Source organism: Triticum urartu, chromosome 5A (genome assembly GCF_056163025.1).
Source record: "Triticum urartu cultivar PI428250 chromosome 5A, HENAU_Tu73, whole genome shotgun sequence".
Lineage (NCBI taxonomy): Eukaryota > Viridiplantae > Streptophyta > Magnoliopsida > Poales > Poaceae > Triticum > Triticum urartu.
Genome location: NC_141877.1, coordinates 254200545 through 254272633, shown reverse-complemented (window position 1 = coordinate 254272633; position 72089 = coordinate 254200545). Strand labels below are relative to the sequence as shown.

The following is a 72089-nucleotide window of genomic DNA, read 5'->3' as shown; positions in this document are numbered from 1 at the left end:
CGAGCTTTCTTAATGGTGACATTCACCATCATTGTCCGCCTTCCTTTTAAAATCCATCTGCACTCAATAGCCTTACGACTATCGAGCTGTTCTGCCAAAGTCTACACTTTGTTTTCATACATGGATCCTCTCTCGGATTTTATGGCCTCGAGCCATTTATCGGAATCCAGGCCCACCATCGCTTCTCCATAGCTCGTAGGTTCATTGTTGTCTAGCAACATGACTTCTAAAACAGGATTACATACCACTCTGAAGTAGTATGCATCCTTGTCATCCTATGATGTTTGGTAGTGACTTGATCTGAAGTCTCATGATCAATATCATAAGCTTCCACTTCAATTGGTGTAGGTGCCACAGGAACAACTCTTTGTGCCCTGCTATACACTAGTTGAAGTAACGGTTCAATAACCTCATCAAGTCTCCACCATCCTCCCACTCAATTCTTTCGAGAGAAACTTTTCCTCGAGAAAGGACCTGATTCTAGAAACAATCCCTTATTGCTTTCGAATCTGAGACAGGAGGTATACCCAACTGTTTCGGGTGTCCTATGAAGATGCATTTATCCGCTTTAGGTTCGAGCTTATCAGCCTGAAACTTTTTCACATAAGCGTCGCAGTCCCAAACTTTTAAGAAATGACAGCTTAGGTTTCTCTAAACCATAGTTCATACGGTGTCATCTCATCGGAATTACGTGTGCCCTATTTAAAGTGAATGTGGTTGTCTCTAATGCCTAACCCATAAACTATTGTGGTAATTTGATAAGAGACATCATGGTATGCATCATATCCAATAGGGTGCAGTTATGATGTTCGGACACACCATCACACTATGGTGTTCCAGGCTGTATCAGTTGTGAAACAATTTCCACAATGCCTTAATTCTGTGCCAAACTCGTAATTCAGATATTCATCTCTATGATCATATCATAGATATTTTATCCTCTTGTCACGACGATCTTTCAACTTCACCCTGAAATTACTTGAACCTTTCAATAATTCAGACTCGTGATTCATCAAGTAAATATACTCAACATCTACTCAAATCATCTGTGAAGTAAGAACATAACGATATCCACTACATGCCTCAGCACTCATTGGACTGCACACATCAAAAATGTATTACTTCCAACAAGTTGCTTTCTTGTTCCATTTTACTGAAAACGAGGCTTTCAGTCATCTTGCCCATGTGGTATGATTTGCATGTCTCAAGTGATTCAAAATCAAGCGAGTACAATACGGTCCATTTGCATGGAGTTTCTTCATGCATATATACCAATAGACATGGTTCGCATGTCCCAAACTTTTCAAAAACGAGTGAGCCCAAAGATCCATCAACATGGAGCTTCTTCATGCGTTTTATACCGATATGACTTACGTGGCAGTGCCACAAGTAGGCGGTACTATCATTACTATCTTTTGGCATGAACATGTGTATCACTACGATCGAGATTCAATAAACCATTCATTTTAGGTGTAAGACCATTGAAGGTATTATTCAAATAAACAGAGTAACCATTATTCTCCTTAAATGAATAATCGTATTGCGATAGACATAATCCAATCATGTCTATGCTCAACGCAAACACCAATCTCGATGGTAGAGGGAGCGTGCGATGCTTGATCATATCAACATTGAGAACACTTCCAACACATATCGTCAGCTCACCTTTAGCTAGTCTCCGTTTATTCCGTAGCTTTTATTTCGAGTTACTAACACTTAACAACCGAACCGGTATCTAATACCCTGGTGCTACTAGGAGTACTAGTAAAGTACACATTAACATAATGTATATCCAATATACTTCTATCGACCTTGCCAGCCTTCTAATCTACCAAGTATCTAGGGTAATTCTGCTCCAGTGGCTGTTCCCTTTATTACAGAAGCACTTAGTCTCGGGTTTGGGTTCAACCTTGGGTTTCTTCACTAGAGCAACAGCTGAATTGCCATTTTATGAAGTATCCCTTCGTGCCCTTGCCCTTCTTGAAACTAGTGGTTTCACCAACCATCAACAATTGATGCTCCTTCTTGATTTCTACTTTTGTGGTGTCAAACATCACGAACATCTCAAGGATCATCATACATGTCCCCGATATATTATAGTTCATCACGAAGCTCTAGTAGCTTGGTGGTAATGACTTCGGAGAAACATCACTATCTTATCTGGAAGATCAACTCCCACTTGATTCAAATGATTGTTGTACTCAGACAATCCGAGCACAAGCTCAACAATTGAGCTTTTCTCCCTTAGTTTGCAGGCTAAGAGAATCGTCGGAGGTCTTATACCTCTTGACGTGGGCATGAGCTTGAAATCCCAATTTCAGCCCTCAAAACATCTCATATGTTTCGCGACGTTTCAAAACGTCTTTGGTGCCTCAACTCTAAACCGTTTAACTGAACTATCACGTAGTTATCAAAATGTGTATGTCAGATGTTCGCAACATCCACAGACAACGTTCGAGGTTCAGCACACTGAGCGGTGCATTAAGGACATAAGCCTTCTAAGAAGCATTGAGGACAATCCTCAGTTTACGGACCTAGTCCGCATAATTGCTACTATCAACTTTCAACTAATTTTTCTCTAGGAACATATCTAAACAGTAGAACTAAAGCGTGAGATACGACATAATTTGCAAAATCCTTTTGACTATGTTCAGGATAATTAAGTTCATCTTATGAACTCCCACTTAGATAGACATCCCTCTAGTCATCTAAGTGATTACATGATCCGAGTCAACTAGGCCGTGTCCGATCTGTGCGTGAGACGGACTAGTCAACGTCGGTGAACATCTTCATGTTGATCGTATCTTCTATACGACTCATGCTCGACCTTTCGGTCTTCTGTGTTCCAAGGCCATGTCTGTACATGCTAGGCTCGTCAAGTTAACCCTAAGTGTTTTTGCATGTGTAAAACTGTCTTACACCCGTTGTATGTGAACGTAAGGATCCATCACACCCGATTAACATGTGGTGCTTAGAAACGACGAACTGTAGCAACGGTGCACAGTTAGGGGAGAACACTGCCTGAAATTGTTGTAAGGGATCATCTTATTTACTACCGTCGTTCTAAGAAAATAAGATGTATAAATATGATAAACATCATATGCAATCAAATAATAGTGACATGATATTGCCAATATCATATAGCTCCTTTGATCTCCATCTTGGGGCTCCATGATCATCTTGTCACCGGCATGACACCATGATCTCCATCATCATGATCTCCATCATCGTGTCTTCTTGAAGTTGTCTCGTCATCGAAATGCAAGTCGTGATTCCCTTGACAAGAACATGATCAATCTTATACATCACATATATCATTCATCACATCCTTTTGGCCATATCACATCACATAGCATACCCTGCAAAAACAAGTTAGACGTCCTCTAATTGTTGTTTGCATGTTTTACGTGGCTACTATGGGTTTCTAGCAAGAACGTTTCTTACCTACGCAAAAACCACAACGTGATATGCCAATTGCTATTTACCCTTCATAAGGACCCTTTTCATCGAATCCGATCCGACTAAAGTGGGAGAGACAGACACCTGCCAGCCACCTTATGCAACTAGTGCATGTCAGTCGGTGGAACCAGTCTCACGTAAAAGTACGTGTAAGGTCGGTCCGGGCCACTTCATCCCACGATGCCGCCGAATCAAGATAAGACTAGTAACGGCAAGCATATTGAACAAAATCAACGCCCACAACTACTTTGTGTTCTACTCGTGCATAGAATCTACGCAATAGACCTAGCTCATGATGCCACTGTTGGGGAACGTAGCAGAAATTCAAAATTTTCCTACGTGTCACCAAGATCTATCTATGGAGAGACTAGCAACGAGGGGAAGGAGAGTGCATCTACATACCCTTGTAGATCGCTAAGCGGAAGCGTTCAAGTGAACGGGGTTGATGGAGTCATACTCGTCGTGATTCAAATCACCGATGACCAAGTGCCGAATGCACGGCACCTCCGTGTTCAACACACGTACAGCCCGGTGACGTCTCCCACGCCTTGATCCAGCAAGGAGAGAGGGAGAGGTTGAGGAAGACTCCATCCAACAGCAGCACAACGGCATGGTGGTGGTGGAGGAGCGTGGCAATCCTGCAGGGCTTCGCCAAGCACCACGGGAGAGGAGAAGGACTTGGGAGAGAGGGAGGGCTGCACCAAAGGCAAAGGTGTGTCTCAAGAGGCCCTCCTACCCTCACTATATATAGGGATCCCAAAGGGGGGGTGCGCCAGCCCTAGGAGATCCAATCTCCTAGGGGGCGGCGGCCAGGGGAGGAGTCCTTCCGCCCCAAGGCACCTAAGAGGTGCCTTCCCCTTCTGGGACTCTTCCTTTAGGGTTTCCCCAGGCGCATGGGCCTCTTGGGGCTGGTGCCCTTGGCCCATGTAGGCCAAGGCGCACCCCCTACAGCCCATGTGTCCCCCGGGGCAGGTGGCCCCACCCGGTGGGCCCCCGGGACCCTTCCGGTGGTCCCGGTACAATACCGATGACCCCGAAACTTGTCCTGATGGCCGAAACAGGACTTCCTATATATAAATCTTTACCTCCGGACCATTCTGGAACTCCTCGTGACGTCCGGGATCTCATCCGGGACTCCGAACAACATTCGGTAACCACATACAAGCTTCCTTTATAACCCTAGCGTCATCGAACCTTAAGTGTGTAGACCCTACGGGTTCGGGAGACATGCAGACATGACCGAGATGACTCTCCGGTCAATAACCAACAGCGGGATCTGGATACCCATGTTGGCTCCCACATGTTCCACGATGATCTCATTGGATGAACCACGATGTCAAGGACTTAATCAATCCCGTATACAATTCCCTTTGTCTAGCGGTATTGTACTTGCCCGAGATTCGATCGTCGGTATACCTATACTTTGTTCAATCTCGTTACCGGCAAGTCTCTTTACTCGTTCCGTAACACATCATCCCGTGATCAACTCCTTGGTCACATTGCGCATATGATGATGTCCTACCGAGTGGGCCCAGAGATACCTCTCCGCTTACACGGAGTGACAAATCCCAGTCTCGATTCGTGCCAACCCAACATACACTTTCGCAGATACCTGTAGTGCACCTTTATAGTCACCCAGTTACGTTGTGAAGTTTGGTACACCCAAAGCACTCCTACAGTATCCGGGAGTTGCACAATCTCATGGTTTAAGGAAATGATACTTGACATTAGAAAAGCTTTAGCATACGAACTACACGATCTTTGTGCTAGGCTTAGGATTGGGTCTTTGTCCATCACATCATTCTCCTAATGACGTGATCCCGTTATCAATGACATCCAATGTCCATGGTCAGGAAACCGTGACCATCTATTGATCAACGAGCTAGTCAACTAGAGGCTTACTAGGGACATGGTGTTGTCTATGTATCCACACATGTATCTGAGTTTCCTATCAATACAATTATAGCATGGATAATAAACGATTATCATGAACAAGGAAATATAATAATAATCAATTTATTATTGCCTCTAGGGCATATTTCCAACATATAGGGGTTACAAGAGTTGATCTACCATGAGTTCGTAATGGCTAAACCTAATTGTCTAGCCTGTATGATTATGCTTGTCCTCTTTCCTACGGACTAAACCCTCTAGTTTATATAGACACTAGAGGGGACTAGGGTTTGTAAAGTGTCGGTTTACAGAGAAAGGAATCTTCATATCCGCACGCTAAGCTTGCCTTCCACGCCAAGGAGAGTCCCATCCGGACACGAGGGAAGGCCTTCTATCTTGTATCTTCACGGCACATCTGTCCGGCCCATGTAACGTAGCCTGGACACCCGAGGACCGCATAATCCAGGACTCCCTCAGCTGTCAGCCTCTCTACGTACAATACTCTTCCGATGGAAGTCATTCGTTGACCACATTGACCACGCCACGTCGAGAGCGCTAAGGTGGTGGACGACGGCGAGGCCTAGGAAGGGGACGACGCAGAGCTGGGGAAGACGCGATAGTGCATGCCCATGCAGAGAGGAGTATGAGGGTTCACCGGTTTGGCTTCGGTGTGAGGCTGTCGGCGCCGCAGAATAATAGGGGTGTGGTGAGTAGAGGGATGGCCTGGCAAGCGATGGGAGTAGTAGGGGGCGGTGAGGCCTCCGCGGTAGCACAGCCAGCCATGGGAGGCAGGAGCAGGCGGCATGACCTGCGCTCGTTTGGGCGCCTGGAGCAACAAGACCAGAGGTTGAAGAAGCACTACGGCTTTTGATGTTAAGTTGCCACGACATATGTTGTTTAAACTTTGTGCAGGATTTGCAGAACTATGACTTATATAAATGCTTAAGTCCAAGCTCATCATTAAAATTGATGCTTTAAAATGATTATTTGTTCTGGATTTTCTTGAAGGCTATAAGCCGCCGGGTTATAATAATTCCAGCTTACAATGGAGGCTTATTAAATCGCCATCGGCCAAGAGCCACCAGGTATTTAAACTCCGGACTTACTTGTCAAGAGATAAGGTATTCAAAGTCGCTTTGGCACAACGGCTATTATTTTATCAATGGATATGATTTATTCTACAATGGAAGGAACAGTCCCGAGTCGCTGCAGGCTTAGGACCTGGCACTTGGGGGCTACATTATTCAAATTGAGATTATATCAAATATGCAAGTCCCATGTCACTACCGGCATGCACCATGGCACTTGGGGGCTAATGCAAAGTCATTTTTTGGCTCACTTTATTGAAGATGCGACTCATCACATTATAATGAGTCGGCCCTTGGGGGCTACCAATTGCTCCTATCAACAATTTAAGGTACACAAGTTGTATTGAAGGGTCCACTGCTCAGTTGGTAAAGCACAAAGCTCTTAACCTTGTGGACGTGGGTTCAAGCCCCGTGATGGGGGTTACATCATATAATGTTCTTTTCAAAAAGAAGTATATATAAAGTCCTAGCTCAATATTATCTTACTGAGCCGGCCCTTGGGGGCTGCACGTTGCTGTTCAAGTCTACATGATCATATTTATAAAGTCCCTGCTCATTATTGCATAATGACCCGGCCCTTGGGGGCTACACTGGTTGATGTTTTTTACGAGCATAAGGCAATTACATGTCCCATGTTGTTGCAAGCATGACAACCCGGCACTTGGGGGCTACATATGAGGAATTCTCAGTTCTGACTAGTGATTGAGATGAACAACATGGATTTCTTCAAAGTGGTAATATTTATATTGAAGCAAATCTTAAGTCATCACTTTTCTCTGCTCAGGACTTGGGGGCTACAGGTAACACGGATATAAGGAGAAATATTTTCAAAATATCAGTTTTTGAGGAAGCCGGATTGACCAGGCGTCACTAATCATTATGACCCGGTGTCTGCAACAATCATAACCCGGCATCGACAACAACTATGACTCGGTGCTATCAATATTTACAAACCGACAATTTTGGTAATATTAAGCCGACAAAGTTCTACATCTTCAAACCGGCTAAAATATCAAATGAGTATTTCAAGACCAATATATTTTAAACCGGCGCTTTGGAACCGGACTCAAGTGGATTATTCTTCACAATATTTCTCTGCGAGAAACCAACGTCAGCAATTTAAGTGTGAAGCTGGATTATTGACCCGAATTTTCTAGAAGGAGGAAATGACAAGGACTTAAGGACGATCAGGGGCCGGTTTACAAGAATTCTTAGCCCGGAGCACAGCCTGTCAATTCTGTTCTTGTGTTTATTTTGCAGCATAAGTTTACCATGGATAAATCCAAGCTAAACCGGGGGCTAATGTCGGGGATATACCCCGTGGTATGACCCGGCCGGAATTATGACCCGGCCGGACTTGGCGACTCACCAGAGACCTGGTTGGAGCTTGGTGATTCACTCGCGATCCGCCTGGACATGGCGGTTTACATGTAACCCGCCTGGACATTGTGACTCACTAGAGAATCGGCGGGCGGATGAGATGGACGACAAGGCCCAAGGCCCAGCAGTTCGGCTTATATTCTGGTGGGCCGGCTTAAGAGAAAAGCGTAAGGAATATTCCCTTACAAAGGAATCAAGACTAGGACTCCACTTGTAATTAAGTAATCCTAATCCCACTAGGACTAGTCATGTAACCCGCCCCTTCAACTTATATAAGGAGGGGCAGGGCACCCCCAAGAGGGACAAGAAACAAGAAACAATCTCTAGGGCTAGACACAAAGGGGGAGCCGGCTTATGCGGCGACTCTCTCATGAGCATAATGAGACCTAGCCACAAACAGCATGTAGGGTTGTTACCGGATGATGTTTCCTAGGGCCCGAAGCTGTCTAAATCCTTGTCTTCTGTGTTGATCTGCTTCGCATCTATCGACTTCGACCAACCCCTTCAAGCTACCGCATAGATGCGTTGGCCTCGCGACTAAGTCCTCACACTAGGACATCTGCCGTGACAATTCCACAACAGACATCGTACGGCCACTTCAGCTAGAATCGTTCATATTGACTAAGTTGACAAAGCCCTTCGTCCGCGTCAACTTAGTAGGCCCACAAGTCAGCCTCCCACTATGGTGGGTCCCAGCTAGCAGGGGGAGTATTCATTTTTTTGTGCGTAATAAGGAGGCACTTCCTTGCGGACGAAGGTATAGTTGGTGGGTCCGACCTGTCAGTGGGGAGAACGTTTTTTTCACAAAATACAGAGGCCCTTCCGGTGGGTCCCAGCTGTCAGGTGGAGGAATCATTATTTTGCATGTAATAAGGAGGCATTTCCTTGGGAGCGGTCATGGACCCAGCTGTCAGCCTCTCCACGTACAGTCCACTTCCGATGGATGTCGTTCGTTAACCACGTTGACCACGCCGCGCCGAGCGCATCCAAGGTGGTGGACGACGGCGAGGCCCCAGATGGCAATGAGCCGGAGATGCGAAGACGCAGGAGTGGAGTCGCACACGAAGAGGTGTACGAGGGTTAACTAGTTCTGGTGCGGCATGGTTCAACAGTCGGTGGAAAAGAACAGGAGGTGTGGAGGGTGGATGGACACCCTTTTGTGTGCCCAAATTAGCAAGCATTGTTAAATTATGTACTGAGGTACCCGGGGAAATTTCCACCAAAATTTGAATTATCAAACTCATTCCATGCGCGTAAAGCAGAAGAATCGTTTGCGATGCACACAATCATTCAAAGTGAATGGTCCGGCGGGACCGCGCGCAAAGTTTCCCTCCACATTTCCAAAATTTTGGCCTACCACCAAAATATCTACCCCGCCCCCCTTCCCCACCCCTTTTCTCCCCGACCACAAGTCACATTTCCCCTGTTTCATCCCTCCTTCCTTCCTTGCTAAGGTATAGCCGCTTCCTCACTCTCGTCGTCTCGCATCCTACCGCCGGGGTCGCCATGGTCTTCTTCAAAGACATCTCCAACGGTTCCTCCTGCGGCGACTACTCCTTCACCACCCGGGTATGCCTCTCTTCTCTCTCTCTCGATCGGGCTATGACTTGGAATGAAGGTTTTTTTACCCGGAGGTCGATTTGAGTCGTTTCTTCCTCTTGTAGCTCCCTAAGACCATCAGTGACAATGAATGGAGTGGGGTGGCTGAAGATCTATCTGCTCGTTGTCAACGTCAATCTCCTTGCGTGAAGATACTTGCGTTTGATTCTGTGGACACTAGGAGGAAGTTTCTTGCATGTGCAGAGAAGGTTAGACCCTCTTCCGTTGTTACAAATCATTTGTTAGATGTGATTCAGACACTGTCACGGTCCCAACCCATTCATACTACACCTTCAACCAAATGCATCCTAAGACAGTGTCACAGTTTGTACCTAGTATCTTAAATTGTTGCCATCTTATCAACGGTGCCATTAGAAAATTATTTGGCACCGCTTCAGCAGTTTGTGCAGCCAACTTTGGTCCACACATCCGAGCAGCCAAGCAGTAAAATACTAAATATTTATGGCACAAAGGAACTGCGCATCGGAGCAACTACGTGCTCCGGAGTCCGGGTCCCTGATTTTTTTCCGCTGCATCGGCTCACCAGTTCAGGGCACCGGTGTGAGATATAGCAACAGTTGTCTTTACACAAGTTTTGGCATACATAGTGGACTACCTTAGTGCTATTAGTTCTATGTTACTAAATTTGTGCATGTACACACCTATTAGTATCAATTTGCTGTCATCCAAACGTTGTCGCTATGCTGTTGCAGTTATATTTACCTTCCTCATAAAATGTTCAATTTTTTATTTATTGTACATGAGTAAGAACTTGTAGCGTCATTGTAGTTAATTATAGCTTGTCATGTTCCAGAATTTGGTTGTTGTCTCAGTTCCAATTATTTCATTTGCACATTGATCTTTTTGAGAAGATATGTCATAATTAACATGTTTGTTCAGTTTTTCAAAATAAGCATTGGTGATTTTCTATGTTGCTATAAACCCATTTCCCCTACAATTGTAACAGATCTAGTTTTAAATATTATAGGATGAACGGAAGTGTACTTACTTGGAGTGGGTTGATCAAGAGTGGCCACAGTCTTTGAAGATGTGCCTAACGAAGCACTAGAGCATGTATGAGGACGTGAACATAGCTAGTCTTAGAGAAAGTCTTGTCAACGCGGAAGCATATTTCAAGATGCGGGATAAAAAGTTGAAGGTGGAGAATGAGATCAGATTTAAAAAACAAACTTTGCTAAGATGGTGTTCGCGAAGGAGGAGGCACTTTCCCAGTTGGCTCGTGCAAAACGGATTTTTACTGAACTGAAAGCACAGGTGGATAAGACAAGCCCGGATGATCTCGATTAGGGAAATAAAAATATTGTTCTTATGAAGTTGAACTAGCTATATGTTGTAATGTGTTGTTTTCATGTAGCTACCTGATAACCCACAAGTATAGGGGATCGCAACTGTTTTCGAGGGTAGAGTATTCAACCCAAATTTATTGATTCGACACAAGGGGAGCCAAAGGATATTCTCAAGTATTAGCAGCTGAGTTGTCAATTCAACCACACCTGGAAACTTAATATCTGCAGCAAGGTATTTAGTAGCAAAGTAATATGATAGTAGTGGTAACAGTGGCAAAAGTAACAGTAGAAGTTTTGGTTTTATAGTGATTGTAACGGTAGCAACAGAAAAGTAAATCAACGAAGAACAATATATGAAAAGCTCGTAGGCATTGGATCGGTGATGGAGAATTATGTCGGATGCAATCGATCATGCAATAGTTATAACATAGGGTGACACCGAACTAGCTCCAGTTCATCAATGTAATGTAGGCATTTATTCCGAATATAGTCATACGTGCTTATGGAAGAACTTGCATGACATCTTTTGTCCTACCCTCCCATGGCAGCGGGGTCCTACTGGAAACTAAGGGATATTAATGCCTCCTTTTAATAGAGTACCGGACAAAAGCATTAACACATAGTGAATACATGAACTCCTGAAACTACGGTCATCACCGGTAAGTATCCCGATTATTGTCACTTCGGGGTTAATGGATCATAACACATAATAGGTGACTAGACTTGCAAGATAGGATCAAGAACTCACATATATTCATGAAAACATAATAGGTTCAGATCTGAAATCATGGCACTCAGGCCCTAGTGACAAGCATTATGCATAGCAAAGTCATAGCAACATCAATCTCAGAACATAGTGGATACTAGGGATCAAACCCTAACAAAACTAACTTGAGTGCATGATAATTCTCATCCAACCCATCACCGTCCAGCAAGCCTACAATGGAATTACTCACGCATGGCGGTGAGCATCATGAAATTGGTGATGGAGGAAGGTTGATGATGACAATGGCGACGGATTCCCCTCTCCGAAGCCCCGATCGGACTCCAGATCAGCCCTCCCGGGAGAGTTTATGGCTTGGCGGCGGCTCCGTATCGTAAAACATGATGAATCCTTCTCCCTGATTTTTTTTCTCCCCGAACACGAATATATGCAGTTGGAGCTGAGGTCGGTGGAGCGTCAGGGGGGCCACGAGGTAGGGGGCGCGCCCAGGGGGGTAGGCGCGCCCCCTACCCTCGTGGACAGGGTGTGGGCCCCCTGACTTGGATTCTTCTTCCAGTATTTTTTATATATTCCAAAAATAATCTCCGTTGATTTTCAGGACATTCCGAGAACTTTTATTTCTGCACAAAAATAACACCATGGCAATCTTGCTAAAAACAGTGTCAGTTCGGGTTAGTTCCATTCAAATCATGCAAGTTAGAGTCCAAATCAAGGGCAAAAGTGTTTGGAAAAGTAGATATGACGGAGACGTATCAACTCCCCCAAGCTTAAACCTTTGCTTGTCCTCAAGCAATTCAGTTGATAAACTGAAAGTGATAAAGAAAAACTTTTACAAACTCTGTTTGCTCTTGTTGTTCTAAATATGTAAAGCCAGCATTCAAGTTTTCAGCAAAGATTGTGAACTAACCATATTCACAATAACATTTAGGTCTCATGTTTACTCATATCAATGGCATAATCAACTAGCGAGCAATAATAATAAATCTCGGATGCAACACTTTCTCAAAACAATCATAATATGATATAACAAGATGGTATCTCGCTAGCCCTTTCTAAGACCGCAAAACATAAATGCAGAGCGCCTTTAAAGATCAAGGACTGACTAGACATTGTAATTCATGGTAAAAGAGATCATGTCGAGTCATACTCAATGTAAACTAATAGTAATGGATGCAAATGACGACGGTGCTCCCCAACTGGTGCTTTTTAATAAGAGGATATGACTCAACATAAAAGTAAATGCATAGGCCCTTCGCAGAGGGAAGTAGGGATTTGTAGAGGTGCTAGAGGTCGGTTATGAAATAGATATGAATAATATTTTGAGCGGTATACTTTCATTGTCAACATAACACCCTGGTTGTGCTGAACTCCAGCTGAAATGCCTGTAGCTTGATGTTCCACTCGGCGACTCTTCCCGCTGCGTTGGGGCTCCGGAGCACCCTCTCTAGTGGGTAGGCTGAGACGACCTTAATTGGGTGGCCTTGGAAATAATGACGCAGCTTGCATGACGCCACTAGGAGCATGAGCAGGAGCTTCTGCGGCATGGGGTATCGTGCCCTTGCGTCCCGTAGTACCGTGCTGACAAAGTAGACCAGGTGCTCGACGAGGGCAGGAGCGTCGGTGGAGCCTATGGCCTCCGTAGGTTGTGGCGCCTCCTGAGGTAGGGGGACCTCAGGAGCTTGGTTGCCCACCGTGGCCTCCGCAGGCCCAGAGACGCCGTCTTGTGGGGTCTGATCGTCCACGGGCGTCGTCGTGGCTTTAGTGGCGCCGTCTGGGCGCTGCACCGTCCCGGCTGAAGGTACGACATTACGCGGCACATCCTTGGCCTAGCACTCCTCCCAGACAGCCACCAATGCCGCGCTGGCTGAGTGGGGCATGGCGGCCAGGTAGAGCACCAGGGGCTCAAGGGGTCGAGGCGCGACCATCACCGGAGGGCTAGTCAAATATCTCTTGAGGTCTTGAAACGCCAAGTCGGCCTCTGGGGTCCACTCGAACGGGCCCTTGTTCTTCATCAACTTGAAGAACGACAGGGTGCCTTCTCCAAGCTTTGAGATGAAGCGCCCCAACAAGGTTGCGCAGCCTACGAGCTTCTGCATTTCCTTGAGAGTTTGGGGCGGGCTCATGTCTTCTATCGCCTTGACCTTCTCCGGGATTGCCTCGATCCCCCTATGCGACATGAGGAAACCCAAATGCTTGCCCCAAGGGATGCCCAACACGCACATCTCTGGATTGAGCCGCAGGTCCACCTGGCGCAGGCTGGCGAAAGTCTCCTCCAAGTCTTGTATGAGGGTCCTCACCTCCCGAGAGTTTACCACTATGTCGTCAACATAGGCCTCAGCGTTCCTCCCGAGCTGTTGGCCCAGGGCGATGTGCATCAGCCACTGGAAGGTTGCCCCAGCGTTGCACAGTCCGAACGACATGCAGGTGTAGAAATATACCCTGCACAGGCTCAGGAAGGCCGTCTTCTCCACGTCTTCCACCGCCATCTTGATCTGGTGACAACCCGAGAAGGCATCTAGAAAACACAGCAGGTCGCACTCGGCGGTGGAGTCGACGATCTGGTCGATGCGCGGAAGTGGGAACGGCTCTTGAGGGCAGGCTTTGTTGAGGTTGATGAAGTCGACGCACATATGTTCCTTCCCGCATTTCTTGGGCACAATGACGGGGTTCACCGGCCACTCTAGGTACCGGACCTCGCGGATGACACCCGCAGCTTGTAGCTTGCGGGTATCCTGGACGATGAAGGACTGCTTCTCCGTGGACTATCTCGCGCCTACTGCTTCACAGGGCACACATTGAGGCACACCCTTAAGTGATGCTTGATTACCCCCCTTGGGATCCCCACCAGCTGCTTGGCCTCCCAGGCGAATATTTCCTTGTTCGCATGCAGGAACCTCACCAGTGCCTCTTCTTGGTCGGGATCGAGGTTGGCGCCTATGGTGAAAGTGGCTCCCGAGGCCCATCCTCCTCGACTGGCACTTGCTTGGTGTCAGCCCAATCTTGAGTGAACAACTGCTTCTTTTTTTGCTGTCGCAACCCCCTTAGCCATCGAGACGGCTCCGTCGGCTGGGGGTGCTGCTACGGCGGCCCTCAAGGCGATCTTGAGAGCCGTCAGGGCTTCCTTGGTGTCCCCAGCCACGGTGAGAACGCCGCTGCTCCCTAGCATCTTCATGAGGTTGTAGGCTGGATGTGTCGCTGCCATGAACTGGGCCAGGGCAGGGTACCCGAGGATGGCATTGTACGGGAGGCCGATGTGGGTGATGTCGAAGTCGATCAGCTCGGTGCGGTAGTTGTCGCGGGTACCAAAGGTGACCAGGAGGCGTGTTTGCCCCAGGGGGCTGGTGGAGCCGATGCTGACTCCAGAGAAAGGCTTGGTGGGGCGGAGCCGGCCGTATGGTGCGTGAAGCAACCCGAAAGCTTCCACGGAGAGCACGTTGAGGCCAGCTCCACCATCGATGAGGGTCATGGTCACTGCCACATTGCAGATGGTGGGTGTGCAGAGCATTGGGAGCACGCCCGAGCCCGTGGTGATGGCTGGGCGGTCCTCTGAGCTGAAGGTGAGGTCAACCTGGGGCGCCGCCCAACCTGGGGGAGCCCCCTGCTACACGGGGCAGTGCCCACCTTGCGGATGAACTGCTTGACGTGGTGATTCGTGGGTGGTGCCTGCGAACCACCAAGGAGGGCTGCTACGGTGGGGGGCACCTGTGCCGCGAAGCGCGCGACGAAGAGACCGCGCAGCTCCTCCCAGGAGGCCACCGAGGATCCTGGCAGACTGAGCAGCCAGGCGCGTGGCACGCCGGCCAGGGCCAGGGGGAACCAGTTGGCCATGACATGGTCATCACCTCCGGCTCTGAGAATGGCATCCTCGTACGCCTGTAGGAAGGCCACTGGATCTGCCGCACTGTCGTAGCGAGGGTGAAGGCCCGGATGCCCGCGGTGCATCCGCAGGAGCCCACCAGCCTAATTGGGGGAGTGGCGCCTGCCATGGGAGCAGGACGAAGCAAGCGGTGAGGCGAAGCTTCGGCGCACCCCTACCTGGCGCGCCAAATGTCAGATTATGGGTTCCAGCAAACCCTTGAGGTCCGAACTCTAGGGTCCGAACGAAGATCTCTCTCTCTCCCTAGCTCGCTCTCGCAACGATCTCTAGGCCTAGCTCGCCGAACCCAAGGAACAAGGGACACGAGAGTTTATACTGGTTCGGGCCACCGTTGTGGTGTAATACCCTACTCCAGTGTGGTGTGGTGGATTGCCTCGTGGGCTAAGGATGAACTAGTACAATGGATGAACAACCTCCTGAGGAGATGTGTTCTTGAGCTCGATGAGCTGGTGTGTCTGAGGATGGTCTGAATGATCCGTCCCCTTACAACGGTGGTGGCTAGTCCTATTTATAGAGGCCCTGTTCCTCTTCCGAAATGTTTAGGCAGGAAGGGATCCCACAACAGCCAGTTTTGAAGGGAGATAGCTAGTACAAGTTATCCGAACAAAAGGTGGTCTTCGCCTGCCTAAGGTTCTAGTGGTGACGCCGCCGTGGGCTCCGTGGTGACCTCCGTCCTTCCGTCCTGTTGGTCTTGGTCTAGTTGCACCGATATGGAAACCTTTGACTGACGCCTCAGGACTCCTCGCTTGCACCTGCTTCCTTAGCACCAAAAAGGAAACTGGTTTTCTGCACCCACTGGCGCGCGCCTGGCTTCGGTCGTCATGGCTCACGTCAGGCGGACCTCACGAGGTGCCCTTTGCATAGATATCTCCGCTCCTCGAGAGCCATCCTAGCGAGGCCGCCTCTGGGAGGCCTTGGCGTCATCTGCCTCGTGAGGGTTGGCCTCTCATGAGGATCTTGGGTGGTTGCTGATGAAGATGGGCCGTGCTACTTCTTGAGCACTGTGTTGGTTTTCCCCGAAGAGGAAGGGATGATGCAGCAAAGTAGTGTAAGTATTTCCCTCAGTTTTTGAGAACCACGGTATCAATCCAGTAGGAGGCTACGCGCGAGTCCCTCACACCTGCACAAAACAAATAAATCCTTGCAACCAACGCAAATAGGGGTTGTCAATCCCTATAGGGCCACTTACGGGAGTGAGATCTGATAAGATAATATTTTTGGTATTTTTATGATAAAGATGCAAAGTAAAATAAAGGCAAAGTAAATAGCAAAGGAAATAACTAAGTAGTAGGAGATTAATATGATGAAGATAGACCCGGGGGCCATAGGTTTCACTAGTGGCTTCTCTCGAGAGCATAAGTATTCTATGGTGGGTGAACAAATTACTGTTGAGTAGTTGACATAATTGAGCATAGTTATGAGAATATCTAGGTATGATCATGTATATAGGCATCACGTCCGAGACAAGTAGACCGACTCCTGCCTGCATCTACTACTATTACTCCACTCATCGACCGCTATCCAACATGCATCTAGAGTATTAAGTTAAAAACAGAGTAACGCCTTAAGCAAGATGACATGATGTAGAGGGATAGACTCATGCAATATGAATAAAACCCCATCTTGTTATCCTCGATGGCAACAATACAATACGTGCCTTGCTGCCCTTACTGTCACCGGGAAAGGACACCGCAAGATTGAACCCAAAGCTAAGCACTTCTTCCATTGCAAGAAAGATCAATCTAGTAGGCCAAACCAAACTGATAATTCGAAGAGACTTGCAAAGATAACCAATCATACATAAAAGAATTCAGAGAAGATTCAAATATTATTCATAGATAGACTTGATCATAAACCCACAATTCATCGGTCTCAACAAACACACCGCAAAAAGAAGATTACATCGAATAGATCTCCACAAGAGAGGGGCAGAACATTGTATTGAGATCCAAAAAGAGAGAAGAAGCCATCTAGCTACTAACTATGGACCCGTAGGTCTGAGGTAAACTACTCACACTTCATCGGAGAGTCTATGGTGTTGATGTAGAAGCCCTCCATGATCGATGGCCCCTCCGGCGGAGCTCCGGAACAGGCCCCAAGATGGGATCTCGTGGATACAGAAAGTTATGGCGGTGGAATTAGGGTTTCGGCTCCGTATCTTATCGTTTGGGGGTACATAGGTATATATAGGAGGAAGGAGTATGTCGGTGGAGCAACAGGGGGCCCACGAGGGTGGAGGGCGCGCCTAGTGGGGGTGGGCGCGCCTCCCTACCTCGTGCCCTCCTGTTTTCTTTCTTGACGTAGGGTCCAAGTCTCCCGGATAATAATCTTCCTAAAAATCATGTTCCCGAAGGTTTCATTCCGTTTGGACTCCGTTTGATATTCCTTTTCTTTGAAACCCTAAAACAGGCAAAAAACAACAATTCTGGGCTGGGCCTCCGGTTAATAGGTTAGTCCCAAAAATAATATAGAAGTGGATAATAAAGCCCAATAATGTCCAAAACAGTAGATAATATAGCATGGAGCAATCAAAAATTATAGATATGTTGGAGACCTATCAGGCCGTACCAGGCGGTTGGTGGAACCACGCCCTGGGCCGCAGGCAGGCAAGTCTGGGTACCCCCGTTCCAGGGCACCGACAATATATATATATATATACACACGCCTACACAGTAGAATCCCCCCGAGCCAGCCTGAAGCCAACTCGCCTTCTTCGGCCGGAGGCAGCCGTCGCGGGTGAGCGAGTGAGGGCGCCAGCCGGAGCGAGGGAGCCCGCGGCGCCATGACTGGCTGGCGACGGATCCACCACCGCCATCCCCTTCCTCGCCGGGATCCTTCGCCGGGGCCGTGATCTGTGCCAGCCGCCATCCCCTTCCTCGCCGAGATCCTTCGTCGGGGTCGTGATCCACGCCAGTCGCCATCCCCTTCCTCGCCGGGATCGTTTGCTGGGGCCGTGATCCGCGCCAGCCGCCTCCCTCCCTCGCCGGGATCCTTCACCGGGGCTGTGATCCGTGCCAGCCGCCTCCCTCCCTCGCCGAGGCTCCTTCAAAGGGCCCGTGATCCGCGCCTCTCATCTCCCTCCCTCACCGGGGCTCCTTCGACGGGGTCGTGATCCCCGCCAGCAGCTGCCTCCCCGAACCTCATCGCCGGACATCCACCACGAGATGGAGCGCTGTCGTCTCCCCAAGCTCCTTGCCTGCATCAGTGGCACCGCCTCCCAAGAACATGCCAGTACGCCGCCCACGTGAGGAAGAAGAAGAAGAAGTCAGATCCAAGAACATGCCACTAGAGGTGATGTCTGCTTCCCACACTAATTTTCCTCAAAAATTGAATCGGTTGAAAAAATGCTTTCATGTCTGGGTTTGACTGAAGAAAAATACCACGTTTGTGTTCAGTTCATCAGTCCTGCAATGAAGAAGATTTAGTTTAAAAATTGCACGCACTATGATCTGCCTACATGTTACACTACCAGATTCATCAGTACTACATGTGTGCTGCATCAGTGACACATGTTCCTATGATGCAGAAGCAGATAGTACATTGCAAAAATGCTTGCATCAGTTCATTACACCCCTGCCACTTGATGCACAGTTTGGATGTCGAGGTTACTGTCAGTACCTCTAATATGCTAGCTTCACTTCAAGCCAAAAAGCATAAACTTATGCATCAGTCCAAGTAGCTACTAGGCTTTATATAAGGTTCAGCTACCACTGCAAGTTGTATGATGTTATTTCTACTAGTGCATGCCGTGTAGTTGCGTCAGTTCGAACTAGTAAAAGAATGTTGTTGAAAGAATATACACTTGTTACACAGTAATTTCAATGATACATAAACTAGGAGTACTTCTAGTGTAGTTGCATAAGTTATAGAAGAAAAAAAGAGAAGACATGCATCAGTTTTATATATATGCATATCCATACATATCTGAAGTTCAATGTTCAGTTTGCAAGCAGTGTACCAAATGTTTATGCAACAGTTATAGGGAAAAAGATAAAAAAAACTTTCCATAACAGATGAAGTTCAATGTTTAGTTTACAAGCAGTGCTAAAAATCAGTACATCAGTACATCAGTGCTGAACATGTACGTTCATCAGTTCGACTGAAAACTAAACGAGATACAAAATAGAGAACAAAGTTTTATAATGGCTAGCGATGCAAGTTCAACTTGTACATTGCCTTCAATGCACGACATGTTACCCATAGCATGTATACGAAAAAAATGCAGAAAAGATTACTCCCAAAACTGTTGAATGTCATTGCAGAAACATGCAAGGCGGCACACGCAGCGAGGGTTTGATGAGCCAAGCAGATATGGGGCACCGCCTGGTTGGGTAACACCAAAAATAGCACCTGGATACTTCAGCAATACAGGCAGATTTCAAGCTACACCAGAATCATCAGAAGCGTGGACAGGTTCTTCTATGCAGCAAACACCAATATCTGGGAATACAAGATTAGCCACTACTGGGTTGCAACAAGGTCAACAATTTCCCCAACGACAAATGTTTTCCTTCCCTAGCGCATGCAGAAAGGCAAGGACACACAGGCTTCCACCAGTCGCTCTGTTAACATCAATCATCCATGCTGCAAAAGCGGTTGCGATGGTAAGACCAGGCCAAAGAGACAGAAATTTTGGCCACTCTAGCAGTGTGCAAAGTACAAGATATGAGCCATATAGACAGGAGCAACCTCACAATGAATCTGAGAGGAGACGGCCATACAATGAGAGACGGAGAGCTTCGTCAACATTGCTCCCTCCAAGAGATGCATTGTTGCATATGCTAAGGGTGACACCACCCGTGCCCATACACCAGGGTGAACAGCAAACACCGGAGGCAGCACAGAGCTATACACATGTAAGTATCCATTAAAAAACATACAAGAACAGTCCATACCATCGTACTGTGACCACCCCAACTAACATTTTCATAATTGTGTTTTTGTTTGCTCACTGTTGCATGCAGCCACCTAACATTGAAGCTTACGTACTGCCAAGGCTAGAGATGCACTTTTAAACTTTCAAAGAAGCAAAGGACTTCTACAACGTCTATGCAAAGCAAGCGGGTTTTTCTATTAGGGAAGGCTCCAAGGTTGAGACAAGAGTCTACCTTTATTGCACGTGTTGTGGAGTCTATGAATCGAAGGTGTCAGAAGCAAATAGACAGCGGAACAAGACGACAACCAAGACTAACTGCGGGGCTAAACTAAGGCTGAAGAGGGAAAAGGATGGAACACTTGCCATAAAAGAGATAGTCTAGGAACACAACCACAGGCTACAGCTCACCCCCCAAATGATTGTCTTCTTGCACTCCCACAAAAACTTTGACAAAACAATCTTGGAGTATGTTAAGTACCTGCAGTTCAAAGGCATTAAACACGCACAAATCATGAGCATACTGGGTGGCGATGACCCCGATAGCTACTTCCTTGAAATGAATGACAAAGACCTGATTAACCTGTAAGTACAAACTTGTTCTCCTCCCATAAACCCACTCCGTCTTTTTTCCCCTGTCAGCACAAACATATTATGCAACGCATGACCTGACACCAGTTCAACCTGCAATGTTGAAAGACTGTTCACTTTTAATATGCAGCAAAGCAAAGAATTCATGATGGATGATGTGGACGATGTCCTAAATACTGTCAACTTATTTAGGGAGATGAAAGCTATAAATAGGGAATTCTTCTGTGACATCCAACTTGATGAGTCCGACAGAGTTAAGAACATATTCTGGGCGAACGCAAGCTGCCGAGGGGCGTATCAGGACTTCGGTGACTGCGTAACGTTTGACACCACATATAAGACCAACAAGTACCATATGCCACTTGGGGTGTTTGTGGGTACTAACAACCACTTACAAACTACATTCTTTGGTTTCACCCTGATAAGAGATGAGGATGCAGATTCATTCAGATGGTTGTTCAAGACATTTTTAAGGTGCATGAGAGGGAACGCTCCTACATGCATCCTCACAGGTACAACCGCCAAAACCACCCCCAACCACCACGCCCACCCCAAAAAAGGAAAATAACACAGTAAAAATGTTGTGTCGGTTCTATTGGTATATATACACCACCATCTGCTAACCACTCCATGTATCTTTTCTCATTACCAGACCAGTGCCCGACAATGGCTTTGGTGACCCTAGATGCTTTCAAGAACACAGTACACAAGCAGTGCCACTGGCACATTATGAAGAAGTACAGGGAACACCTCGCATACCTGTACAAGCTGCACGAAGACTTTAAGGATGAATTCACATCAATCCTCAAATGGCCCCTCAAGCCAACTGAGTTTGAGGCTACCTGGAAAAGACTCATGGATAGGTACAACCTCCATGATGATGTCACGATGGTGGGCATATGGGATGAGCGTGAGAGATGGATATTAGCCTACTTCAAAGATATTTTCTACGCCAAAATGACATCCACACAACGAAGTGAGAGCATGAACTATGTGCTCAAGAAGAACTTCATAAGTGCAGACAAAACCTCCACCGGTTTGTCAACCAGGTAAACTCCTGCGTCAAAACCAGGAGGCAGACAAAGAACCAGGAGACAATGGGTAAACGGGTATAGCTCTATCACCTGTCGTAAGAAAAAATAACATGCTTACTGAAGTAAAACTTTATTAGTTAGACAAGTTTTTGCTGGGAGAAAACAAATAATTTGGTCATCATTCTTGCATGGGCAGAAGGAACAAAACATGTTGACCTTCTATGGGTTTGACAGCCAGATGGCAAAGTTGTACTCACGAGCTGTGTACAGCGAGATCAGAAAAAGGTTAAAACTGAGCACACTCTTCATGGTGACAAAGATGGAAGAGCCCACAAAGTACCTCGTGCCGTACAACAACCCGCAAAAACTGTCTACATGGGCTCAACATGCGTTCCAGGTGGTTGCATACCCCGTGGGAGAAACATATGAGTGCGAGTGCAAGATATGGGACCAGATAGGTGAGGACTAAAAACATATGTTACATACTGTACTACTTTTTTTGCAAAGTTTTTCTTTGAATGAAATGACAAAAAACATGCACCTCTTCAAAAAAATACAGGTATTTTCTGCATGCATGTCCTGTGCATGATGCACACAATTAAGGCTGCCAGCGTTCCAAAGAAATACATCCTCGGGAGATACACCAAACACCCAAAAATCCAGCCAACATTCAACAGAAATGACTTGAGGATAGTAGCATCAAACAAGGCATCCCAATACCGCATTGAAAGCTCACTGCTGACGTTGAACATGAGAAGCCAAGAGCAAATGGCAAGGTCATGGGTCGTCATGGACAAACTTGAACAAGAACTCAACGCCATGCATTCTGCTGAAAACAGAGGTGTCGCGGACAATGAAGCCATTGAGCAGGATATTGCTACAATGTTATCCGAGATGAACCGTCTGGGAGCTATTGACCCATTCGACAACGAGGAAGATGAGCAACAGCAACCAGAGCTAGCCCATGTGCACACTCAAGAGCACCAACATGCTCACATGCAAGATCATGAGCTTGATGGTGTTGTAGGCGAACGACATGACAACAGGACATCCTACCAGCAGCAACAGGAAAGGGTGATTAAACCACCCATATTCTCAAACACAAAGGGGAGGAAGAGTAAGACGCAAGCAGCGAAAGCAGCAACCAAAAAGCCGCCATGCCCCATCAGGCGCATGGAATTTGGCCCGGATGGCAAACCTCTCAGGATAAGGGCATGTGGATTCTGCAATGTTGTGACCAACCATAATTACTGCACATGCCCACTCCGCACAGATGCCACTGTCAACAAGCAAATGCTGGAGAAGCAGATTGGAGCCGCCCAGGTTTCTACCAATGGAGACGACACACGTAACAGCTACACTTGCCGCAAGTGTGGGGGAACTGACGGACATAATGCCCGCACGTCCAAACTGGGCAAGGAGGTCAGTGGCATTGAACAGAAACATGGCAAAGTACAGTGTTCCAAAAAATCAAAAGAAGAGGATGAAAAAGAAGAGTTTGACGAGAATGACGACCAATCAGACGAAGACAATGAAGATGACAGTGTTCGGGACGAGGAAACTAAAATTGATGATGAAGCTGCCAAGGCTCAAGCAGGAAAGGGCGCCGACAAGGGACAACATTCGGGGCCAGTTAGGAGGATCTCAAGACTGAAGAATCCATAGTGGTTATGCTGCTGTGTCAACTGAAAAATAAGCTTGTACTCTCAGTTGCCTCGGTACACAATGAGGAAACATATCAGAAACACTGTCGTTACCAAAACTTATTTAGCTTTATCATCGATTTCTCGATCAGTACTATAGTTAAGATATAATTTGTGAATTGTGCCCGCTGGACAAGTAACATTATTATGTAAACCATTTGATATCCTTTTGAACGCAGTCACAAATACATTTCAAAAAACTTATCTGGATTTATGTAACGCCAACACTATTGTCGACCAGTAACTCAGCAAAAATATGTTAAGGAAAATTTTAACTCTTATAGTATAATTCTCACTCGTCAGTACAAGGCAGAGTAACCAAACACAACCATGAACACCTCAAAAAACATAGTTTGAAAAACAAACTATGTCTGCTTCTGCCAGTCCTAGTTCAGAAAGTCCATCAGTACATCAAAATAATTACCTCAAGCAAATGCAAATATAATACACATGTACTGATGAAAAACTAATTTATCTGTAAAATATACTTTCAAAGATTATCTTGATATAAATAATCCTTTCAAAAAACAAAAAATGTTTTAAAAAACATTAGCATGATACACATAGTCTGACTGATATTTGGTAAGTTCAATCACACTTCAATCACCAGTGCAAGTACCCACAGTAGAGGAGTACAAACCTCCATCATCACCAACCCTGACACGCGCAAGTGGAATAAGCAGCTGATAAGTTCAGCTTGACAAGACCAATCAGTGCGACAGTAAAATGCCATCATCACCGGCCCTGCGACGAGCAAGTGGGATAAGTAGCTGACAAGTACATCTTGATAAGACTATTCAGTGCGACCAGATTAATACCCTGACAAAGAAATTGGCTTGGATGGTTGGTTCTTCCAGGCCACCGCCCGCGCCATCCACTGGGCGGTTGCCATAAGGGACTGCAAACGGCGACCCCACCCACTACACTCACTACACCCACGTCCCCGATGAACCGCCTCCCACACATCCCCGTCGACGCGCTGCAAAAATACCCCATTGTCTTCCATCTCTGCCTCATTCCCAGAACCACCATTTCTGCTTCCATCTCCACTGCACACAAACCACAAACTTCCCTCTCCCAAGCCCATAGTCGCCGGAGGAGGGCGATGGCGGAGGAACCGTCCACCAAGCATCATCATGGCGAGACGTCCGACAAGAGCACCAACCTCGTCGACATTCACATCCCCGGCAAGAAGCGCGAGTACACCAAAACCCTCACAGGGGTTGAGCTCCATAGCAAGGAGACGCTGGAGATCGTCTGCCCAAGCGAACCAGACAAGGTCGATGAGATGATCTCCAGGCTCTGGAGGAACGCTGGCGGCTCGCATCGTAAGATCGTCGGCCTTGGTGTGCACTACACCAGGGAAGACGAACCTATCCAGATGGCAGCAGTCCTGCAGTTGTGCATGGAGGAACTCTGCCTGGTGTACCACGTCGCAGTGGCGACGAAATGGTGACCCATCCTACTCATTTGCCTTGTTTGGTTCATCTGTTTAATTAGTACTCTATCCTGAAAATTTCATCAAACTTGTTTCCCAACTAGATGTACTTTTGTGGTTTGTGAAAGTGGATGCACTACTGATACGTCTCCAACGTATCTATAATTTTTGGTTGCTCCATGCTATATTATCTACTGTTTTGGACATTGTTGGGCTTTATTATTCACCTTTATATTATTTTTGGGACTAACCTATTAACCGGAGGTCCAGCCCAGAATTGCTATTTTTTTGCCTGTTTTAGGGTTTGGAAGAAAAGGAATATCAAACGGAGTCCAAATGGAATGAAACCTTCGAGAACGTGATTTTCTCATCGAATACAACTCACGAGACTTGGACCCTACATCAAGCCACGTAATAGGAGGCCACGAGGTAGGGGGCGCGCCTACCCGCCCCCCCAGGCGCGCCCTCCACCCTCGTCGGCCCCCTGTTGCTCCACCGACGTACTTCTTCCTCCTATATATACCCACGTACCCCCAAACGATCAGACACGGAGCCAAAACCCTAATTCCACCACGTAACTTTCTGTATCCACGAGACCCCATCTTGGGGCCTGTTCCGAACCTCCGCCGGAGGGGGCATCGATCACGGAGGGCTTCTACATCAACACCATAGCCTCTCCGATGAAGTGTGAGTAGTTTACTTCAGACCTACGGGTCCATAGTTAGTAGCTAGATGGCTTCTTCTCTCTTTTTGGATCTCAATACAACGTTCTCCCCCTCTCTTGTGGAGATCTTTCGATGTAATCTTCTTTTTGCGGTGTGTTTGTTGAGACCGATGAATTGTGGGTTTATGATCAAGTCTATCTATGAATAATATTTGAATCTTCTCTGGATTCTTTTATGTATGATTGGTTATCTTTGTAAGTCTCTTCGAATTATCAGTTTGGTTTGGCCTACTAGATTAATCTTTCTTGCAATGGGAGAAGAGCTTAGCTTTGGGTTCAATCTTGCGGTGTCCTTTCCCGGTGACAGTAAGAGCAGCAAGGCATGTAATGTATTATTGCCATCGAGGATAACAAGATGGGGTTTTCGTCATATTGCATGAGTCTATCCCTCTACATCATGTCATCTTGCTTAAGGCGTTACTCTATCTTTAACTTAATACTCTAGATGCATGCTGGATAGCGGTCGATGAGTGGAGTAATAGTAGTAGATGCAGGCAGGAGTCGGTCTACTTGTCTCGGACGTGATGCCTATATACATGATCATACCTAGATATTCTGATAACTATGCTCAATTCTGTCAATTGCTCAACAGTAATTTGTTCACCCACCGTAGAATACTTATGCTCTCGAGAGAAGCCACTAGTGAAACCTATGGCCCCGGGTCTATCTTTATGATATCAATCTCCTACTACTTAGTTATTTACTTTGCTATTTACTTTGCCTTTATTTTACTTTGCATCTTTATCATAAAAGTACCAAAAGTATTATCTTATCATATCTATCAGATCTCACTCTCATAAGTGGCCCTATAGGGATTGACAACCCCTATTTGCGTTGGTTGCGAGGATTTATTTGTTTTGTGCAGGTGCGAGGGACTCGTGCGTAGCCTCCTACTGGATTGATACCTTGGTTCTCAAAAATTGAGGGAAATACTTACGCTACTTTGCTGCATCATCCCTTCCTCTTCAGGAAAAACCAACGCAGTGCTAAAAGAGGTAGCAAGAAGGATTTCTGGCGCCGTTGCTGGGGAGGTCTACGCAAAAGTCAACATACCAAGTACCCATCACATACCCTTATCTCCTGCATTATATTATTTGCCATTTGCCTCTCCCCCCACTTCACCCTTGCCGTTTTATTCGCCCTCTCTCTCTCTATCCTCCCTCTCTATTTGCCTCTTTCTATCCGCTTGCCTTTTGTTTGCTTGTGTGTTAGTTTGCTTGCTTGTCATTATGACTAGTCCCTTATCTTCTCCGTTGTCTCCCGAGAATGAAATTCTAAATTTTAAGCAAGGGGAGGGTGAAAATCTAAAAGAATTTGCAATGCTCAAAATAAATCTACTAGGAAGCAATCTACTACCAGTCTCCTTCGCAATTTTTATGTAGGCATTACTCCTTGGCACCGTTATATTCTTGATACTATTACTGGATAGAACTTTTTGGGTATCCATACTTTTGATTCTTATAATGCTATGTTAGATTTATTTGGCTCACGCCCTCTCTTGGTTAATGGAACTATATTAACTTTGGAGCATGTAATGCAAAGGCTTGAAATTATTGAAAATAAGGTTGCTACCATAGAGTTAACTGAAAATTTGGATAAAAAGATCCACATCCGAGTCTCTCAATATGGAACTAAAGTAGGAGTTACTTTAAAAGATATTAAAGAAAAGGAACCCACAGTTAATGAGAAAATAAATCACGATTCCGTTAGGATCGATAAACTTGAGAATATTATTACCAACTTGGGAACCGCTTTTTCTTCCGTCAAGAAAGTCCCTCCACTAAAGTTGCCAAACTTATGTACGTTCCTAAAAATATGGGTGAATCATCTAGTAAGGAAAATGCGGATCTCAAATCTATAAATGTTCATCCTGATCTTTTTGCTATCATTAAGGAACCATTTGTTACAAATGAATTTTTCGATCTTGTGCCTAAAAGTTTGATAATTAATAAAAATAAAGAAATTCCTAAAGATGGTAGATGCCTCATTGAAGAATTGCTTACCAAAGATGGCAATACCTAGATCTATTCTTGCTTGTTATGCCTAGCTAGGGGCGTTAAACGATAGCGCTTGTTGGGAGCCAACCCAATTTTATTTTTATTCCTTGCTTTTGCTCCTGTTTAGTAATAAATAAATTATCTAGCCTCTGTTTTGGTTGTGTTTAATTAATGTTTGTGCCAAGTAGAACCGTTGGGAAGACTTGGGGAAAGTCTTGTTGAACTTGCTGTAAAAAACAGAAACTTTAGCGCTCACGAGAACTGCTGTCATTTTTATTTGGAAAGTGATATTTAGTTAATTCTTTTTGCAGATGATTAATAGATAAATTACTCACGTCCAGGAGTTTATTTTAGAATTTTTGGGGTTCCATATCTTACTCTAGCTACAGATTACTACAGATTGTTCTGTTTTTGGCAGATTCTGTTTTTCGTGTGTTGTTTGCTTATTTTGATGAATCTATGGCTAGTAAAATAGTTTATAAACCATAGATAAGTTGGAATACAGTAGGTATAACACCAATATAAATAAATAATGAGTTCATTACAGTACCTTGAAGTGGTCTTTTGTTTTCTTTTGCTAACGGAGCTCACGAGATTTTCTACTTTAAGTTTTGTGTTGTGAAGTTTTCAAGTTTTGGGTAAAGATTTGATGGATTATGGAACAAGGAGTGGCAAGAGCCTAAGGTTGGGTATTCCCATGGCACCCCAAGATAATATAAGGACACCTAAAAGCCAAAGCTTGGGGATGCCCCGGAAGGCATCCCCCTCTTTCGTATACTTCTATCGGTAACTTTACTTGGAGCAATATTATTATTTACCACATGATATGTGTTTTGCTTGGAGCGTCTTGTATGATTTGAGCCTTTGCTTGTTAGTTTACCACAATCATCATTGCTGTACACACCTTTTGAGAGAGCCATATATGATTTGGAATTTTTTAGAATACTCTATGTGCTTCGCTTATATCTTTTGAGTTATATAATTTTGCTCTAGTGCTTCACTTATATCTTTTAGAGCACGGTGGTGGATTTGTTTTATAGAAACTATTGATCTCTCATGCTTCATTTAGATTATTTTTAGAGTCTTAATAGCATGGTAATTTGCTTAAAATCCTAATATTCTTGGTATGCAAGATTAATAATAAAACTTTCTTATGAGTGTTATGAATACTATGATAAGTTTGATACTTGATAATTGTTTTGAGATATGGAGATGGTGATATTAAAGTCATGCTAGTTGAGTACTTGTGAATTTGAGAAATACTTGTGTTGAAGTTTGTGATTCCCGTAGCATGTACGTATGGTGAACCGTTATGTGATGATGTCGGAGCATGATTTATTTATTGATTGTCTTCCTTATGAGTGGCGGTCGGGGACGAGCGATGGTCTTTTCCTACCAATCTATCCCCCTAGGAGCATGCGCGTAATACTTTGCTTTGATAACTTGTAGATTTTTGCAATAAGTATATGAGTTCTTTATGACTAATGTTGAGTCCATGGATTATACGCACTCTCACCCTTCCACCTTTGCTAGCCTCTCTAATACCGCGCACCTTTTCACTGGTATCATACACCTACCATATACCTTCCTCAAAACAGCCACCATAGCTACTTATTATGGCATTTCCATAGCCATTACGAGATATATTGCCATGCAACTTTCCACCATTCCGTTTATTATGACATACTCCATCATTGTCATATTGCTTAGCATGATCATGTAGTTGACATAGTATTTGTGGCAAAGCCACCGTTCATAATTCTTTCATACATGTCACTCATGCATCATTGAATATCCCGGTACACCGCCAGAGGCATTCACATAGATTCATATTTTTTTCTAAGTATCGAGTTGTAATTGTTGAGTTGTAAGAAAAATAAAAGTGTGATGATCATCATTATTAGAGTATTGTCCCAGTGAGGAAAGGATGATGGAGACTATGATTCCCCCACAAGTCGGGATGAGACTCCGGACGAAAAATAAATAAAAGAGGCCAAAGAAGCCCAAATAAAAAAGAGAAAGAAAAGAGGACATAAAAAGAGAAAAGGCCCAAATAAAAAATGAGAGAAAAAGAGAGAAGGGACAATGTTACTATCCTTTTACCACACTTGTGCTTCAAAGTAGCACCATGATCTTCATAGTAAAGAGTCTCTCATGTTATCACTTTCATATACTAGTGGGAATTTTTCATTATAGAACTTGGTTTGTATATTCCAATGATGGGCTTCCTCAAATTGCCCTAGGTCTTCATGAGCAAGCAAGTTGGATGCACACCCACTTAGTTTCTTTTTGAGCTTTCATATACTTATAGCTCTAGTGCATCCGTTGCATGGCAATCCCTACTCACTCACATTGATATCTATTGATGGGCATCTCCATAGCCCGTTGATACGCCTAGATGATGTGAGACTATCTTCTCCTTTTTGTCTTCTCCACAACCACCACTCTATTCCACCTATAGGGCTATATCCATGGCTCGCGCTCATGTATTGTGTGAAGATTGAAAAAGTATTGAGAATGTCAAAAGTATGAAACAATTGCTTGGCTTGTCATCGGGGTTGTGCATGATTTAAATATTTTGTGTGGTGAAGATAGAGCATAGCCAGACTATATGGTTTTGTAGGGATAACTTTCTTTAGCCATGTTATTTTAAGAAGACATAATTGCTTTGTTAGTATGCTTGAAGTATTATTATTTTCTATGTCAATATGAACTTTTGTCTTGAATCTTTCGAATCTGAATATTCATACCACAATTAAGAAGGATTACATTAAAATTATGCCAAGTAGCACTCCGCATCAAAAATTCTGTTTTTATCATTTACCAACTCGAGGACGAGTAGGAATTAAGCTTGGGGGTGCTTGATACTTCTCCAACGTATCTATAATTTTTGATTGCTCCATGCTATATTATCTACTATTTTGGACATTGTTGGGCTTTATTATCCACTTTTATATTATTTTTGGGACTAACCTATTAACCGGAGGCCCAGCCCAGAATTGCTGTTTTTTGCCTGTTTTAGCGTTTCAAAGAAAAGGAATATCAAACGGAGTCCAAATGGAATGAAACCTTTGGGAACATGATTTTCTCATCGAATACAACTCAGGAGACTTGGACCCTACGTCAAGCCACGTAACATGAGGCCACAAGGAAGGGGCACGCCTACCCCCCCCAGGCGCGCCCACCACCCTCGTGGGCCCCATGTTGCTCCACCGACGTACTTCTTCCTCCTATATATACCCACGTACCCCCAAACGATCAGACACGGAGCCAAAATCCTAATTCCACCGCCGTAGCTTTCTGTATCCACGAGATCCCATCTTGGGGCCTGTTTCAGAGCTCCGCCGGAGGGGGCATCGATCACGAGGGCTTCTATATCAACACCATAGCCTCTCCGATGAAGTGTGAGTAGTTTACTTCAGACCTACGGGTCCATAGTTAGTAGCTAGATGGCTTCTTCTCTCTTTTTGGATCTCAATACAATGTTCTGCCCCTCTCTTGTGGAGATCTATTCGATGTAATCTTCTTTTTGCGGTGTGTTTATTGAGACCGATGAATTGTGGGTTTATGATCAAGTTTATCTATGAATAATATTTGAATCTTCTTTGAATTCTTTTATGTATGATTGGTTATCTTTGCAAGTCTCTTTGAATTATCAGTTTGGTTTGGCCTACTAGATTGATCTTTCTTGCAATGGGAGAAGTGCTTAGCTTTGGGTTCAATCTTGCGGTGTCCTTTCCCGGTGACAGTAAGAGCAGCAAGGCATGTAATGTATTATTGCCATCGAGGATAACAAGATGGGGTTTTCGTCATATTGCATGAGTCTATCCCTCTACATCATGTCATCTTGCTTAAGGCGTTACTCTATCTTTAACTTAATACTCTAGATGCATGCTGGATAGCGGTCGATGAGTGGAGTAAGAGTAGTAGATGTAGGCAGGAGTCGGTCTACTTGTCTCGGACGTGATGCCTATATACATGATCATACCTAGATATTCTCATAACTATGCTCAATTCTGTCAATTGCTCAACAGTAATTTGTTCACCCACTGTAGAATACTTATGCTCTTGGGAGAAGCCACTAGTGAAACCTATGGCCCCCGGGTCTATCTTTATCATACCAATCTCCTACTACTTAGTTATTTACTTTTCTATTTATTTTGCCTTTATTTTACTTTGCATCTTTATCATGAAAATACCAAAAATATTATCTTATCATATCTATCAGATCTCACTCTCGTAAGTGGCCCTATAGGGATTGACAACCCCTATTTGCGTTGGTTGCGAGGGTTTATTCGTTTTGTGCAGGTGCGAGGGACTCGCACGTAGCCTCCTACTGGATTGATACCTTGGTTCTCAAAAACTGAGGGAAATACTTATGCTACTTTGCTGCATCATCCCTTCCTCTTCGAGGAAAACCAACGCAGTGCTAAAAGAGGTAGCAACTACTGCATTTTCTCAAGTAGATACACAATAAATGTATTTTGAACCTGATGCACTGGATTACTATTTGAAAAATCTTGCAGAAGATTAATTTCCAAAGTTGATGTACTAGTGTAGTATCTGATCTTGATCTGATTGTGTAGTTTCTGTACACAATGTATTAAAAAGATGTTTCTGAACTTGATGTAGTGAAGTAGTTTCTGAATTTGTTCTAATGTTATTTTCATGAGCACAAAAACTAAGAACTTGCTGAAGCATTGGTATGTGTTGTCCTATTCAACAAAAGTAAATAAACTAGTACTAAATCAGCACATACAACATTGGCTCAAACTATGTATAATCCAAAAAGAAAAATAACATGATGTACTTGAATTTAATTTCCGAACTTTGTTTACTAATTTCTGAAGTACATTCATCCATTAATTATGCTATATAAGCATCTACTTCATGGATTCATCGCTTGTAAAACAAAACAAAAATGAAGAATTCAAACATCAAAGTAATGCTAATCTTCAAAATGTCTCTCCCATTGCAGGCCCAAGCGCCTGAACGAGATGCTGAAGCATGAGAGGTTGTTCACATTTGCCAGTTTCAGCATTGAAAGCGACAAAGAGAAGATGAAGTTGTCTGGCCTTCCAACGATCAACCCCAACAAGTACGTCGACATTCAGCGCATCTGGAGAGTTCCATACAGCGGAAAAGAGTAGGACTCCTTGACTGATGTTGCAGCCAGCGTCATCCACCCATTCTACAAAGGCATGAAGAAGAACATCGACACGGAGGAAGACCACAAATTGTGGGGGATCAGCCCGCTGCCAGACAACCTCATCGAGTACGCAGGAGTAGATGTGTACGCCACATACAAGTCATGGAACATGATCGACAACATCACAAATGGTTGGGAAATTTCAAAAGCGCGGGAGGCTGACCACTACTACGATTGCCCCTTTCGCCCCTTGTAGCGATGAAGATACATCAAAGCCTGGCTTCATTTTCCTTCCGCTTGTGCTTGTCTTTTATCTTGTTGTTTCAAGTTAGTAGTTTTCTCTTGTTGGGTTGAACCAGTATGATTATGTCATGCTTGTCATGGTTGAACAAGTTTACTTATGTCATCAAGTACATTGTTTTGCTTATCTCATTATATAAGTTGCTAGCTTCATATTTTGTTAATCCATCATTTCAAATTCAAAGTAGCTTCTGAATGGAACTTTGTGGCTGCTCTAAAGTACTAGTTATGAAGCAACTAATCACACATGTTGTTCCATGTGTAGTTTCAGTATTGTATAGAAAACATAACAATGAAAACAATCAGCACAATTTGAGTTGCTTAACAACGCTTCAAATGTTGAAGCAGAAATTCTTAGTACTTCATGTACTGTTCTCATTCATATGTAGCTGCTAGAAAATTAACAAGTACTACAAACAAAAAAAGTTAAGAAGCATCAGCACACACTTATGTTGGTCACTTGCAGACTAAGAATGACAATACTAGTACACTTGATCGGACAGTACATACTTACTACAATAAAAAGTACAAAGAAGCATCAGTCTGTAATCCCCACAAAAAAATGTCAGACTAAGAACATAAGTGCTACTATGAATGGACTATCAGTAGAACTTAGTCTACACGCAAGTACCATAGTGCTGAAAATGACACCATAAGACCCTTGAGAATAATCACAAAAGCAAACACAAAAACAAGGCAAAAACTTCAAATTAAAAAATAACACTTCCACAGAACTAGAACAAAAAGTATCAGTCCAAGTTACTGGTGGAGTCAAGTACTAGATTCAAACAAACAAAAAAGTAAAAATTGACCGCCCAAGGATAGGCGCAGGCCCTCACGCTGCTAGATACTTGAACTCGAGCCTGTGAGCGAATCCCTAGTAATCCGCACAATGCAAGGCTAGCCGACCAGGGCCCACAGGTCATGAGAGAGAGCGAGTGCCGTGTATAAGCGCCCAGGTAAGTATTCAGAGGAGTTCGACTAGTAGGACTCGGCCGCGCTTATAAACAGGTCGAAAGCCTCCTCGCTTAGCGAGGTGGGACTAAACCTAGAGCACACGCACATCCAGCAGTGTCCAAAACGCCCGCGCGGGCCATTTGGGCCGGAAAACGGCCCAATAGCATCCATGGTCTACAAACACCCCACCAATAAGCCCAGTTAAACATACCAGAGCGCGGGGCAAAGAAATATAAACTACAAGAAAAATGTTCGAAACTGAAAATATAAAAGTTCAAATACTAGTTCGCAGTCAATAACTTTAAATACAAAGTATAAAAATAAAAATAATTTTAGCTCTGCACCACGGATGATAAAAAAGGAAAAAAAATATGATACAAAACAATGAAACTCTAAACAACAGAAAACTTAATAGCCTATCTGTTAAATGTACATAATTTAAAACACCGAATTAAATATTACTTTCAGGTTCAACTACTAAAATGCAAGAAGTTCAAATAGATAATGTTTGTCAATTATGCTAAATTTCTTATTTATATAAAATCTGACAAGTTCAACTACTAAAATGCAAGAAGTTCAAATAGATTTTCTTTGTCAATTATTCTAAATTTCTTATTTATATAAAATCTGACTACTTCAACTACTAAAATGCAAGAAGTTCAAATAGATTTTCTTTGTGAATTTTGCTAAATTTCTTATTTGTAGAAAATCTTTCCACACCTCAACGAACGATTTCGTCATAAATAATCTCAATCCCCCCCCCCCCAAAAAAAAACTCAGTTCAAACATACATATGACAGTAGAACTAAAAAAGCGGGAACAGTCAGGCCACTCACACCACTGTGACACCAAATTTCAAAACTGTCGTGGAATTGTCACGGCAGATGTCCTAGTAGAAGGACTTAATCGTGGAGCCACCGCAACTAGGAAGCTTAAAGGGGTTAAAACGGGAAAAAGGACATGAGGGTTATACTACTTCGGCCCCTTGCAGTGACGGTAAAAGCCTAATCCAGTTTGAGGTGGTATTGCTTATGTTTCGATTACTAGGGAGTGAATCCGCTAGACCTAGCTTTTGATCTGATCTTACTTGCCCTGAACCGTCGCCGGGTCGTCCCTTTATATACAGAGGCTGCCACCGGCGGCTCGTAGAATCCCGACCGGCTCATAAACAGTGTCCGGCTCGGTCTCAAACTATTCCTGCTTTACAATGCAAGTTATGTACACATGGCGGTTTATCTCTACGGGCCTTGAGTCACCTTTGGGTCTTGGGCCCTTAACTAAACCGCCATCTTCCAGAACTGTCTTGGGCTTCATGAATCGCCATAGGTATAACTAGGCCCCTCCTGGGCAGGTCATACCTAATAGTTATATCCCCAACATTAGGCCCCAGATTGATTTGAACTAGTTCATGTCAATCTTCAACACTTATAGGCAATCTTCTGCTCTTTATTGTGCGAAAATTTGTAACCCGCCATGACGTCATATCCAGGATTTTGTGATAACCCGCCATGACGTTATCTGCCATTACTTCACACTTCATCTACATATCTCAACGGATCTTTATCTTAATGATTATCCCGAGAATCGAGGCGTCCTGGTAGCTGGATGACCATATTTTCGGCCTCCTCATATTTTGCACCTGCATGTTGCCTGTCTCCTTATAAATAGGATCTGAAAACCATCTCCCATTTTTCTCCTTCTTCCTTCTTTCTCTCGCAACTCCTCTACTGCTCGAGATCCATCGCCACTGCAGAGCACCTCGTCTTCCTCCATCTCGGCCGCTGCATCAACCTGAGTCAAACCAGATAACGGCGGTGACCCTCCGCAACAGATTTGCAGTTGTAAGTTTCTGCCTTCTCATACCTTAGATCCGCACTGGGGTTTTTGAGGTTCTCTATGTTCTTCGTAGTTCATCGTAGTTCATCTTCCAGGCTGTAACGCGAGCTTCTTTGATCTGAAGACGGTGTTAAACCAATGTGGTAGTCATTTTATTTCTACTTTTGATATCAGTAGATCCCCTTTTCTGGAAGAAAAATCTTGTGTAAGCTCATGAACTCATATGTACTAATTTTTAGGTCTAGATTTATTTTTCCTTTCCTGAACAACCTTTGATCCAAAATAATAGTTGCAGCCTGTGAAACTTGTTTATCTTAGTACTTAGCCAACTTTTTGTTGCTGGCAACTCCTGAATATCTTTATTCATGGCGGCTTACCATGTCGACTTATTTTTCCTTCATATACCATTAGCCCTTATTTAAGCCGCCATTATACATCTATACTGCAATCATTAGCTTGTAATTCCACCAATTAATTTGAGCCAGCAAATTACTTCCTTTTAGATTGTCTTTTCGCCATGCCGCCGAAGACGACGACAGTTTGCAACTGGGTCACTTCCACAGTAACTAAGGATACTCTAAAGGATTTTGTCACTGTCGGATATTTACCAGAGAAGATCTTCATGTCTTACCGCGCCCCTGACTCGGCCGAAGAAAGACCTCAGCCAAAGGATGGTGAAATCATCGTCTTCACTGATCATATGAACCGGGGCTTTTCGTCGCCCGGCTCAAAATTCTTTAGAGATGTTCTGCATTTTTTGAAGCTTCATCCGCAAGACATTGGACCCAATTCCATATCAAACATCTGTAACTTCCATGTTTTCTGCGGGGTTTATCTTCAAGAAGAACCTACTGTTGAACTCTTCAGAGAATACTTCTATTTGAACCGCCAGAATGAGTACACCAACAGCCCCAGCTTGGAACTTGGCGGGATTTCGATTCAACGCACACGGGATGTTGTCTTTCCTCTAGTAGTCTTGCTAAGCCATCCCAAGGACTAGAACCAAACTTGGTTCTATTGCAAAGACACGTCGCCAGCTGATGAAAAACCAATGTCGGGTTATCACGCTGAGCTTCTTAACGCTAAATATTTACTACCTGATAAACTTTCTGCCGCTAAACGCAAGAAACTTGTCCCAACAATCAAAAGGGTTCAAGCCTTGCTGGGAAATGGCTTAACTGGAGTTGACTTGATCCGCTGTTGGATCGCATGGCGGATCTCCCTCTGAGCTGCCGATCTGACTTGATGTGCAACTATACCGGAGGAACAGACGATCCATTACGTCATACCTCCCTATGTCTGACCAAAGAAGCCATTGTTGATATGGCAACCACCCTCGTTAACAACAAATATGAAGACTGCAGAAAAGTAGGGTTGAATCCTTTCTGGCACCAGAGGTAAATCCTCTTGACTCCTTTTTCCTCAGTAGTTAAGTATTTGCATGAGTTTCAACATGCTATTTTTCTACAGGCTAAATCTGACTTTTGGAAGGCCAAGTATGATCATGAGGCTGCCAAAAAAGCTAGAGCCACTGCAATAGCCGCCAAGAAAAATGCCAGAAAATCTAAGAAGAAAACAACTGCTTCTGACTTATTCAAGTTGGATGACATCTCTGAGTCAGAGGTAGCCCTTGACTCTCTTGGCCTGCTTTTTAACAATCTTATTGACACTGACTATTATCAGGAGGACACGGGGGCCAGCCAGGCAGTTGAAGAAGAGGTAACTATTATTTCCTCCGACTCAGAACCTTTACCAAGGCAGAAACTTCGGCGGGTAACCCGGAAAGTAAGGTTTTCACACCCCTTGGCTTAGTTAGATCCTCATTTTCTTTTGAAACAACAGCAACATGAGAGCCGCTGTCAGACCCGTACCAGTGGAGACGATGAGTTACCTCCGACTTACCGAAAACCCCTCAGAAACGCCAAAATGAGGTTCTTTTAAACCTTAGCTCTGATGAACGAGTCACTTTTATAAGTCACTCAACTCTAATTTCACTTTTGCAGGAAATTGCTCGTTCCTCCTCTGGTGATTATTCACAATCTCAGCTGTCGGCTTTTAAGACCGCCCCGGGTAAAGATAATTATCCTTCTTCTGCACCTTTATGCTTGTATCGTTATACCGACTCATCAAATTCTTCTTAGTGGTCAAGCACAGCCCAAGAAAGCAAAAGGTGGCAAAACCGGCTGAGGATCCAAAAGCCGCTGAACCGGCACAGCCGACTCTTGCCCCGGAACAAACTGAAGCACCGGAAGACCCTGCTATCAACGTTCAATCAAATCTTCCAGAGCCGTCTGTTGACGAAACCATTCTTAATCCATCCACTGCTGAACCATCAAGCGCAGCTAAACCGCCAGAGACTTACGACAATGGTGTTTTAATCACTGGTACCAGATTCGTTGAACCGGGTAATCCGACTGTGATGGCAAGACACTCCGGAAAGCAAGAAGTGATGGAGAGGCATAAAGTGAGGTTTGATGTCTCCCACTACACTCATCTGAGTATTGGTGAAGTACTATCTGGTTATCTTAGCCAAGTCAACTCCAGCTGTGATTCAGAGATTGAAATGGTCAAACAGATGTATCAAAAATATGAGGTATGTTCTCCGGTTTATATAAGTTATGTACCCTGGCAGCCCCCAAGTCTGCGGAGTATGATAAGAGTGGATGATCTATAGACTTTTAACAGACTTATAAGATTTTGCCTTAGACTCCTTTTGATTCCCGGCTTACAACCAAACCGGTTGCTGATAGTTTTTCAATTTTCATGTGTAGTCCCCAAGGGCTGGTTTAATTAGTATGAATGAGCCGGTCCTATTAGCCAATATGGAAGAGACAAATACTTTGACCAGATATCCTTATGAGCCAGCTCAGGCTATCAATAACATATCCGGCTTACCTTTGGTAGGAAAAATAGCAAAATGCATTAGCCCTCTAGTGCCAAGTGGTCTTGCTTGCAAAGAACTTGGGACTTCGAGAAAAAATCCAATTCCTTTGACAAAAATATTGCGCTGACAGACATTAGCCCCCAAGTGCCAAGTGTTATTGCTTGCAAAGCACGTGGGACTTGCTTTTATAATCCGCCATGAAACTAAACAACCTTATTCTCTATAAAGGTTGCAACCGCAGAACTGGAATCCCAATTGTCTGAAGCCAAGACCCGGCTGTCGACTCAAGAGACTGAAACAAAGAAAACTGAATCCAAACTCCAATTGAGTGTGTCTGAAGCAGAGAAACTGAAGACCAGTTTTAGTGTAGAGAAAAAGGCTTGGGCCGATGAGAAGACTGCCCTGACGCAGCGTGCTGAAACAGTCGAGGCGGCTCTGAAAGAATTTACTGCTAAACTCACCGGTTTAAAGAACCGTGTGTCTCAGATGGTTTCTGCAATATTCGGTAAATCACCTTATTACTTACTCAAAGTGTATATTTGTCACCATAATGTAAGCCGCCTACTTAACTCATTGGGAAAACTTCATAGGTCCCCGGAGCAGCAATCTAAGTCAAGATAGTCTGATAAAGCTCAAGGCGGTTTAGACTCTTGTGGAGCAATTGTATACTGGAGCTCAGCGGGCTCTTGCCATTATCTCCCCAGTTAACCAAGGGCCAAACTTATTGAGTGATGTCTTGAAGAAGCTGTCCATCTTACCCGCTAGGTTTCAGGAAGTCAAGCGTTCTTGTGCGAGAGCCGGAGCCGTAAATGCTTTGAGCCGCTCCAAAGCCTGGGTACCAGAGTTAGACCCGGCGGACGTAGCCAGGGGTACCCCAGCTTTAAGGAAGATGGAAGTCCCTTCGACCAAGAAGACTTTGCTACCTGTGTGAAAGAGATTCGTCCTCATGCCACCATCAGTCGGGTTTTGATGCAGAAAATAAGAAGATGGCCACTCCTTCATATAAAGTGATGGACTTAATCCCACTGATTCGCAAGCACACTTTCGACCCGTCTGGTCTGATTGATGATGAGGATGAATTCGTCGCCCTTCATGGCTTTGATTGGTCCAAACCCAATTTCCAAATGGTGGAGGAGGACGAACCGACAAGGGATGAGTCGCAACCATCCAGTCAACCCGGCCAGAATTCATGAACCGGCTCCAGTTTATCATCTGCTATGTGCAAGAGTAAAAACAGTATTATCCTTTTGGGCTCCAAGCGCCTTGTAATAGGCTAGCTTAAAACTTCATGTTCTACTTATGCCATCATGCATATTGTGCTGCATACAACACTTTTGTCCGTCATGTGAAGATATGCTTTACATCCCTTACAATATCAGTAGTGTTGAATCTGTTCCTGCATGCAATATATAAAAATTGTCCTAGCGGTTTATCACCGGACGGGTCATAACACCCAATACACAACCATGGAAACCAACATAACTGTATAATTAAGGCTGGATGCAGGAATAATCAACATGAAATATATCATTCCTATGATATTGAATTATATTGGTGTCATAGCACAGGGTGGGTCATAATATCTTACATACGACCATTAATATTGAAACAAGAGACACAAATAAGCCTATTATGAATTTGAACTTTGAAACACAACGGCAATATCATACATGTGATTTTTAATTTGCATTGCCGGTTCATGTGACCCAAATAGTAAGGGTGATAACCCAATCTTTTAGAAGCCAACACTTCCATATGTATGATGATTGTCATACACTGGCGATTTATCGTCAAAAAACCAAGCCGGGTTAAATTGAAACCATAGTTATACTTAGATTTAGACGAAAAGCTGCAGAATAAAAAACAAAGATTGTTTTTCAAAAACGTAAGCCAAGTAAAAAGAAAAATTTGGAGGCTTCTGATTTGAATACGATCAGTAAACCGGACCAAAGGGGTTAAGCTATGATTCGAATACGATCATGTAGCCCCTGGTGGCTTTGGCATTGCGCCGATCAAGAGGGTACCGACAACTATGTTCTCTTTGGTTTGAATACGACCTATGTTTGAACAGGAAGCCCCCAAATGACCTTGAGAATTTTTTAATGACTCTGATTCGAATACGATCAAAGTCAGACCCAAAAGTGGTTAAGCTATGATTCGAATACGATCAAGAAGCCCCCTAGTGAGTTTGGCATTGTGCCGATCAAGAGGGTACCGACAACTATGTTCTCTTTGGTTCGAATACAACCTATGTTTGAACTGGAAGCCCCCAAATGATCATATGGTTTAACGGCTAGATTCAAATACGATCATGAGCCGGACCAAAGGGTTAAGCTGGATTTTAACACAATCAGCCCCCAATTGGTCATTTTGAAATTATAATGATGAAGACATATGATTATTGAGGATGAAAAGGACAGAGGTCATGCTTTATTACTTATCATAATATATACAACGTCAAAATATGTACATCATGAGAGCCGGTGGCTCAAGTATAGTAAGGCCGAAGATGAGCGATATTCCACGGCCGGTGGGTCTCTTCCTCTGACTTACGAGAGTCTTTGTGCTCTCAAATATCGATAAGGTAGTATGACCCGTTGTTCAAGTTCCTGCTGACCACAACAGGTCCTTCCCAAGGTGGGGATAACTTGTATTAATCAGTTTGATCCTGGATGAGCCGGAGCACCAAGTCATCTTCTTGAAAGGTTCTGGACTTAACTCGGCGGCTGTGGTAACGGCGCAGGTCCTCTTGGTAAATCGCCGAGCGGGCTGCTGCTAAGTCACATTTTTCATCTAACAGGTCAAGTGCATCCTGAAGGGCTTGCTTGTTATCAGTCTCAACGTAAGCCGCCACGCGGGGCGAGTCATGACGGATGTCACTAGGTAGGACTGCATCTGCTCCATAAACCATGAAGAAAGGCGTATAACCCGTAGACCTGTTGGGGGTAGTATTGATACTCCATATCACAGAGGGTAACTCCTCCACCCAACAACCCGGCATCCGTTGTAAAGGAACCATAAGCCGGGGTTTGAGACCTTTCAAGATTTCCTGATTGGCTCTTTCAGCTTGACCATTGGATTGGGGGTGAGCTACTGATGAAACATCAAGCCTGATATGCTCATGTTGGCAAAATTCCTCCATAGCACCCTTGGACAGATTAGTACCATTATCAGTTATAATGTTGTGTGGAAAATCAAAACAAGAGATCACCTTTTTCATGAATTGAACCGCCGTGGCGGCATCACAGTTACTAACCGGATCTGCCTCAACCCACTTTGTGAATTTGTCAACTGCCACCAGAAGGTGTGTCTTTTTATCTTTGGATCTTTTGAAAGGTCCAACCATGTTGAGGCCCCAGACCGCAAATGGCCAAGCAATTGGAATCATCCGCAATTCTTGAGCCGGCACGTGTGCCCGTCGTGAGAATTTCTGACAACCATCACACCTACTTACCAGATCGTCTGCATCAGCATGAGCCGTCAGCCAGTAAAAACCATGACGGAAGGCTTTGGCTACAAGGGACTCTGAACTGGCATGATGGCCACAATCTCCTTCCTGTATTTCATGAAGAATTTATTGACCTTCCTCGGGAGAGACACGGCGTTGAAATGCCCCTGTGACACTGCGATGATGCAACTCACCATTGGCAATTGTCATTGATTTGGACCGCCGAGTTATCCGTCTAGCCAAGGTTTCATCCTCAGGCAACTCGCCCCGAGTCATATAAGCCAAATATGGCATTGTCCAATATGGGATGACGTGAAGAGCCGCCACCAATTGTGCTTTTGGGAGTGGAACAGCCAAGTCTTCCTCCGTAGGAAATTTGACAGAAGGGTTATGCAGAACATCTAAGAAAGTGCTAGGTGGCACCGGCTTACGCCAAAACCCCAACCGGCATAAAGCATCGGCCGCTTCATTATTTTCTGCGATCAATGTGTTCCACTTGGTAACCCTTGAAGTGTCCAGCAATGGCATCAACTTCACGGCGATAAGCCACCATGAGAGGATCTTTGGAATCCCACTTGCCTGATACTTGCTGAGCCACCAAATCTGAGTCACCAAAGCACCTTACCCGGCTCAAGCTCATCTCCTTAGCCATCCGAAGACCATGGAGCAAGGCCTCATACTCAGCTGTGTCGTTAGTACAAGGAAATATCAACCGCAGCACATAACAAAATTTGTCACCTCGAGAGGAAGCTAAAACAACTCCAGCCCCCGAGCCCTCTAATTGACTGGACCCATCAAAATGAATAGTCCAATATGTGTTGTCCGGCTTCTCTTCAAGCATCTGTAGCTCTGTCCAATCGTTGATGAAGTCCACCAGTGCTTGAGACTTGATAGCAGTGCGTGGCACATAATTTAAGCCATGAGGCCCAAGTTCAATGGCCCACTTGGCAACTCGTCATGTGGCTTCTCTATTTGGAATGATATCTCCTAAAGGAGCAGAACTAACCACAGTGAAAAAATTTGGAATGATGACCCTGAAAATATTTCTTAAGCTTCCGGCTCGCCATGAACACCCCATAAACAAGTTTCTGCCAATGTGGATATCTCCGTTTGGACTCGATAAGCAACTCACTAACGTAGTAAACCGGCCGTTGAACTGGATATTCCTTTCCAGCCTCCTTGCGCTCTACTACCATGGACACACTGATAGCACGCGTGTTAGCAGCCACATATAACAATAATGGCTCCTTATCAATAGGAGCAGCAAGGACCGGCGGCTCAGCGAGCTGTCTCTTCAGATCTTCAAAGGCGGCATTAGCAGCATCACTCCAGACAAAATCGTTTGTCTTCTTCATCATTTGATACAGCGGTATGGCCTTCTCACCTAACCGGCTTATGAACTGGCTTAAAGAAGCAATACGACCCGCCAAACACTGAACATCATTGATGCACGCCGGCTTAGCCAAAGATGTGATTGCTTTGATCTTCTCTGGGTTAGCCTCGATGCCTCTGTTAGAAACCAGAAAGCCCAAAAGCTTGCCCGCTGGTACTCCGAAAACACACTTGGCTGGGTAAGCATCATCTTGTAGACCCGGAGGTTATCAAACGTTTCCTTTAGATCATCTATCAAGGTGTCCTTCTCTCTAGACTTCACCACAATATCGTCCACATAAGCATGAACCTTGCGCCCAATCTGATTGTGAAGACAGTTCTGCACACATCGCTGATAAGTTGCCTGGGCACTCTTAAGCCCAAAAGGCATAGACACATAGCAGAAGGCTCCGAACGGAGTAATAAAAGACGTCTTCTCCTGGTCCTTAACTGCCATCTTGATCTGATGATAACCAGAATAAGCATCCAAAAAGCTCAAACGCTCACAAACCGCCATAGCATCAATTATTTGATCAATACGAGGGAGAGCGAATGGATCAGCCAGACAAGCCTTGTTTAAGTCCGTGTAATCCACACACATACGCCAGGTGTCGTTCTTTTTAAGCATGAGCACCGGCTTACTCAATAATGAACCTGGCCGCCAAGAGCTGGGCCACTTCCTCACCAATTGCCTTGTGCCTCTCCTCATTGAACCGCCGAAGAAACTACTTGACCGGCTTAAATTTTGGATCAATATTGAGAGTGTGCACAACAAGTTCTCTCGGTACACCCGGCATGTCAGAAGGTTTCCATGCAAAGATGTCCCGGTTCTCACAGATGAACTTGATGAGCGTGCTTTCCTATTTGGGAACCAGATTAGCACTGATACTGAACTGCTTACATGAGTCACGTGGAACAAAATCAACAAGCTTGGTGTCATCAGCCGATTTAAACTTCAGCACTGGCTCATGTTTTGTAGTCGGCTTTTTCAAAGACGTCATGTCCGCTGGGTCAACATTGTCCTTGTAAAACTTCAACTCTTCTATTGCACAAACAGATTCAGCGTAAGCAGCATTGCCTTCCTCACATTCCAAGGTTATCTTCCGACTCCCATGCACTGTGATGGTGCCCTTATGAACCGGCATTTTAAGCTGCAAATAAACATAACACGGTCGTCCAAACAGGGTGTGGTACGGGCTCTTGATTTTGACCACCTCAAAGGTTAACTTCCCGGCCCTAGAATCATGCTCATCTCCAAAGGATAGTTCCAGTTCAATCTTACCCACTGGGTACGCCGACTACCAGGCACCACTCCATGGAAAACAGTGTTGGACGTCTTAAGATTTTTGTCAGTCAACCCCATGCGATGAAAAGTCTCATAATAGAGGATGTTGATGCTACTGCCTCCGTCCATGAGTAGCTCAGTGAATTTATATCCACCAACCTGAGGTGCCACCACCAAGGCCAGGTGACCCGGATTGTCAACCCGGGGAGGATGATCTTCCCTACTCCACAGAATAGGCTGCTCAGACCATCTCAAATAATGAGGGACTGCCGGATCAACAGCATTTACAGCCCTCTTATGAAGCTTCTGGTCCCGTCTGCACAAACTGGTGGTGAACACATGATACTGTCCATTATTCAACTGCATTAGATTGCTTTGATATCCAGACTGTTGCTGCTGCTGACCTCCTTGGCCAGATTGTTGATTATACCCACCTTGATTTCCTTGAGAGCCTTGAAAGTTGGAATTTGAACTGCCGCCCGGGCCATGAAAGCCACCGCCACCTGAGCCGCCACCCGGCCCATGATTATCATTGAACATGTTAGAATTCTTGAAAGCCTTCATGATCGTACAGTCCTTCCATAGGTGAGTGGCCAGTTTCTGCTGAGTACCGTGCCTTGAACAGATCTCATTTAACAGCTGTTCAAGAGTGGGACCTGACCCGCTGGACTGAGGAGGTGGCCTCCCCTTACGTCGTTGATTGCTGCCTTGTGCATTGGTGTTAGCCACAAACTCCGAGCTACCGCCAGTCTTATGCTTATTATTGCCTCCTTGATTCACAGGGTTATGCTGATGACCCTTGGCATTCCCGTTCTTCTTTCCCTTCCCTGTATTCTCATCGTCAGACTAGGGATCCTTGGTACTATTAGAGTCGGCGTACTTGACTAGAGCCTCCATTAGCTAGCCCATGTCATTACAATCGCGCTTGAGCCTCCCCAGCTTCTGTTTCAGAGGCGTAAATGGCATTTTTTCTCCAACATTAAGACTGCAGAACCGGCATCCATCTTATCAGATGAATGTATTATGGCTTTGACCCGGCGCACCCAATGGGTCATGGTCTCACCTTCCTCTTGCTTGCAATTAGTCAAATCCACAATTGACATGGGCTTCTTGCATGTGTCTTTCAAGTTTTGAATAAACCGGGCCTTTAAATCTACCCATGAACCAATGGAATTAGGCGGCAGCCCCTTTAACCAAGTGTGGGCCGTCCCGTCCAACATCATGGTGAAGTACTTGGCCATTGCAGCATCACTGACCTCCAGAAGTTCCATGGCCATCTCATAACTTTCAATCCATGCCCCGGGCTGTAAATCGGCCGTGTAATTAGGCACCTTTCAAGGCCCCTTGAAATCCTTAGTCAAATGTTCATTGCGCAGTGCCGACACCAAGCAAGGGACACCTCCAGTCCTCGTGGTCACGCCTACTTCAAGAGAAGTCGTCGGATAAACCGGAAAAGACTGGTAAGCCGCCCGCTCAGCCGCCTGCTCAGCTGCCTATTGAGCCGCCCGCTCAACCTCTTGGCGAATCATGTCCTGGTCAACCAAGTTAGGAGCTCCATCACGCGCCGGGTCATGCCCGCATGGCTGGTCACAGCGCCGGGCATTGCTTGAAACAGCTGCTGAATCTATGTGCCTGCTATAACTCGGGCTCCGGCTTGGGCGAGGGGTCGAATGAATCCTGTCTCGACTATAAGAATATGCCTCCTGCTGCGCCAGAGCCATCTGAAGTTCTCTGACCCTTCATGTTTCAATTGTCGTCGGAGAGTCGCCCTCCATCGGGAGAGCTGCCAATCGTGCCGCCGCAGCGATCATGTTTTCCAAAGGGTTGGAATAATGACCCGGTGGTGTTGGTACATAATGAGGTGAAGCAGTATTCATACGAGGAGGTTCCACCACCCGTGGTTGAACCGGCATTCCTGCCCGGGGTGTTGCAACCTGGTTTACCTCCGGCGGGTTGTTGGGGCCTGCACTGGGTGTGCGGAAGAGGTTTATAGGATCATAAGTCATAGGCAGACGGGGTTGAGTTTTCTGGTGCCTTCTCCTCATGACCTCATTTGATGCGTTCAAATCCATCGTAAGACGGAAAGCCTCTGATTGAATCTGCTGAGCCCGAGCATCCAAAGTCGCGTGCTCTCCGTTTATCCTAACGTCCTCCACTGCTAGGTTTTCCTTGGCTTGTGCTACCTCCTCATGTAACCGTGCCACTTTTGCATCATGTTGAGCCTGATCCGCCGGGTTAACCATGGCAGTTAACAGGGTTGTCATCCTATCCATGAGATCCATCAATACTTGAGCCAGCGGGTGCGCAGGGCCTCCTGCACCGGCCGCCGCTTACCCGGAAGTTATTGCTGCCGCTGCCGTAGAGTTTTGAATGGGTTGCGTGCTAGTCATGAAGATCCCTGCCCTGCTTGGCGGCTCAAAGGGGTCCGAAATACAGCTGCCATCAGAACAGCCCCCAAGCCCACCGTCTTGCAATTGATACAATGAATCCGTCTCACCTGTGGACGACTCACCATCAGAATAGACGGCCGTCTCACTGCCAGACACAGATCCTTCAGAAAATTCTCCTCCATGGATGCATCCCACGAAGGCACGCTTCATGGCGAGCTGAGTCCGAGCGGGTCTCGCACGGTGAGCCGTCTCGACGATGTCGGTGCAGATGTCCGGCTCAGAGCCCGGCTCGTTGATCTGGCCGATGAAGACGTGGATTCCGCTGAAGGGGACACGATACACGTACCCAATTGAGCCGGTGTCGGGGCCCCAGCCTGCGTCATCGATGTAGAGCTTGCCGTGACGATTCTTGGTCATCTGACCCACAACGTATCCCTTGAGCCCTTCGGAGCTGCCCTTCAAGAACTCAAATCCACAGTGCGCAGGCCCCACGGTGGGCGCCAACTGTCGTGGAATTGCCACCACAGATGTACTAGTGGAAGGATGATACGTCTCCAACGTATCTATAATTTTTTATTGTTCCATGCTATTATATTATCTGTTTTGAATGTTTATGGGCTTTATTATACACTTTTATATGATTTTTGGGACTAACCTATTAACCTAGAGCCCAGTGCCAGTGCCAGTTTCTGTTTTTTCCTTGTTTTAGAGTATCGCAGAAAAGGAAAATCAAACGGAGTCCAATTGACCAGAAACTTCACGGAACTTATTTTTGGACCAGAAGAAGCCCATGGAGTATCAGAGTTGGACCAGGAGAGTCCCGGGCTGCCCACGAGGGTGGGGGGTGCGCCCACTCCCCTGGGCGCGCCCCCTGCCTCGTGGACAGCCCGGAGATCCACCGACGTACTTCTTCCTCCCATGTATACCCATATACCCTAAAAACATCGGGGAGGAGAATAGATCGGGAGTTCCACCGCCAGAAGCCTCCATAGCCACCGAAAACCAATCTAGACCCGTTCCGGCACCCTGTCGGAGGGGGAATCCCTCTCCGGTGGCCATCTTCATCATCCCGGTGCTCTCCATGACAAGGAGGGAGTAGTTCTCCCTCGGGGCTTAGGGTATTTACTAGTAGCTATGTGTTTGATCTCTCTCTCTCTCTCGTGTTCTTGAGGTGGTACGATCTTGATGTATCGCGAGCTTTGCTATTATAGTTGGATCTTATGATGTTTCTCCCCCTCTACTCTCTTGTAATGGATTGAGTTTTCCCTTTGAAGTTATCTTATCGGATTGAGTCTTTAAGGATTTGAGAACACTTGATGTATGTCTTGCGTGGGATACCTGTGGTGACAATGAGGTATTCCATTGATCCACTTGATGTATGTTTTGGTGATCAACTTGCGGGTTCCGCCCATGAACCTATGCATAGGGGTTGGCACACGTTTTCGTCTTGACTCTCTGGTAGAAACTTTGGGGTACTCTTTGAAGTACTTTGTGTTGGTTTGACTAGATGAATCTGAGATTGTGTGATGCATATCATATAATCATACCCACGGATACTTGAGGTGACATTGGAGTATCTAGGTGACATTAGGGTTTTGGTTGATATGTGTCTTAAGGTGTTATTCTAGTACGAACTCTTTAATAGATCGATCCGAAAGAATAACTTTGAGGTGGTTTCGTACCCTACAATAATCTCTTCGTTTGTTCTCCGCTATTAGTGGCTTTGGAGTGACTCTTTGTTGCATGTTGAGGGCTAGTTATAGGATCCATTTATGTTATTATTGTTGAGAGGACTTGCACTAGTGAAAGTATGAACCCTAGGCCTTGTTTCCTAGCATTGCAATACCGTTTGTGCTCACTTTTATCATTAGTTACCTTTCTGTTTTTATATTTTCAGATTACAAAAACCTATATCTACCATCCATATACCACTTGTATCACCATCTCTTCGCCGAACTAGTGCACCTCTACAATTTACCATTGTATTGGGTGTGTTGTGGACACAAGAGACTCTTTGTTATTTGGTTGCAGGGTTGCTTGAGAGAGACCATCTTCATCCTATGCCTCCTATGGATTTATAAACCTTAGGTCATCCACTTGAGGGAAATTTTCTACTGTCCTACAAACCTCTGCACTTGGAGGCCCAACAACGTCTACAAAAAGAAGGTTGTGTAGTAGACATCAAAGGACTTAATCGTGGAGCCATCGCAACTAGGAAGCTTAAAGGGGTTAAAACGGGACAAAGGACACGAGGGTTATACTAGTTCGGCCCCTTGCGATGAAGGTAAAAGACTAATCCAGTTTGAGGTGGTATTGCTTATGTTTTGATTACTAGGGAGCGAATCCGCTTGACCTAGCTTTCGATCTGATCTTACTTTACCTGAACCGCCGCCGGGTTGTCTGTGACGCCCGGATAGTTAAGCTACAGTAAACCTACGCTAATGATGCCACGCCACCTTTATTACTGTGGATAAACCTCGCGTTAGATCAAAACTACTCAAATTCAAACTTGAGTTTTTGTCAAACATAAAAAAATCTTCAAACATTAAAACTAAAATGTTCGGAGTGTGACAAATAAAGCATAGGTAATTATGGTGAAGAAACCACAATTTTATAAAAGGTTTAAGTGCACTAAAATATTTAAAACAGCAGCAAAACATTTAACTAACTACCCTTTTCAATTTGATAAGATATTAAACTATTTGTTTTATTGCCAAAAACTTATGGGGCAGTGGCATACTTATTAAAACTAAATTAGGAACGAGTGGTGTAGTTTATAGAACCAAATTCAAAAGGAAACTAAAATAAGAACAGTAAAACAGAAATAGAAAATAAAACAAAAATAAATAAAAAAAGAAAGCCCTCTTGTTTCCTCGGCCTTAGCCCACCCAGCCAGGCCGGCCCACTCAAACCCCCTCGTCCACTTCCCTGTTCACCGGGCGCACCCGACCGTACCCGCAGTCGCCACCAAACCGCCCCTCACCGGCAGCGCCGCGGGGGGATAAGGGCGCCACGCACCCCCCCCCCTCGACGCCTCGGGCTCTCCTTTCCCCACCTGACTCCACTCACCGCTCTCCTCTCGCCTTCCTCAAGGTCCCAAGCATGGTCGTCGCCGCCGCCACATTGTCCCCGTGGCCGTCGTCGTCCACTCCAGCCGATCCTACGCCAGGAGCACCGCCGACGACCTATGCTTCCTCCCCGACCACGGCCTCGAGCAGAAGACCACCACAGCGCTGGGATTGACCGGTTCCTCTTCAGTTGTCGCCGACGATCGTCGCCAAATTCCCCATCGCTGCTGCTTCTAAACTTTCGACGGGCCTTCTTGTGCCTTCTCTGTGAGCGCCCGCGCTTTTCCCCTCTCTGCCTCGCTCTTTTCCATCGCGGAATCGCCCGCAACCAACGTTGATGTTGCTCGTCGCCGTCGTTTGCTTCGCCACCGGCCATCACCGCTACGGACCACTCTGGCCGCCCCCACACACGCTGCAGCCGCCACTCGACGCAGCTGACTGTCCATGTCCGAACGTCGCTGCCCGTTTGCCTACCCCTGTCCACCCCGCACCGCCTATGCACCGTCGCGCCACGCCCCGCTGCAGCGCCCAGCTCGCCCCGCCGTCGCCTCCATCGCGACCCCCTGCTCGTCGCTATGCGCCCTCCCAGCAGCCGGCCGCCGCGCCGACTTCCCCGGGCCTGTGCCGCGGCGCCTCCCCTCATCGCCCGCCCGACTCCCCTCGTCCCCGCCGCGTCGACCGCCCCTGCTCCCGCATGCTGCTCCTTCTACTGCTGCCTCCCCACCGCACCTCCCTACTTCCCGCCGCGAGCGCGTGCCTCCCCTGGCTGCCGGCGAACCGTCGTGCTGGCCGCATCCGCCGCTACCTCCGGCGAGCCCTCCCCGCGCACACCGCCGCCCCGACCATGGTTCCTGCTGCGTGTTGGTCGGCCCCTATTTTTGATTAGAGGGGATAGCCCCTTACCATTTACACTTAACCACCCCCACTATGGTGCTACTGACCCCTGGGCCCCACCACTAAAAAGTGTAAAAATAACCTCTGTTAGTTAGTTGGCCCTATGACAGGTGGGCCCCCTATGCAGTTTTACCAAGTCAAAATGCTGACTAGAATAACCTAGTCACTAACAGGAGGGTCCCACTAGCCCTTTGACCAGTCAAAGTCTCCAGTTGACTGCTGACTGGGCAGTCAACTGGGACCCACCGTCAGCCTCTGTGCACTTTGTTGGGTACACTTATGTGTACCCATAGCAATTTAACCTTTTATTTTCAAGTAAATAATAATTACAGAAAATGTTTAAAACTTTGAAAAATCATATAAAATAATCCGTAACTCGGATGAAAAAACTTTGTACATGAAAGTTGCTCAGAACGACGAGACGATTCCGTATGCGCAGCCTGTTTGTCCGCCACACATCCCTAGCATAGAGAACATGCAACTTTTCCCCTCCGGTTCACCTATCCGAAAACGCAAAACACCGGGGATACTTCCCCGGATGTTTCCCCCCTTCGCCGGTATAACCTCTTACCGCGTTAGGGCACACCTAACACCGCTAATTGCTTAGTCATGCTTCGTTATGCACCTGTTTGCATTGTATTCATATTTTCTTCCCCCTCTTCTTCCGCTAGACACCGAGACCGACGCCGCTGCTACCCAGTATGACTACGGAGTTGACGACCCCTCTATCTTGCCAGAGCAACCAGGCAAGCCCCCCCCTTGATCACCAGATATCGCCTACTCTCCTCTATACTGCTTGCATTAGAGTAGTGTAGCATGTTACTACTTTCCGTTAATCCTATTCTGATGCATAGCCTGTCATTGTTGCTCTAGCTGTTGATACCTTACCTGCAATCCTAAATGCTTAGTATAGGATGCTAGTTTACCATCAGTGGCCCTACATTATTGTCTGTCTGCCATGTTATATATCGGGCCGTGATCACTTGGGAGGTGGTCATGGGTATATACTTATACATAATATATGATACTTGTGGTGATTAAAGTCGGGTCGGCTCGTAGGAGTACCCGTGAGTGATTCCGATGTTGGGGGCTGAAGGGGTAGGTGGCTCCATCCCGGTAGAGGTGGGCCTGAGTTCCCGAAGGCCCCTGATGGTTACTTTGTGGCGGAGCGACAGGGTAGGTTGAGACCACCTAGGAGAGAGGTGGGCCTGGCCCTGGTCGACGTCCGTGGTTATTTCAGAATAGCACGCTTAACGCGATCTTGGTATTTGATCTGAGTCTGGTTACTGGCCTATATGCTCTAACCATCTACACGGGGATAGTTATGGGCACATGACGTCATGGTATCAGCCGAAGCCTTCGTGACGTCAGCGACTGAGCGGCGCGCGCCAGGTTGGACCGCGTAACGCAACTTCGTTTGTAATGGAGGTTGCTAGGTCTGCTCACCGGCCGCGTATGCAACATGCAGGTGTGCAATGGGCGATGGGCCCAGACCCCTGCGCCATAGGATTTAGACTGGCGCGCTGACCTCTCTGTTGTGCCTAGGTAGGGCTGCGACGTGTTGATCTTCCGAGGCCGGGCATGACCCAGGAAAGTGTGTCTAGCCAAATGGGATCGAGCGTGTTGGGTTATGTGGTGCAACCCTGCAGGGAAGTTAATCTATTCGAATAGCCGTGTCCCTTGGTAAAAGGACAACCCGGAGTTGTACCTTGACCTTATGACAACTAGAACCGGATACTTAATAAAACACACTCTTCCAAGTGCCAGATACAACCGGTGATCGCTCTCTCACAGGGCAACGACGGGAGGATCATCGATTAGGATTATGCTACACGATGCTACTTGGTGAACTTACCATCTACTCTCTTCTACAGCTGGAAGATGGAGGTTACCAGAAGCGTAGTCTTCGATAGGACTAGCTATCCCCCTCTTATTCTGGCTTTCTGCAGTTCAGTCCACATATGATACCCTTAATCCATTTGATACCAATGCATACATATGTAGTGTAGCTCCTTGCTTGCGAGTACTTTGGATGAGTACTCACGGTTGCTTTGCTCCCTCTTTTCCCCCTTTCTATACCCGATTACTGCGACCAGACGTTGGAGCCCAGGAGCCAGACGCCACCGTCGACGACGACTACTACTACTCGGGAGGTGTCTACTACTACGTGCAGCCCGCTGACGGCGACCAGGAGTAGTTTAGGAGGATCCCAGGCAGGAGGCTTCTTAAGGTAAACTTGTTTAACTTATGTCTGTACTCAGATATTGTTGCTTCCATTGACTCGTCTATGATCGAGCTCTTGTATTCGAGCCCTTGAGGCCCCTGGCTTGTAATATGATGCTTGTGTGACTTATTTTATTTGTAGAGTTGTGTTGTGATATCTTCCCGTGAGTGCCTGATCTTGATCATACACGTTTGCGTGTATGATTAGTGTACGATTGAATCGGGGGCGTCACAAGTTGGTATCAGAGCCGACTGCCTGTAGGAATCCCCCTTCCACACTTCTTGGCCGAAGTCGAGTCTAGACATTACAAAACTTTTTACTAACATGGTTGTGTGTCTTACAGGCCCACGTCGCCATTTGGGTGGTATTAGGATCTTTTACTACTCGTCTATACTCTGGGACTCTGATCTCTCTTCTATTCGGGTTAAATGATTTTGCTAACTCTAACTCTAGGTTCTCGTAAATACTTTCTCCCGAAGAGCCCCTTCATTCCAGATGATGGCCTGCTTCACCAGAAGATTCTGAAGATACTCTCCGTTATTATCGGGACCTTGTGCCCACCACTTTTGCTATTCCCGACCACCGATAAATCCTTATGGATAATTGCTTACGCTTGTTGTTCTTACCTTTGTTCCTAGTTGCCCCTGTTATTACTTGATACCCTGAAAATTGCTTCGATAATTCGAGAAACCTTTGTGCCCACCGCTTTGCAGCTCTTTGCCGCAAACATACCCTTACAGATAATTTCTTGCACTTATCGAGTATCCGCTCATCCCTAGTTGATTCATGTATTTCAAAAAAGTCTTCGAAATACCATTCTATCCTCGAAAATCCTCAACATCCTATTGCTCTTGAAATTCTTGCTTGCTTGCATTATGATTAACCTCATAAGTCTGGTAATCTTATTGGCATCATTATTCATTATCAGTTTGACTCTGTTGAATCAATATGTTGCGAATGCTCACATTCCTTAATCAGATCCTTTGTTTCGTCCTTTCGGCTCAGACGTCATTTTAAACATGAGCTGGATCTCGACCAATCAAATTGCCATCGATTGTACCTCTAAGGCTATTCAACTTATCCAGCCCTAATCAGAGCATTGCTTTTGATCCCTTGTCTTGGAATTCATAATTCCTTTGCATTTGAGCTTTGAGTTAGTCAGTTGTTTCTATAATCTGATCCCCTTGCATTCCTTCTTCCTCTGGTTGAGTACTGATACTCACATCAGATCCCTTATGGACCACCAGATCCTTTGTTGGATTTTGTCCGACACCATCCTTCATATTCATTGAACTTGTGAGCCTTTCATCGGATACATAATGCCTTTGGTAAATTGTATCCCTTGCTCTTGTCAACCATGCTCTGCTCCCGAGCTTGAGTTATTCGCTCCTGAAGTTGGTGGTATGTGTTCATAAGATGCCCCAATGGGTTAAACCTATGCCTTCCTTACTCTGTGTGAACCCGAAAGATTTCACGGGTCATAATTATCTAGTATTGCACTAGGTAAAACTTTCGACAACTAATGTCATTTTCGAAAAGCGAGAGGTGAATGGAAGGTTATACATTGAAGGAGTGGGAGTCGACCTTGAACTTTGTGTTCATGCCCATGGACATGATGTATATCCTATCATGGAAGCTTCTTGTAATAATAACTATTCCCCTAATATAATTTGGTATCTGTAAATTGAGCCTTTGCAATCGTGGTTCCGACCATGATTGTTCTCCTTTGATTCCATTTCTCAGACAAGATGAAGTACTCGTCTTCTGCAGATCATTTAACGTGTCCACCCTCTACTCTGCCCTACCGTCGAGTATTACACTCTGGTATCTCGAGAATATCATGTAACTGCATAACTTCTTATGGGTTCTTCATCAACTGTTATTTCCCATCGATTCCAATTTTCCTGGGTTTTGGGTTGTCGTCAACCGAGAACACTGAATTGTGAATCGAGTTCGCACTCCGATTCGATAACTCTAAGTAATTTTTGTTGCTTACAAGTTTAATAATCCTTCAAGTCATCCCAAGCCTTATCGGCTATATCATTATCATACTAAATTTTAACTGTGCTACCTGGTCCTTCTTCCCGGAACACAATTTTTGACGATGAGCTAAGCTTACGTCGATCTTCCTCATCATGCCATTTCACCTTGAACAACGAACTTGGTTTGGAGTTTGTGTCATACCCTTGGTTACAATAACCTTTTGCTTCACCATTCATTTGACTCGATGTCATCACCGATCGATTATGTCTTGAAATCTCTCGACAAATGTTTCGGATCACCTTCAACACTTTGACTTCTTTCGAGATGTCAACTGTGTTCATGTTGAGAAATACCCTCCTTGCCCTCAATGATTTTTGTTATCGTCGACAACACCCTGAACTTCTTTTCATCGTGAGCTCGTCCATATTATGGATGCAACTTGCTATCCTATTTGCATTATATTCTACCTTGAAGTATTACTGTCCTTTATGCAGAGTATGTTGTGAGGATTGCTTCACCTCTTTGAAAATTCTTGGCATAGTGATACTTCTCACCGTCACCATTCTTTCTTGGTCCCCGTGTTGATTCTAACCGGGGTGCCATCTAACAAGCGGTGCTGCTTGGATTTTGTACTTCTGGCAACCCTATTACTTTGAATGTTAACGATCAACAATTCGTTCTTAGGCTGTTGATTATTGAATCGTCACTCTAACATTGATCTTGCTGCCTAAGGTCGTATTTCAGTCACACCTTCCAACTAATGATTAATGGTGTATGTTTTCCTCGGGCATACAACATTATATCATTTGAATTTTCAAATGTCATCTCCTTATGCACATAATTGTGGAAATCCATTCGTGTGGAATTCATGATGAATCGTCGTTGAGTCCATCAACCACCTCCTCATCCTCTTCTTGGTTTTAATGCTGGACTCTTGTTTCGAACTTGCTTCCATAGTTCATTTCCTGAGGATCTTATAATGTCATCTCGTCAATTTGTGTCGCACCTTTTTCTGCTCACGCATCCAGAGTCTAAGGTATCCTGACACCAATCAGATCTGAATCTCGGTCAGATATGATGGTCGGAATATATTTTCAAGAGTTATAACATTGGTCTTTATATGAATCAGTAAGGTGATGTCATGCCTAGCACGCCTGACTGGAGGACCTATTGTTATAATTTTCCTTTTAGCAAGGCTATCCATTCTTCCATGAGGAAATTGTAAGACTTATTCTACAAGTTTTTCCTGATGGATCCTTCCTGTATCCAAAGTCTGACCTTCAACGCTATCTCGAAGCATGTATGTGGTACTCCGATTTTCAATAAGAACATTTGAAGCACAATGCTAAAATCATGGGTAATGTCATGATACTCTCTCCCTTTTCCAAAAGGGTTTTCTATGTTGTATCCTATCATAGATATCATGCTCTGCTTGTCCTTGGGAAGGATATACCACTGAATGTGTTTAAAACACATTTTTCCTTTCCATTGTTCTGTTTAACCTTATGATCACGTTTTCCTTTCCATTGGTTTGTTTGACCTTTCTGGTGATCATTATGATCTAAGCAGTATTAATTCCCAGCTTATGTTAACACCTCTGTGTACAATTCTGTCAGTAAGACCCTGTTGCTTTTGTTGATGACATTCTGGTAACCACCGATGGACGAGAACCTTGCGTATTGGTCCGCCTCGTTCAATGAGCAGGAAAATGGTTCTCTTCGTCCCCTGCCCTTGGTACCGACGCTGTTGCCGACATAACCGACAGGTTATGGTCTGACCTGCATGGTTATCATAACCGTGCAAGATGACACCACTCTTTCTGTCTTTAACACACATGGTGGGCCCATAACCCACAAGTTCCACAGGATCGAAACCTGACTCTCCTGTACACCCTATTGCCAAAAAATTCCTCGCGCTTGACTTGATATGTAATTCACGAGCCACCTTCCTAGAGATCTACTCTGGTATCAGGCGCAATACTTATTCTCGTGCCTTGAAACCCTTTCACCTTCTAATTGGGCATCGAACGATTGCCTATCCGCTTGATACTTCTTACTATACCTTCTTGCTTGGCTCTTGATGTGTTTCATTTGACCAACTTGAGAGATACCCCTGTGTTCATTCATGGGATAAGCCCCGATGGTTAACCCTTATAGCATTCTATCATTGTCGAACTGCCCCTTACCTATTCGTAAGTACGAGACAGACCCCGAAGATAGGATGCGACTTCGTCAAGATGACCTGAAGTAGAGAAATGAAGACATCAACGACAGGGATCAACTTCTTCGCGAAGAGCAAGCCAGGATGAGAAGACCCGCAAGATTCATAACCAAAAGCTTTCCCCCTTTCACTACCTCTTAAATCTCGGGACGAGATTTCTTGTAGTGGAGGAGAATTGTGACACTCGGATAGTTGAGCTACAGTAAACCTACGCTAATGATGCCACGCCACCTTTATTACTGTGGATAAACCTCGCGTTAGATCAAAACTACTCAAATTCAAACTTGAGTTTTTGTCAAACATAAAAAAATCTTCAAACGTTAAAACTAAAATGTTCGGAGTGTGACAAATAAAGCATAGGTAATTATGGTGAAGAAACCACAATTTTATAAAAGGTTTAAGTGCACTAAAATATTTAAAACAGTAGCAAAACATTTAACTAACTACCCTTTTCAATTTGATAAGATATTAAACTATTTGTTTTATTGCCAAAAACTTATGGGGCAATGGCATACTTATTAAATCTAAATTAGGAACCAGTGGTGTAGTTTATAGAACCAAATTCAAAAGGAAATTAAAATAAAAACAGTAAAACAGAAATATAAAATAAATAAATAAATAAATAAATAAATAAAAGAAAGCCCTCTTGTTTCCTCGGCCTTAGCCCACCCAGCCAGGCCGGCCCACTCAAACCCCCTCGTCCACTTCCCTGTTCACCGGGCGCACCCGACCGTGCCCGCGGTCGCCACCGAACCGCCCCTCACCGGCAGCGCCGCGGGGGGATAAGGGCGCCACGCACCCCCCCCTCGACGCCTCGGGCTCTCCTTTCCCCACCTGCCTTCGCTCACCGCTCTCCTCTCGCCTTCCTCAAGGTCCCAAGCATGGTCGTCACCGCCGCCTCATCGTCCCCGTGGCCATCGTCGTCCTCTCCGGCCGATCCTGCGCCAGGAGCACTGCCGACGACCTATGCTTCCTCCCCGACCACGGCCTCGAGCAGAAGACCACCACAGCGCCGGGATCGACCGGTTCCTCTTCGGTTGTCGCCGATGATCATCGCCAAATTCCCCATCGCTGCTGCTTCTAAACTTTCGACGGGCCTTCTTGGGCCTTCTCGGTGAGCGCCCGCGCTTTTCCCCTCTCTGCCTTGCTCTTTTCCATCACGGCATCGCCCGCAACCAACGTTGCTGTTGCTCGTCGCCGTCGTTTGCTTCGCCACCGGCCATCACCGCTACGGACCACTCCGGCCGCCCCCACACACGCTGCAGCCGCCACTCGACGCAGCTGTCTGTCTGTGTCTGAACGTCGCTGCCCCTTTTCCTACCCCTGTCCACCCCGCACCACCTATGCACTGTCGCGCCACGCCCCGCTGCAGCGCCCAGCTCGCCGCGCCGTCACCTCCATCACGACCCCCTGCTCGTCGCTTTGCGCCCTCCCCGTAGCCGGCCGCCGCGCGGACTTCCCCGGGCCTGTGCCGCGGCGCCTCCCCTGGTCGCCCGCCCGACTCCCCTCGTCCCCGCCGCGTCGACCGCCCTGCTCCCGCATGCTTCTCCTTCTGCTGCTGCCTCCCCACCGCGCCTCGCCGCTTCCTGCCGCGAGCGCATGCCTCCCCTGGCTGCCGGCGAACCACCGTGCCGGCCACATCCGCCGCTACCTCCGGCGAGCCATGCCCGCGCACACCGCCGCCCCGACCATGGTTCCTGCTGTGTGTTGGTCGGCCCCCTGTTTTCGATTAGAGGGGATAGCCCCTTACCATTTACACTTAACCACCCCCACTAAGGTGCTACTGACCCCTGGGCCCCACCACTAAAAAGTGTAAAAATAACCTCTGTTAGTTAGTTGGCCCTATGACAGGTGGGCCCCCTATCCAGTTTGACCAAGTCAAAATGCTGACTAGAATAGCCTAGTCACTAACAGGAGGGTCCCACTAGCCCTTTGACCAGTCAAAGTCTCCAATTGAATGCTGACTGGGAAGTCAACTGGGTCCCACCGTCAGCCTCTGTGCACTTTGCTGGGTACACTTATGTGTACCCGTAGCAATTTAACCTTTTATTCTCAAGAAAATAATAATTCGAGAAAATGTTTAAAACTTTGAAAAATCATATAAAATAATCCGTAACTCGGATGAAAAAACTTTGTACATGAAAGTTGCTCAGAACGACGCGACGATTCCGTATACGCAGCCCGTTTTCCCGCCACACATCCCTAGCATAGAGAACATGCAACTTTTCCCCTACGGTTCACCTGTCCAAAAACGCGAAACACCGGGGATACTTCCCCGGATGTCTCCCCCCCTTCGCCGGTATCACCTCTTACTGCGTTAGGGCACACCTAACACCGCTGTTTGCTTAGTCATGCTTTGTTATGCACTAGTTTTCATTGTATTCATATTTTCTTCCCCCTCTTCTTCCGCTAGACACCGAGACCGACGCCGGTGCTACCCAGTGCGACTACGGAGTTGACGACCCCTCTCTCTTGCCAGACCAACCAGGCAAGCCCCCCCCCCTTGATCACCAGATATCGCCTGCTCTCCTCTATACTGCTTGCATTAGAGTAGTGCGGCATGTTACTGCTTTCCGTTAATCCTATTCTGATGCATAGCCTGTCATTGTTGCTCCAGCTGTTGATACCTTACCTGCAATCCTAAATTCTTAGTATAGGATGCTAGTTTACCATCAGTGGCCCTACATTCTTGTCTGTCTGCCATGCTATACTATCGGGCCGTGATCATTGGGAGGTGGTCACGGGTATATACTTATACATAATATATAATACTTGTGGTGATTAAAGTCAGGGCGGCTCGTAGCAGTACCCGTGAGTGATTCCGATGTTGGGGGCTGAAGGGGCAGGTGGCTCCATCCCGGTAGAGGTGGGCCTGAGTTCCCGAAGGCCCCCGACAGTTACTTTGTGGCAGAGCGACAGGGCAGGTTGAGACCACCTAGGAGAGAGGTGGGCTTGGCCCTGGTTGGCGTCCATGGTTATTTCAGAATAACACGCTTAACGAGATCTTGGTATTTGATCTGAGTCTGGCTACTGGCCTATACACACTAACCATCTACGCGGGGACAGTTATGGGCACTCGACGTCGTGGTATCAGCCGAAGCCTTCATGACGTCAGCGACTGAGCGGCGCGTGCCGGGTTGGACCGCGTAACGCAACTTCCTTTGTAATGGAGGTTGCTAGGTCTGCTCACCGGCCGCGTACGCAAGGTGTAGGTGTGCAATGGGTGATGGGCCCAGACCCCTGTGCCATAGGATTTAGACCGGCGTGCTGACCTCTCCGTTGTGCCTAGGTAGGGCTGCGACATGTTGATCTTCCGAGGCCGGGCATGACCCAGGAAAGTGTGTCCATCCAAATGGGATCGAGCGTGTTGGGTTATGTGGTGCACCCCTGCAGGGAAGTTAATCTATTCGAATAGCCGTGTCCCTCGGTAAAAGGATGACCCGGAGTTGTACCTTGACCTTATGACAACTAGAACCGGATACTTCATAAAACACACTCTTCCAAGTGCCAGATACAACCGGTGATCGCTCTCTCACAGGGCAACGAGGGGAGGATCATCGATTAGGATTATGCTACACGATGCTACTTGGTGAACTTACCATCTACTCTCTTCTACTGCTGCAAGATGGAGGTTACCAGAAGCGTAGTCTTTGATAGGACTAGCTATCCCCCTCTTATTCCGGCTTTCTACAGTTCAGTCCACATATGATACCCTTAATCCATTTGATACCAATGCATACATATGTAGTGTAGCTCCTTGCTTGCGAGTACTTTGGATGGGTACTCACGGTTGCTTTGCTCCCTCTTTTCCCCCTTTCTATACCCGATTGCTACGACCAGACGTTGGAGCCCAGGAGCCAGACGCCACCGTCGACGATGACTACTACTACTCGGGAGGTGTCTACTACTATGTGCAGCCCGCTGACGGCGACCAGGAGTAGTTTAGGAGGATCCTAGGCAGGACGCCTGCGCCTCTTTCGATCTGTATCCCAGTTTGTGCTAGCCTTCTTAAGGCAAACTTGTTTAACTTATGTCTGTACTCAGATATTGTTGCTTCCGCTGACTCGTCTATGATCGAGCTCTTGTATTCGAGCCCTCGAGGCCCCTGGCTTGTAATATGATGCTTGTATGACTTATTTTATTTGTAGAGTTGTGTTGTGATATCTTCCCGTGAGTCCCTGATCTTGATCGTACACGTTTGCGTGTATGATTAGTGTATGATTGAATCGGGGGCGTCACATTGTCCCTTTATATAGAGAGGCTGCCCCCGGCGGCTCATAGAATCCCGGCCGGCTCATAAACAGTGCCCGGCTCGGTCTCTAACTATTCCTGCCTTACAAGGCAAGTTATGTACATATGGCGGTTTATATCTACGGGCCTTGAGTCACCTTTGGGTCTTGGGCCCTTAACTAAACCGCCATCTTCCAGAATTGTCTTGGGCTTCATGAATCGCCATAGGTATAACCCGGCCCCTCCTGGGCGGGTCATACCTAATAGTTATATCCCCAACAAAAACCGTACGCTGTATGAAATTACAATTCAGTTCACACAGCACTAAACCATAAGTGCACTAAAATGACAATACAAAAACTATAAAGGCATAACTTAGGTTGGGACAGATGAAAACTAAAATAAGTCCCAGTTTTGAGCAACAACTCCCAGGGCACTGAAAAATGTTTTGAGATCAACTAGTGTATAAGACTTCAGTGGAAAAACAATACTTGACATCCACACGGAAAAACACCACAAAGCATATGTCACTTGAACAGTGCAAAATGCCATCATCACCACCCCTGAGACGTGCTAGTGGGATAAGCAGCTAGTAAGTACAACTTGACAAGACTACTCAGTGAGACATTAAAAACCCTTGGCTTGGATGGTTAGTTCTTCCAGGCCACCTGAAAGTGCTAGTGATCGACGAGAGGGAGGGTGAATAGGCGATTTTTATGAAAGTCTTCAAAACATGGAAGTTTCGAAGACAAAAGATAGAAATAAACTTATTACCATGCAGCGGAAGGTAGACTACACTAAGCAAGCCATAGTCAAGTATTCAATGAAATGAAAGCACAAAGACTAATAGCAGCTAGGCAGTATAGATCAGGATGGAAGATAGTATGAAGCCAATCAGAACAAGCAGTCACACAGTGAAGACAAATAGATAATGCAAACAGGCAATGACTTCACAAGGACCAATCTGCAAATAAAGAGATGGGAAGGATAGAACCAGTGGCTCGTTGAAGACAATGATTTTTTGGACTAGTTCCAGTTGCTGTGACAACTGCACGTCTGGTTAGGGAGGCGGAGATTCAACTCAGAAGACCGCGTCTTCACCTTATTCCCCTTGAGCTAAGGACACCTAGTCCTCGCCCAATTACTCTGGTAAGTCTTCAAGGTAGACTTCAAAACCTTCACAGAATTCGTTCACCGACGATCCACAATGACTCTTGGATGCTCAGAACGCGACGCCTAACCGGCTGGAGGATTTATAGTCCTCAAGTGTAATAAGTCTTCAGATCACACAGACAGGAAGACTTAAGTGATGCCTAACACTCTTTTGCTCTGGGTGTTTAGGGCTTTGTCCTCGCAAGGATTTCTCTCTCAAAGGCTTCGAGGTGGGTTGCTCTCAAATGACAAAAGCCGTGCACTAACTCTGAGCAGCCAACCAATTTATGGTGTAGGGGGTGGGCTATTTATAGCCACTAGGCAACCCGACCTGATTTGTCCGAAATGACCCTGGTTCACTAAGGAACTGACATGTGTTCCAACGGTCAGATTTCAAACACACACGGCAAGTTTACTTGAGCTACATGCAAAGCTGACTTATCCAGCTCTGGATAAGATTTGCTCTCATTGTCTTCGTTCGAGGACATAGGGTTTTGGTTAAGCATCACTTCAGTCATTCTGACTGGTTTACTTGGATCCCACTTAACAGTACGGTGGTTCCTATGACTCAACAAAGAAGAAAAAGAACGACGAAACAACTAAGTCTTCGCGCTCCATAGTCTTCACGTGATGTCTTCTCTTGTCATAGTCTTCAATGTGAATGTCTTCACATACCACCTTTGACTTCAATGTCTTCATACATTTTTAGGGGTCATCTCTGGTAGGAAAACCGAATCAATGAGGGACTTCTACCTGTGTTATCCTAAAATTCTCACAATCACATTAGTCCCTCAACCAGGTTTGTCATCAATACTCCAAAACCAACTAGGGGTGGCACTAGATGCACTTACAATCTCCCCCTTTTTGGTGATTGATGACAAACTGGTTGAAGTTTTCAACGGGGATAGAAATATGTGAAATTGTAAAGGATTTAAGTATTGTCTTCGTAAGTAGCAGAAAGGCTCCCCCTGAAGATGTGCATATAAGTAATTTGCTTTTGAATGCAAATGCACATGGCAGGTTGTACTTGCGGAGCTCCTCTTTTACTTATGAAGATAATTCATCATGCATGAAAGGATATATCGAAGATAATGACATGCATAATGAAAAATGGACGTCTGCAAAATGACTTCATGCGGAATTTATCATCGCACATGTGAAATTTATCATCGCATCACATAGTGTCGAAAAAGGTAGCAGACGACCATCAAGTTTAAGTGTTACAACTCAAAACGAACCAAATGTTTCAAAAGCGAGAGTTGTAAGCACTTGGCAAAAGTAGCAAAAAGTAAAGCAACCACCCATATGGACCCGCTTGAAGACTATCAACTCATATGCTTCTCCCCCTTTTGTCAGTAAGGACCAAAAAGGTTTGAAGACATAGAGCTTCTACTCGTTTCCATGAGGTGCAGGCGAAGCAGCAGGGTCGTCGTTGAGGTCCGGTGGTGCAGAAGAACTTGGTGCAGTGTCGAGACGCGCTGAAGGTGGGGGTGGTGAAGTGGCATCATCTTGATCATCGATAACTCTGGCATTCACCGTGGCAGCTGAGGAAGAATAGTCAGAGTCTTCAAGGGAGGGAGTCCGACGCAAGTGAGCATTCCTTGGAGGAGTGGAGTCAAACTTGAATCTTTCTGTGAAGCCATCGTATTGAAGATCTTCTTCAGTAGTGCACAAAATCAAACTCTTCTAAGACCTCTGACAGGTTTCATGTGTAACAAAGGCATTCTTGGTGGCAAGATTGCGAATGCGATTGACGTCCACCAAGAGGCTTTGCATCTTACGCTTAAGCCAGTCATGATGCTTATCCTTTTTATGATGTAGCGCGACGAGAAGCTGTCGGTCATTGAGAACACGAGATTGCTTCCGAGGCCTTTGGGCAATGGTGCTTCTAGTGGCGTCAGTTTGGGCACGAGGGGCACGTGTGTTACCAGCCAAGGGATAAACACGAGAGACTGCCTGAACTCCTTCAATGGGCTGGGTGAAGCTTTAACGATCAACATTGTGAAGATAAATCGGATCCTTAGCAGGCTCTGGGTAAATAGCTTCAACAAACAGATCAACCTCTGGCAAGAATACAAGATGATTGCGCATAGACGGCTGATAGTTGAAGGCAAAGTGAAGCTTGATAAGACGCATTACCCATGGAGCATAGAACTTCAGACCAAAAATGTCGGAGCCAGATGCAGCCAACTGCCTGATGAAGAAGTCTTGAGCATTGAAGCTGATGCCATTAAAGATATAGAAAACCAAAGTCTTCATTGCTCCTTCAAGCTTCACTGCAGATGAATGTCCTTTGACAGGCCATAGAGTTTTCCTGATGATATGGTAAATGGTACGGGGCAGATACTCTAGGTCTTCGACAAAGAATTCCGTTGGGTATTCAGCGTCACATGGAAGAGGCTTCATCATTCTTAGCATTTGTCTCATGTTGGGTTCTGGCTTCTGAAAAATGCTCTCCAAAGCATTCTGGTGTTGTTGACAACCTGGTTCATAGTATTCACCAGGAGTGGGCAGGGTTGTGAGCTCAATGATGTCTTGAGCTTTAGCTTCATGATGAACATCTCCTGTCATCCACTCGAGGATCCAAGTCTTCGGATCCCTGTTGTATCCACGAATGTGGAGGGTAGCATAGAATTGAAGCAGAAGTTCTTCATTCCAGTGTTCCTTGTCAGTCACAAAATTAAGCAGACCCACATCATGGAAGCAGTCAAGGGCTTCTTCAAGGCATGGCAGTCCAGCAATGGCTTCACAATCAAGATGCATGTGAGGGAAGATGCATCCCTGATTGTACAAGATGCAAGAATAATAGCTTCGCTGCTGATAACTCCAGAATCGGTCCGAAGAGACTCTTGGCCTTGTGTAGGTGTTCTTCACACTGTTGAAGAATATGTTGTGTGCCTTGAATCCATTCAGATTAAATGATCCTGGTGAAGTTGCAGTACCTGGAAATCGTGGTAGCCTTGGCTTTGGCTTCTGGACCTGAGGCATGTGCTCCACATGATTGGCAAACTGAGGTCCGGGAGCAGGCGGAGGAACCAGGATTGGCCAGCGGACAGTAACAAGCTGTCCATGATCATATGCTTGCTCGATGGTGTGTGGCCATGGAGGAGGTACAGGAGCAGAGGCATTGGCTTCAGGCAGTGGATTTGCTTCCGGTGCTGCATTGGCTTCAGGTGCATTCACTTCTGGTACCACATTAGCTTCAGGCACCACATTAGCTTCAGCCATGACAATGTTATTGGCTTCAGTGTTGATGTTGGTGGCCGCCTCAGTATTGGTAACCTCCACTTCAGGAGCTGGAGGGTCGGACACGTTCTCCTCGAGAACAACTTCAGGGTTGGACGGGGGTGTACCAAAACGTTCTTCTTCTCTTGGTTCTTCTTCATGGTCATCGGCTGATGCAGCCGGAATATCTTCAGCCATTTTGGCTTCAGATTCAGGAATGTTCACAGTAGGAGAGGCTTCAGGAAAGACTCCGCGTGAAACGGATTGGCGCTCTTCTCCTTCTGGAACACTTGACAATGTGACATGTGGCCTTGGTCCTTTGCGAAGCCTGCGAAATGCTGGCGACGCCTGTGGAGATGGAGTTGACTGGGCCTCAAAGTCATCGTCATCTTGCACTGGTGAGGTGACTTGTGGTTGGGGAGTACTTGGGGTGTCTTGTTGTTGTGGGTGATCAGCCCACGATGCATCCTGAGCAATTGGCGTCAATGGACGACCAATGTTGATGAGTTCGTTGTTCGTGAGAACAGGCGATGATACCAAATTTTACTCGATCTGAGGAAGGACTTCATCATCTTCAACATTGTCGTGAGGACCAATGTCTTCAGCTATGGTGGGGTCAACAGCTGGATTCTCTTCAGATTCAGGAGCCTCTGTGAAAGCAGGCTCATGAACTACCAGACGACGTTCACGATGTTCAGACGCAGGACGAGCAACAGAAATTGGCTCGACAAGAAGGGGCTCTGTGGAAGCATCCCGCTCTCTCTTATTTGTTTTCCTTTTCTTGGTTGGGGGAGCATCATCAGTGGTGGCTTTGGTCTTGTGCTTTCTGGCTTCGACTTCAGCTGCTCTAGTTTTCTTGAATTCTGAAGCCACTGTGGGGACCTTAGGCTTCGAGCCTGTCATACTGGCTGGGAAGACAATGCGAGGTTCTTCCTGCCTTGATGCTTCTGGTTCTGCCATAGCTGGCTTTTTCTTCTTCTTAACAGCCATTCTGGGGTCGATGCCTGGTCGCCCCAAGGCCTTGCGCTTTTCAGCTTCATTGTAGCCTTGAACACATTTGGCAGCAAGATTCTTCATGCGCTCACGAGAACCTTTTGCTTCTTCTTGTTTCTTATGGAATGCCTCCTTTAGCTCATGCATCATGACCTTGAAGTTTTGAATGTCTTCAACATTGAGCTTGGCCATGTACTTCTTGAACTGAGCCTTTTCATAATCGATCTTATGCTTCAGCTCAATAATTTTCTGAGCAAGAGCCAGCACAGGAGCAATGGCTCCGTGGAAGGAGACGCTAAGGCCAATTGGAAGCTGAAGATCATCAAAACTGACATCTGGGCTATCAAACCACTCATCAATTAACTTGTATAAGATTTCCACATCAAAGAGGGGACGATCATTGAAGTTTTCCGCCTCTTGCTTGCTCTTTATCAACTGCTCAAGAGCGTCATCGCCAAGATCGTCATCGCTGGACAGATCAATGGCGTCATTCTCGTTTCTCAAAACAGCAGCAGGGGTCAGTGCTTGACTAGTGGGTTGCATGGGCTTTTTCAACTTGGCAGACTTGGAGATGCGTGAGAGATCTTCAGACTGCACACTGGCTTCAGGAGGTGCAGTGGCCAGAGGCTTCGCCCGTGAGACCTTTGGTGCAGAGGGGGGCTTTGAAGCCTTAGGTTTCTGTTGCTTCACAGGCTTCGGATGTGCAGGCGCTTCATCAGAATCAGAGTCATCTGCAGAGTGGTCCACGGCTGCCCCTTGAACCTGAATGTGAGTGATGAGACCTTCTAAGTTGTAGAAGGTCCCAATAAGAGTGGGTTCAGCTTCGCGTGTGCCATCAGCTCGTGGTGCAGAGGGGCCTGGGTTGAAGTCTAATCCCAAACACTTCTTGTTTTCCTTGGCCGAGTTCTTTGCAGCCTGATAGTTGCGCTTGAACAAATTATCTTCAGGACACCATAATAGAGAGGATGGGTCGGCATTAGCAGGCTGAGGTCCACGAATCATGCAGGGGTAGAAGCCTTGAGAAATAGCTTCAGACTTCGACTTGGGCTAAAGACCTTTGTATATTATATCTCCCCAGGGGCCCTTTAAGGCATTCTTCTCAACATACTGCTTGGTGACGAATCTGTAATTGAACCATTCCTCTGCCCAATGTCTTCGAATCCATTGGATTCGGTTCTTGCGTTCTCCATAGGTTTCTTCTGGATCTGACTTGTATAACTCATAGAGATCCGGTGGCAGGTCCTTAGCAGTGTTTCCACGGCGTTGTCTGCCGCCCTTCCTGACTGATTTTTGAGTTGTCATGAAGTTTAGACTGAAAGGCTTCAACAGTGTCGAAGTCTTCCGTCTACTAGTCAGACAGGAACTAACTTCAGGAGAATTTATGTGATGTTGTAAGAACTCTGCAAATGAATGGAGACTATGAGAACCAAGGGATTCTCCCACGGGCATGTACCTGTGACAGCATTAGAGATGCGAGGGAAGGGAAAGAGGTCATATGCATTCTCAGAAGATTTTGAAGATAAATCAGTTTAGAAGACATTGACCTCATAGTGCGAAGACATTCACTCATATGTAGAGAGTTGGTTACAGATTTGTACGAATCCACGAATAAGTACAAGTGAGGAATCTAACTACTTTGTGAAGCATAAGTGAACATACTAGGCATGCTATGAGATGCAGAATGAGATAGATCCAACTTGTAGGAACAGAAACCACTTGTGGTTGAAAAGGATGAATCTATCGGGTCAAAAAGACTGTAAAAAGAGGTTTTATTTACCACACGAGGAACTGCTAGACGGAGTGGGAGAGGAGGCCGAGCAGTTCGATCTTTCATGCCCTAACTTGGCGACGGAGGACACCTACGGTGACGGCGGAGAAGACGATGTCCGCGGCCGGCGTGAGGACCGCGTCGGTGAGGTCGCGGCAGCTAAGCGCTTCATCGCCGGCGTCGTCAAGGGCTAGCGGTGGCTCTAGGGCTTGTGCGAGAGTGGAAGAAGAGATAATGACTGGGGTGAGGCGTGTATTTATAGGGATAGGGACGACACAGTGTTATTACACAGGTGCCCCTGGCGGTTCACATCTGAAGGACACGTGGCGATCATGCAACACATTGGAGGTTGTTCCACGTTCCCACGCACGCCTGGATTGTCGGGTCGTCGTTCCCACTTCTTTGGGTTTCAGGTAAAAAGGATTGAGCATTGAAAATAGATTAATGTTTGTGTCTGTGTCTTCTGCTGACAAGGACTCAGAGAAGACATTCGATAGTTTCAATAGAATGCATATGATTTGGATAGATAGATTTGAGGTAGAAGCATAGATAGGTTAGGGTCCGATCACATTCACTTAGATCAAAAGATTCAAATGAAAAGACATAGCTATAAGTGAATGCTGTAGAGGACAGAACACTTAATATATGCATATACCAAGTCAACATTGTGAAGATAATCAAGAAAGCAAATCAATGTTGAAGACAAATCAAGTGTGAAGACTTTGCAAAAGTAACGCCATGAGAAAAACACTTCTAAAGGAAGAATTTGGTGGTGGCGTTACCCACCGTATAGGAAGTATTAGACCCAGACACGGCACACAATTATCGTAGCGCTCCGAAGTCAAATTCCACGTTAATGTATTCACACTCAGAATGTATGTCTTCATTGATTGAAGATATACTTTACTTCGTGTGTTGCACATCTAAGTCATCAACATTCATAAGTGTTAGGATGTGTGCCTGATCACAGGACATTTGAGGATTCCAAGATATTTAGCTCACACCGTAACTTGCAAAACCTTTTCTCATCCAAGGGCTTTGTGAAGATATCTGCCAGTTGCTCTTCAGTGTTGACGTGTATGATATCAATATCTTCCTTCATGACATGATCTCTGAGAAAGTGATGACTAATTTCAATGTGCTTTGTCTTCGAGTGCTGAACTGGGTTGTTGGCAATCTTGATGGCGCTTTCGTTGTCGCAGTAGAGTGGCACTTGCTTCAGATGAATGCCATAGTCTTTGAGTGTTTGCTTCATCCATAGAAGCTAAGCGCAGCAAGACCCAGCAGCAATGTATTCAGATTCAGCAGTGGAGAGAGATACACGGTTCTTCTTCTTTGAAGACCAACATACAAGTGATCATCCTAGAAAATGACATGTGCCTGATGTAGACTTGCGATCCACCTTGTCATCAGCATAATCAGCATCCGAGAAACCAACCAGATCAAACTCTGAGCCCTTTGGATACCATAATCCTAATGTTGGGGTGTAAGCCAAATATCGAAGAATTCGCTTCACAGCTAAGTGATGCGATTCCTTTGGTGCTGCTTGGAATCGAGCACAGATGCAAACACTAAGCATAATATCTGGCCTAGATGCACACAGATAAAGTAAAGAACCAATCATGGAGTGGTATACCTTTTGATCAAACTCTTTACCATTGTCGTCGGGACCCAGATGGTGTTTAGCTGGCATTGGCGTCGTGTAACCTTTGCAATCTTGCATTCAAAACTTCTTCAGGCAATCTTTGAGGTATTTCTCTTGAGATATGAAGATGCCATTGCATTGCTGTCGTATTTGAAGACCAAGGAAGAACTTCAACTCACCCATCATGGACATCTGATATTTCTCTTGCATCATGTATCCAAACTCATCACTGTATTTCTGATTAGTGCAGCCGAAGATAATGTCATCCACATATATTTGGCACAAAAACAGTTCACCATCATATGTCTTCGTGAAGAGCGTGGGATCTAGGGAACCAGGTTTGAAGCCTTTGCTCTTCAGGAAGTCCTTGAGTGTGTCATGCCAAGCACGAGGGACTTGTTTGAGGCCATACAGTGCCTTGTTGAGCTTATAAACCATGTCAGGATGTTTTGGATCTTCAAAGCTAGGCGGTTGTGCAACATACACTTCTTCTTCAATCTTGCCATTGAGAAAGGCACTCTTCACATCCATTTGATACAGAAGAATGTTATGATAATTTGCATAGGCCAGCAGTATGCGTATAGCTTCAAGCCTAGCCCCGGGAGCAAATGTTTCATCAAAGTCAATTCCTTCAACTGGAGGGTATCCTTGAGCAACGAGACGAGCCTTGTTTCTGACAACCTGACCATGCTCATCTTGCTTGTTGTGATATATACATTTAGTGCCTATGATATTGTGCTTACGAGGATTAGGATGCTTGACCAGTTCCCATACATTATTCAGCTCAAATTGTTGAAGCTCTTCTTGCATAGCTTGAATCCATTCAGGTTCCATGAAGGCTTCATCTACTTTCTTGGGTTCAGATATTGAGACGAATGCGAAGTGCCCACAAAAATTTGCTAGTTGTGTTGCCCTTAAACGAGTGAGTGGACCAGGTGCATTGATGCTATCAATTATTTTCTCAATCTGTACTTCATTTGCAACACGAGGATGAACAGGATGAAGATTTTGCTCTTGCTGATCATTGTCTTCGTTAGAAGGATTGTCTTCAGGCTAAGCATTGTCTTCAGGTTGATCAGGTGCAGAGATGATGAGTTCCTCTTCGGGCTGTGCTTCAAACGGTATGATTTCTCCAGTTCCCATAAGCTTGACGGATTCACTGGATGGAACGTCATCTAGCACATTTGGCAGGTGCTCTCTTTGCGAGCCGTTAGTCTCATCGAACCGCACATCCATAGTTTCAACCACTTTATAGTGAAAGAGGTTGAAGACTCTATTGGAGTGCGAATCCTTTCTGTATCCAAGCATAAAACCTTCATGTGCTTTTGGTGCAAATTTTGAAGTGTGATGTGGATCCTTGATCCAGCACCTGGCACCAAA

The 72089-nt window shown here is 45.7% G+C and overlaps 1 protein-coding gene across 1 annotated transcript; it reads left to right on the top strand.

Moving 5' to 3' along the window:
• Nucleotides 1–24633: 24633 nt before the first annotated feature.
• LOC147970966 (uncharacterized) lies at nucleotides 24634–32837 on the top strand. Its single transcript, XM_087523750.1, has 2 exons — nucleotides 24634–24980; nucleotides 32666–32837. The coding sequence occupies exons 1-2, from the start codon at nucleotides 24634–24636 to the stop codon at nucleotides 32835–32837; spliced, it is 519 nt and encodes a 172-aa protein (XP_087379876.1).
• Nucleotides 32838–72089: the final 39252 nt, after the last annotated feature.

Coding starts and splice junctions, on each gene's coding strand:
- LOC147970966 (XM_087523750.1), top strand. CDS start 24,634: ATGGCGGAGGAACCGTCCACCAAGCATCATCATGGCGAGACGTCCGAC. Junction 24,981..32,665: donor GTCGCAGTGGCGACGAAATG/GTGACCCATCCT, acceptor CTCCCATTGCAG/GCCCAAGCGCCTGAACGAGA.